Source organism: Bos javanicus, chromosome 5 (assembly GCF_032452875.1).
Source record: "Bos javanicus breed banteng chromosome 5, ARS-OSU_banteng_1.0, whole genome shotgun sequence".
NCBI classification, from domain to species: Eukaryota; Metazoa; Chordata; class Mammalia; order Artiodactyla; family Bovidae; genus Bos; species Bos javanicus.
In genome coordinates this window covers 58,814,088-58,875,035 of record NC_083872.1, presented here as the reverse complement: position 1 = coordinate 58,875,035, position 60,948 = coordinate 58,814,088, and the positions used below count along the sequence as shown (strand labels likewise).

The 60,948-nt window shown below is 36.2% G+C and overlaps 2 protein-coding genes and 2 pseudogenes across 2 annotated transcripts; 3 read left to right on the top strand and 1 right to left on the bottom strand.

Annotated features, from left to right (window-relative positions):
• Positions 1 to 343: 343 nt before the first annotated feature.
• On the top strand, positions 344 to 2,462 carry LOC133248694 (olfactory receptor 6C2-like; annotated as a pseudogene).
• A 10,604-nt stretch (positions 2,463 to 13,066) lies between these two features.
• LOC133248872 (olfactory receptor 6C70-like) lies at positions 13,067 to 14,006 on the bottom strand. Its single transcript, XM_061419156.1, is given in 2 exon segments — positions 13,067 to 13,708; positions 13,710 to 14,006. Coding segments are annotated over 2 exon segments (939 nt in total).
• A 19,176-nt stretch (positions 14,007 to 33,182) lies between these two features.
• On the top strand, positions 33,183 to 34,199 carry LOC133248871 (olfactory receptor 6C68-like; annotated as a pseudogene).
• A 24,599-nt stretch (positions 34,200 to 58,798) lies between these two features.
• On the top strand, positions 58,799 to 59,749 carry LOC133248870 (olfactory receptor 6C2-like). Its single transcript, XM_061419155.1, has one exon. It carries the CDS (start codon positions 58,811 to 58,813, stop codon positions 59,747 to 59,749), a length of 939 nt encoding a protein of 312 aa, XP_061275139.1. The 5' UTR covers positions 58,799 to 58,810.
• The last annotated feature ends 1,199 nt before the right edge of the window (positions 59,750 to 60,948 follow it).

Below are 60,948 nucleotides of genomic sequence, written 5' to 3'. Positions count from 1 at the left end.
ACTCAGAAGATTAAGTAATGACTCTTGATTGTAGATCAGCAAGGACCATTTGTTTGTATCACCTAGTTGTATTTTCTGCAAATTAAAAAGAAAAGTGACATTTGACACTGACTATAATAGCATTTCCTCTGTCCTGCTGATTTAACATATATCTCCTCTAGCAGTCGAGAGAGCTCCTCAGCTCTTACTGTAATTTATTTTTTTTGTGTGTGTGTTACTTATATTTATTTTAATAGGTATATATTACCACAGCTTTTAAAATCTGTATTTCTTTTTTTTTTTTATTCCTTTATTTCTCATGTGTTCCCCATCCTGAACCCTCCTATTTATTTTTGTTTCAATAATGGAGATAGTAAGAAAATATTTGGAGGTTTGGCTGGAAGATGTAGAAGGGAAGGGAAGGTGATTATCATATGTATCAGCAGTAGAGGTTACATACATGTTCAGTAAAGGTAATGCAGGAAAAAAAATGTGGACTATGTAGCAGGAGATGGTGGGCAAGAAGCAGGGCTTAGTTTGTTTGTAATAATTAAGCACACTTAACCTGAAAAGTGTGTTTGAGCAAGCTCCAGGAGTTGGTGATGGACAGGGAAGCCTGGTGTGCTGCAGTCCATGGGTTAGCAGAGTCGGACACAACCAAGCGACTGAAGTGAACAGAACTGAACCTAAGAAGAAACTAGCACACAAAATTTTCTTTTGGAGCAAAGACCTTAAATTTTGCTCTAGAGTCTATAGAGTAAACCCCAGTTATCATAGCACTGTTTTAAAAAGATTCAAGGTGTCAAGAAAGGATATGAATTCAAGGACGCAATTTTCTGATTTCATTTCTAGATAAGGAAAAATCTTGAAAGCCAAAAGATATCACTGAAACCCATAAAACTTCTCAGCATCTACTTAGTCACAGTGGAAAATCTTAAACACAAAATAAATATAAAACATGTTGGTGTGTGTATATATAGATATATAGATATATATAGGAGAAGGCAATGGCACCCCACTCCGGTACTCTTGCCTGGAAAATCCCATGGATGGAAAAGCTTGGTGGGCTGCAGTCCATGGGGTCACTAAGAGTCAGACACTACTGAGCGACTTCACTTTCACTTTTCATTTTCATGCATTGGAGAAAGAAATGGCAACCCACTCCGGTGTTCTTGCCTGGAGAATCAGAGGGACGGGGAGCCTGGTGGGCTGCTGTCTATGAGGTCGCACAGAGTCAGACACGACTGAGGCGATTAGCAGCATGTATGTATATGTATATATATATATATGTATATATATATGTATATATATATATATATATATATACACACACATACACATTATTAACAAATATAACACATTATATATAATAAAATAAAAGATTAAATAAAAAATTTAAATCAGTTAAAATAGTATATAACAAAAAGAAAATTTCTCTAAATTTCACATACAGATTGAAGAGAAGTCAGATGTCTGTGATGAGAAACAGAGAAAAACACTCATTCTGCTGGGACTGACAGATGAGTCAGAGCTGCATGTTCTAATTTTTATCTTTTGATTCCTCACCAACACATTGATTTTAACCATAAACCTGACCATAATCACACTCACATTTGTGGATTCCCACCTGAAAACACCAATGTACTTTTTCTTAAAAAATGTCTCCCTGGAGATCTCCTTCACATTTTCTTCTATCCCCAGATACCTGTATAACATAGCTACAGGTGACAGGGTCATTACCTATAATGCTTGTGTCATTCAAGTATCTTTTACTGACCTCTGTGGATTAACAGAATTTTTTCTGCTGGCCACCATGTCCTATGACCATTGCGTGCCCATCTGCAAACGCTTGCACTATGTGACCATCATGAGCAACAGAGTCTGCAGGATTCTCATCATCTTTTGTTGGATGGCTGGTTTGTGTGTATTAATCCCACCACCTAGCCTTGGTTTAAATCTAAAATTTTGTGACTCTAACAAGATTGATCATTTTGACTGTGATGCATTTCCTTTATTGAAAATCTCATGCTCAGACACATGGTTGATGGAACAGATGGTTATAATCTGTGCTGTGCTGACCCTAAATATGACTCTTATTTGTGTAGTTCTGTCATATGCCTGCATCATCAAGACAATTTTGAGATTCCTTTCTGCTCAGCAAAGGAAAAAGCCCTTTTTGACCTGTTCTTCTCACATGAGAGTGGTTACCATCACCTATGGCACATGCATTTTCATCTACCTGAATCCTACAGCAAAGGAAGAAGTGAACATTAAAAAAGTGGTTTCACTCCTCATTTTTTCTGTTTCATCTACGTTGAACTCATTTATTTATACCTTCGGAAACAACCAAGTTAAGAAAGCCTAAGGACTCAATGAAAAGAATTGCCTTGCTCTCATCTAAGTATGAAAAAAATGTTTTTAAAATATCATCTCAAAAGGATAGGAAAGAGACATTTTTGAAGCTTATAATTTACTTGATCTAGGTCTAAGGATCAGAGAAGGCAATGGCACCCCACTCCAGTACTCTTGCCTGGAAAATCCCATGGATGGAGGAGCCTGTTAGGCTGCAGTCCATGGGGTCGCTAAGAGTTGGACACGACTGAGCGACTTCACTTTCACTTTTCACTTTCATGCATTGGAATAGGAAATGACAACCCACTCCAGTGTTCTTGCCCGGAGAATTCCAGGGAAGGGGGAGCCTGGTGGGCTGCCATCTCTGGGGTCACACAGAGTCGGACACAACTGAAGCGACTTAGCAGCAGCAGCAGCAGCAGCAGCAAACTAGTCCCAAAGAGGGGAATTTCTACTCATCTGAAAAAAATGAAATAAATGAAGAATTTACAAAAGTAAATGGAAAATGTAACTACTATGGGTAGAAAATGAAGTCAGTTAAGCAAGCTAAAGAGATTAAAAACCACTTATTTGAAAAGTCCAACAGCATAGCTAAATCCCACTCCAATGAACGTAATGAGTGAAAAACAAATACTCGATATGTTATTGGGAGATCTGGGACAAACAATAACACAAGGAAACAAAATAATTAGAAAAAATATGAGGGAGAATAAATAAATGATTGCATTTGATTGATATCAAAGTCTTATTCAAATTTTGCTTTTCTGAAATGGAGGTATTATATGTCATACAATGAATGATATCAATCACCGTTTAATCAGCAACATTTTGTTTTCAATAGTAATACACAATAAATTTGTATGTCTTAAAGTGATGTCTTAAAATTGATGAAATTTGATATTTTTTAAAAAATCTTGAGGAAATCCTTACATATTCAGAAAATGCAAGAAACTCTAATAGGGAAATAGTGCAATTAATGAGGGAATTTGGTTTCTAGATGAAAAAATGGAAAATATTTAAAAATCAGTAGACAATCATAGCAATAAGCAATGGGAAATTTGTAATATGAGCATGTACACATGTATTTATGTATTTTGGAATAAGCAGTCTATAAGTAATTATAGATTATGTATTGTAGAATTAAATATTACTTTATTTGTGTACACCCATTAATCGAAGTAGAACATTGAAACAAGACAAATTTTAATACAGGATATCTGAGGCAGAAACTAAATGATGCAATCAGAAAGAAGAATGGGTAGAACAAGACAAAAAAATAAAAATGAAACATTGATCATAAAATCACATGAAATATGAGTTTCAGTAAATATATATACATATATATGTATACATAAATTTGAGTATAAACAAACTTTTTTTTTCAAATACATTTAATCCTACATTTGAATGATAGATGATTAAATATCTGTTGGCAAGTGAAAGAAATGAAGTTGCAGTTTATTTTCTTAATATTAGTTCAATAAAAATATAAATGTGAAAAGATAAGCTCTTTGAATGTGTAAATATTGTACATTATACAATGGAGTGTTATTCATCCATAAACAGTGGGAAATCATATCACTTGTGACAGCATGACTGGACCTTGAGGGTATTATGTTAAGTGAAATAAGTCAGAAATAGAAAGACAAATACTGTATAATCTCGTTTTTTTGTGTGGAATTAAGAAACAAAAACAAAACAAAGAAGCCAGCCTCATAGAGAAAGAGATCATATTTGTGGTTACCAGAAGAGGGAGGGCAGAGGCAAATGAAGAACATAATGCTAACACTGCTGTAAGGTATATTTGAAAGTTAAGAGAGTAATCCTAAGAGTTTTCATCAAAAAGGAGAAAACATGTTTTGTATCTATATGAGATGGATGTTCACTATACTTTTGTAGTAATCATTTCACAATGTATGTAAGTTATTATGCTGAATGTCATAAACTTGCCATCCAGTGTGGCATATCAACTGTATCTCAATAAAACTATAAAACATTAAACATAAAAATCCCATTAAAAAGAAGAGCACTGTAAACTCAAACAAGTGGAGGCTATCTGAAAAGACCAAGGTGGAAGTTAGTAAAATAGAAAAATATTTGAGAAATCATCAAGATTAATGAAGGCATGCCAATAATGTGACATTGGTATAAGAATAAACAAATATATAAATATTTGAGAGAATAAAGAGTGAAGGAATAATCTATACAAGTATGGTAAAATGAGGTATGACAAAGCAGTACAGATAGAGTAACATTTTCAAAAATCCTGGGCTGTCAGAAATATTTTAGACTTTATCCTGGTTATTTTGCTTGTTTATTCCTGGTAAACTTGTGAAAATCAATCTTGAAATTCAGGCAATATATGTTAACTTTTAATATGTATATATTTCAGTACAAATATTTAAATAAAAAATAGCGTAGAATGAAAAGCATACAGCTAATATCACAATTAATAGCAAAAAAAATTTAAAAGGGCAATGTTTTCTACCTAAGATCAGGAATAAGAAAAAGAGAGCCATAGCAAAATTTCATAAAAATAAAAATTAAACACATGGAGATTTTTTTTAATAAGTGGAACTATTATTAAATAACATGCTTGTTTATGTAGACAAGAATACCAAAAAAAAAAAAAACTGCTAGAACTAAGAAAACATAGCAAGGGCACAGAATAAAATGTCAGTGCACAAAAATTAACTGTATTTCTACATACTAGCAACAAACAATCTGAAAACAAAATTCTGAAAATTCAAAATAACCTAAAATGCCTTTAGAATGAGTTTAACAAAAGGCATCTAAGCAATGACATCACTTTGCTGACAAAGGTCCATAGAGTCAAAGCTATGGTTTTTCCAGTAGTCATGTACGGATGTGAGAGTTGGATCATAAAGAAGGCTGAGCACCAAAGAATTGATGCTTTCAAATTGTGGTGCTAGAGAAGAGTCCCTTGGACAGCAAGGAGATCAAACCAGTTAATCCTAAAGGAATCAATTCTGAATATTTATTGGAGGGACTGATGCTGGAGCTGAGCTCCAATACTTTAGCCACCTGATGCAAAGTGCTAATTCATTGGAAAAGACCCTGATTCCGGGAAAGAGTGAAGTCAAAAGGAGAAGAGGGAGGCAGAGAATGACATGATTAGATAACACCACCAACTCAGTGGACATGAATTTGAGCAAACTCAGAGAGATAGTGAAGAACAAGGAAACCTGGTGTGCTGCAGTTCATGGGTTCGCAGAGTCAGATACAACTTAGTGACTGAACAAAAACAAAATCTACACAGAAAATACAAAACATCACTAAGATAAGTCAAACCTAAGGAAATGGAGCTGCAGACCACTTCCTTGGGTTGAAATAGTTTATGAGTGTTTTTTTTTTTTTTAATCCATAGATTCAAAGCATCCTCATTCAAATTCCAAGCAGGATTTTTGTCAAAATTGATGAATTGATATTAAAATTCACACAGAAACTGCAAGGACCCAGTAAAATCAAAATAATTTTAAACATGATTAACATATTTGGGGAGTATACACTACCTGATTAATGTAAGCTACAGTAATTTCATCAGGTTTTGCCGGGTGGCTCAGTGGTAAAGAATCTGCATGCCAATGCAGGAGACATGAGTTCAGTCTCTGGGTTACGAAGATCCCCTGGAGAAGGGAATGGCAACCCACTCCAATATTCTTGCCTGGGAAATTCCATGGACAGAGGAAGCTGGCAGGCTACAGCCCATGGAGTCTCAAAGATTTGGACATGACTTAGTCACTAAACACCAATTTCATAGAAGGTGAAACTTCTGGAATGGCTGTGTGAGAAGATCAGCAAAAATTCTCCCTGAAAAACAAGAATAAATATGGACCAAAATTGGCAGATTTTTTTCCTACTGATGCTTTTTAAAATATTCATTTCCGAAACACACGTTTAATGAACTCTATCTGCAGGGTTCATTATAACATGAAAATTTGCAGTCACAAAGTAAGGGCTCTGAGACAGGAGAAGGAAAAAGAGAGAGAGAGCTCAACATGTTTAAAAAATCAAGAAACCTGAGTGAAGGTTACATGTTCTTATAACTTTTCTTGTATATCTAAAATGATTTCAAAAATTTAAGATTTTCAAAATATTAAAGAAATATATGCCAACTAAATCCAAAAATTGTGAGACTGGATTGAAAGATAAGACTCAACCATATGCTACTTACCGGAGACAATCTGTAGGAAGAGATAGAAGGAAAAATATGGATAGAGAGATTTACCCATGCAAATACCAACAAAAGAAAGCTGATTGAGGTGTATAAATATGAGATAAGGTAGACTTCAAAGACATATTATAATCAATAAAGAGATACTTTTCATGATATACAATGTTCAACTCAATAAGATTACATAAGTTATTTTTTTGCAGTTAACGTTGAAATACATGAAATTAAAATTGATAGAATAAAAGATAAAAATAGAAAGATCCAGAATTATAAAGATTTATAGCTGATGAAGCAGACACCTGTACTGAATTCAGTGCAGACATAGGAAGTTTGAACAACACTGAAACCTACTATTATGATTGACATTTAGAGAACTCCCTATCAGTAATTGTATCATATACATATTTTTTAATTTCACAAAGAACACTCATAACATAGAATATTTGTTGGAGCTTTGTCTCAACAAATATCCAAATATTGAAGTAACTTAGATTACATTATATAACCAAAATGGAATTGAACTAAAAATTAACATTTCAATAAAAGATTACTAGAAAGCCATGAAACATTTGAAATTATGTAACCACTTACACATAGCTTGTGGATTAGTAGGAGAAAAGAAGGTGGGAGGATAGAAACTGTATTGAACTACATGAAAATGCCGTATTTGTAAGAAAATTCAAGTTTTAAATGCATATATTTTCAAAAAGAAATATTAACTACTTAAACTTCCATCAGTATGTACATTGGGGACTACCAATATAAGATATTCAAAGCCAAAGATGGTTTTAAAAACTAATGAAGTATTCAGAAAATGAATACTATACACCAGGAATTTTTCTGCTGAAACTGGTAGAAATTATTGAAGTGATACTTAGTTCCTGGTGTTTATAAGTCTGAAAAGTCACAGTTTATGATTCACTTCTACAAACGTTTCCTACTTTAAATGTTCTTAATAAATCTGCATGCTGCTGCTGCTGCTAAGTCGCATCAGTCATGTCTGTGTGACCCCATAGACGGCAGCCCACAAGGCTCCCCCATCCGTGGGATTCTCCTGGCAAGAATACTGGAGTGGGTTGCCATTTCCTTCTCCAATGCATTAAAGTGAAAAGTGAAAGTGAAGTTGCTCAGTTGTGTCTGACCCTCAGCGACCCCATGGACTAGTAATGTATAAAAATAATATATCTATGTGTATACATACAGATGTCAACAACAGCTAACTGTTTATCATGTATGATCATACATGTATTGTCTTTGTATTTATTTTTACAATTAAAATTAAAGTCGTTCCCTGTAATTAAAAGAGTCTATGATGAAGTTCATGTTTATTTCTGTTTCTAAGAACTCTGTCCCCATTGTTCCTTCAGGAGTATTTCTTTCCCCCAAAGTTAATTACATGCTAAATTCCTTAATGACTTTTGAACCAGTCACCAAGGACCTAAGTGTTTATTCACTTAGTTATGATACGTTTAAAAAATGATAGTATTTCAAAGGACTCATATCATCAAGCTCTCTAAAAAACAGAGTGAGATCTTGTGCATGCCAGCCTTTTTACTTAGAGTACAAGTAAACATTGTTTGATTTCAGTGGGACCAAAATCTTGAGGAAATCTCAAAATGTTTTATTTTTTTTTATTATTATTTTTTTAATTAAAAAAAATCAAAATGTTTTAGAGATAGAAAACTTGGGAATCTTTGCCTGTGATTGTGTTAGTGTTGTTTCCTAAAGAAACAGTGACTGGCAGTGTACCTACCTATTTCTACTCCTTGGAATTTGACACATTCCTGCTCAGCTACTGTCACCTTGAGGCATTTGGGAGTGAAATGACTATCTGAAGCTATCATTACCAGAAGTGTGTTCATCTTGGTCACTTATCCTCAACTTATCAGAATGATAGACTGATGCTTGCCTCTGAGAGCTAAGATGATTTCATATTTTCTGAAAAGATCTTTTTACGAAGTTAAGACAAGTAATGAAATAAATATATGAAAATCGTGTTGGCCTGCTTATGCACTGGTAAAACTAAGTTATCTCAGTGTAACATTATTTTTGAACATCCAAAGCAAACTTTCTTGGTATCCCAAGCACATGTGAAAAAATACAGAGACTAACATATATGGTAGTTGTGTCTTGAGCTCTAACATTTTAGAGGAAAATCTTGGTGAGTGAGAAGAAGCAAAATAGTGAGTTAAAAGTGAATTGAAGAATAATTGGAAAAAAAAGGGCTATCAGACTACCAGTGAAATCACCTACATCAACAGTCTCTTCTGCTTCTATGGCTGAGACAGAATTAAACAAGTGTATTGCAAAGTAAAACAAACTGAAAAAAAGAATTTGAGAATGTGGAAAGAGTTATAAAAATAAGCTCTCTCATACAGTAAAAGCAATTTTGAGAAAACATTCCCTTAATCAACCATGGAATACATATCAGTTAGAGGTGAGGATAGATATCTGTTCACAATTCATTGTTAAGTTCAAGATGAAAATCTCTGCAAACCACTTGACAAGAAGTAGTTTTGCTAATACCCACTGATAACATGATTTTGATACTATTTTTTCAATATTAATCTCAATTTTATAAACAGACAGGCTGAAATCAGGAGCCTGTGATGAGAAACCATACAAGACTAACAGCATTTATCCTGATGGGATTGACCAATGACCCACAATTCCAAGTTCTAGTATTTATCTTTCTGCTTAAGTTACATATGTTGAGTGTAACTGGCAATCTAACAATCATCTCCCTCACCTTAGTGAATTCACAGCTTAAATCTGCCATGTGGAACCTTCTCCAGGATAGATCACATCCTGGGCCATAAATCTAGCCTTGGTAAATTCAAAAAAATAGAAATCATTCCAAGCATCTTTTCTGACCACAATGCAGTAAGATTAGATCTCAATTACAGGAGAAAAACTATTAAAAATGCCAACATATGGAGGCTGAACAACACGCTGCTGAATAACCAACAAATCATAGAAGAATACAAAAAAGAAATCAAAATTTGCATAAAACTAATGAAAATGAAAACACAACAACCCAAAACCTGTGGGACACTGTAAAAGCAGTCCTAAGGGGAAAGTTCATAGCAATACAGGCATACCTCAAGAAACAAGAAAAAAGTCAAATAAATAACCTAACTCTACACCTAAAGCAAGTAGAAAAGGAAGAAATGAAGAACCCCAGGGTTAATAGAAGGAAAGAAATGTTAAAAATTAGGGTAGAACTAAATGCAAAAGAAACAAAAGAGACCATAGCAAAAATAAACAAAGCCAAAAGCTGGTTCTTTGAAAGGATAAATAAAATTGACAAACTATTAGCCAGACTCCTCAAGAAACAAAGGGAGAAATATCAAATCAATAAAATTAGAAATGAAAATGGAGAGATCACAACAGACAATACAGAAATACAAAGGATCATAAGAGACTACTATCAACAATTATATGCCAATAAACTGGACAACGTGGAAGAAATGGACAAATTCTTAGAAAAGTACAACTTTCCAAAACTGGACCAGGAAGAAATAGAAAATCTTAACAGACCCATCACAAGCACGGAAATTGAAACTGTAATCAGAAATCTTCCAGCAAACAAAAGCCGAGATCCAGACGGCTTCACAGCTGAATTCTACCAAAAATTTAGAGAAGAGCTAACACCTATCCTACTCAAACTCTTCAAAAAAATTGCAGAGGAAGGGAAACTTCCAAACTCATTCTATGAGGCCACCATCACCCTAATACCAAAACCTGAAAAAGATGCCACAAAAAAAGAAAACTACAGGCCAATATCACTGATGAACATAGATGCAAAAATCCTTAACAAAATTTTAGCAATCAGAATCTAACAACACATTAAAAAGATCATACACCATGACCAAGTGGGCTTTATCCCAGGGATGCAAGGATTCTTCAATATCCGCAAATCAATCAGTGTAATACACCACATTAACAAATTGAAAAATAAAAACCATACGATTATCTCAATAGATGCAGAGAAAGCCTTTGACAAAATTCAACATCCATTTATGATAAAAACTCTCCAGAAAGCAAGAATAGAAGGAACGTACCTCGACATAATAAAAGCTATATATGACAAACCCACAGCAAACATTATCCTCAATGGTGAAAAATTGAAAGCATTTCCTCTGAAGTCAAGAACAGGACAAGGGTGCCCATTTTCACCATTACTATTCAACATAGTTTTGGAAGTTTTAGCCACAGCAATCAGAGCAGAAAAAGAAATAAAAGGAATCCAAATTGGAAAAGAAGAAGTAAAACTCTCACTGTTTGCAGATGACATGATCCTCTACATAGAAAACCCTAAAGACTCCACCAGAAAATTACTAGAACTAGTCAATGATTATAGTAAAGTTGCAGGATATAAAATCAACACACAGAAATCCCTTGCATTCCTATACACTAGTAATGAGAAAACAGAAAGAGAAATTAAGGAAACAATTCCATTCACCATTGCAACGGAAAGAGTAAAATACTTAGGAATATATCTACCTAAAGAAACTAAAGACCAATTTTAGAAAACTATAAAATACTGGTGAAAGAAATCAAAGAGGACACTAATGGATGGAGAAATATACCATGTTCATGGATTGGAAGAATCAATATAGTGAAAATGAGTATACTACCCAAAGCAATTTATAGATTCAATGCAATCCCTATCAAGCTACCAATGGTATTCTTCACAGAGCTAGAACAAATAATTTCACAATTTGTATGGAAATACAAAAAACCTCGAATAGCCAAAGCTATCTTGAGAAAGAAGAATGGAACTGGAGGAATCAACCTACTTGACTTCAGGCTCTACTACAAAGCCACAGTCATCAAGACAGTATGGTACTGGCACAAAGACGGAAATATAGATCAGTGGAACAAAATAGAAAGCCCAGAGATAAATCCAGGCACCTACAGACACCTTATCTTTGACAAAGGAGGCAAGAATATACAATGGATTAAAGACAATCTCTTTAACAAGTGGTGCTGGGAAAACTGGTCAACCACTTGTAAAAGAATGAAACTAGAACACTTTCTAACACCATACACAAAAATAAAGTCAAGATGGATTAAAGATCTAAATGTAAGACCAGAAACTATAAAACTCCTAGAGGAGAACATAGGCAAAACACTCTCCGACATACATCACAGCAGGATCCTCTATGACCCACCTCCCAGAATATTGGAAATAAAAGCAAAAATAAACAAATGGGACCTAATTAAACTTAAAAGCTTCTGCACAACAAAGGAAACTATTAGCAAGGTGAAAAGACAGCCTTCAGGATGGGAGAAAATAATAACAAATGAAGCAACTGACAAAAAACTAATCTCAAAAATATACAAGCAACTCCTACAGCTCAACTTCAGAAAAATACATGACCCAATCAAAAAATGGGCCAAAGAACTAAATAGACATTTCTCCAAAGAAGACATACAGATGGCTAACAAAAACATGAAAAGATGCTCAACATCACTCATTATCAGAGAAATGCAAATCAAAACCACTATGAGGTACCATTTCATGCCAAGTCAGAATGGCTGTGATCCAAAAGTCTACAAGCAATAAATGCTGGTGAGGGTGTGGAGAAAAGGGAACCCTCTTACACTGTTGGTGGCAATGCAAACTAGTACAGCCACTATGGAGAACAGTGTGGAGATTCCTTAAAAAACTGGAAATAGAACTGCCTTATGATCCAGCAATCCCACAGCTGGGGATACACACTGAGGAAACCAGAATTGAAAGATACACGTGTACCCCAGTGTTCATCGCAGCACTGTTTATAATAGCCAGGACATGGAAGCAACCTAGATGTCCATCAGCAGATGAATGGATAAAGAAAGCTGTGGTACATATACACAACGGAGTATTACTCAGCCATTAAAAGGAATTCATTTGAATCAGTTCTAATGAGATGGATATAACCTACAAGGGAAAAGAGGCTGAAAAAAAAAGAACATATGTAACTTAATTATTTTGCTGTTCACCTGAAACTAATACAACATTATAAATTAACCATGCTTCAATTTAATAGGAAATTATTCTTGTTTACTAAGCTGACAAAAATTTTAAAATTGATTCAAAAAACACTTTACAAAATAATACTCTACAATACACTTTTAAAGAATAAGGTCTCCTGGAGCTTCTTAAACATATTTAATAATTCAGTTTAAGAATTTTTAAAACTATGGCTTTTAAATGAATCATGGAACATTCATTTAAATTACTTAAGAAATACAATACTCCAAAAATTTATATTCCATAATACAACCAAATCCCTCTATTCATTTTATTCTAACATTTTATTAGAGAAAATAAATTTTGCAATTTTGTATTTCTAACACAGAAATACTTCATTTTGAAGAACAGAAAGTTAAATTCAGATGTATAGAATGGAAAGGGTTTCTAAGCTCAAGTAAGCACAAGTTATATAATCAATTAAATATTAGAGATCAATTCTTGTACTAGAAGCATCAAAAGAGCTTGTGTTCAATGTTTCTTTTATGCTTTCATGTTGATTATTTCAATAAACAGTATTACTTGTCTGAAGCAGAAAATATCTTTCTAAATACATCTCTGAAGGCTTGTTTAACTTGCTGGTTCCTCAGAGTATAAATGAATGGGTTCAACAAAGGAGCAATTGAAGTATTTAATACAGCCACTCCTTTGCTTAAAGTGATCCTTTCATTTGCTGAGGGCTTTATGTAGATGAATATGCAACTACCATAAGTGATGGATACAATAATCATGTGAGAAGAGCAGGTAGAAAAGGCTTTTTTCTTTTGTTGAGCTGAAGGAAATTTTATAATTGTCTTGACGATATAAGAGTAAGAAAGAATTACCAATAGCAATGTGACCACGAGGATTATCACAGCTAATAAAAATGCAATCATTTCTAGTAAATGTGTGTCTGAGCAAGAAAGTTGTAGGATAGGAGAAATATCACAAATGAAATGATCAATGACATTTGAATCACAGAAATCCAGGTGAAGACCCAAAATTAGTGGAGGGAAAATAACCACGAATCCAGTTGCCCAAGAACTGAGTACCAGATGATGACAAATTGTGCTGCTCATGACGGATGTATAATGCAAAGGCTTGCAAATGGCAACATAACGGTCCTAGGACATAGCCGCCAGAAGGAAAAATTCTGTAAGTCCCAAGAATATGTAAAAAAAATAACTGAGACATGCAACCAATATGAGAAATCATCTTTTCTCTGTTTACAGTGGTGACTAGGAATCTGGGGATGCAAGCACTTGTGAATGAAATTTCCAGGAAAGAGAAATTACGGAGAAAGAAATACATTGGGGTCTTGAGATGGGAATCCAACAGAGTGAGGGTAATGATGGTTAAGTTTCCAATCATGCTCAACGTGTAATTTAGAAGCAGAAACAAAAAAATTAGGATCTGTAACTGAGAATCATCTGTCAGTCCCAGAAGGATAAACTCTGTGTGCCTTGTATGGTTCCTCATTTCTCCTCTGTAATTTCAAACAATTTATTGTAATAAAAAGGTATAAAAATAAGAAACTACAGGAATAGTTTTATCTTTAAGATATTATATATTAAAGGATACATGTGCACAAACATACCCATTTGCCTGAGTTTGAAGATATGCTCTAGAACTGTGCTGCAAATACTAATATTACCAAAGTCAACTCAGTTTTGGAAATTGACCTATAATACCCATAATAGTTATTTTTCACCCTTATTTACAAACTCCCAGTCAATTACAACTGCTTCCAATTTGTCCATTGTTAAATAATTAAATAAATCCTCGGTTCAGATTTCAAAATTAATTCATTCATTTTAATTAACTTTATCAAAATAAAATTATGCAAGTGAAGTGAATTAAAACCTACAGTTAAATTCTGAAACTTTAGATTTAATATTAAAGAGACATTTGATTCAAGCCCAATTAGTCACCTAGAGAAGCAACTTCTCTAGGAACTACTGATGAAGGCATAGAAAGGACAACAAGAGAAAAAGAGAATAAAAGTATGTAGTACCCCAGCAAAATAAATACAAGTCGAATCTAGGAAAACTTGAAATTGAATATAAAGCAGATATAATCACATTTACAAAAAATTAACAATGCATTTAGAACTTGAACGATTTTGCCACATGTAATAGCGAACAAATAATAAAAGAGAAAACACAGAAAAGACAATCACAATCTCCATCCAGTTACACATATTCAGAGTCTAACATCACTTGCCATTAAATTATCTTTTAATCAGATATTAAATTAGAGTGCATATATGTTTTTCATAAAAAGGAAATATTTCAATAAAATGTATTTTTATTCTCTAATTTTTTATAAAAGCAAAAGAATTTTAGTGAAATCAGAGTACTAATTGGTTATATATTTTAGAGGCATATTTTCAACTAAAATATACCCAATGATGCACTTCATTTTCCTCTTACTCTGAAGAAATGTTTGTCAACTATTTGTGAAATAGGTAGACTATTTCCAAATAAACATAGTATATAAGCACTGAAAGAAATGGAAAATAGACTGCATCATAGAGTATACAATGTTTTCTTCATTTTAAAATAAAATAATGTACTTTGCATTCCTTCTCAGCAATTATTTTGCCAATCAATATCTTTGCCTGTTCTAAAACTTTTCTTTTTCTTATTGAATACATAATGTTTTTCCTTCTACATGATTTAGCCTGTTACTTCACATAGGAATTCACAAACCCCACATTATTTAGATAAATAATTTTATTAATAATCATTAGCACATCTTTGTTTTTCATTTCATGTATATTAGCATATTCTTCTCCTCTTAGATTAATACTCCAATGAATTAGCTCCAGGCTGTTAATGGAAAAGGCAGCTCTTAGAGAACCACAGATGAATCTCAACCTTCCTTCCTTGACCTGGTCTTCATTTGGCCCTGTTTATTTTGTTAACATGCTCTTTCCCTAATTTCTTTTTCCTGAAAAATATATTGAACTTTCTTGTAGGTTAATTGCTGGTATCAGAGTAATTTCAAAATCAAGCAGCAGATATTTGTTCTGCAACCAGTGCAGATTTGAAAATCCATAATTATCAGTGATAAATTGTCATATATCAAAGTGTTGGTCAGAATTAGTACTCCTCAGGGAGTTAACTTTTCTGTTTTTTCAAAAATATATTAAAACGTGAAATAAACTCTCCAAGAAAAACATCCCCCAACCTCGTAATGTTTGATTGACATCTAGAGTTTCCAAGGTTCTCTTTGTCTAGAGCAGTAGAATAATTATCATTCCCTTCACATTCCCACAGTGTCTGGTGTAAACCATGAAGTACTGGAAATGTAAGTGCAAATACATATTGCAAGCTTCATATTCTTGAATTTAGAGATTCATAAATAGATGAGAAATAATCAATGCTTTATTCAAAGAGAATTAATATCAGCTTTAAATCACTGTTATTTATTTATATGTTATTTACATGGTAGCAATAATTATTCTTAAATATTTAAGAGAAAAGTAAGACACTACTTACTGCCATTAGTAGAATATGTTGGTATCTTTTTTTTCTCTAGACTATATAAATAAACATCAACCATAATAGAGTCAAACATATTTATTGGAAAATAATATTAAATAAACTCTCATGTTAATTCCAATTAGAGAGTAAAGTGTGACTATATTAGTAATGGAACTTTCTTCACTATCACATGATACTGAATGTATGTCTTGAATAATAAAATTTCTAGTAAACTTCTCTCTGTTACTATAAAATTTATATCTGTTCAACCAATCCCACCTTACCAACATCCATAATGATTATCACAGCTGAGATGACTAGCTAGTTTAGTACTTGGGAAATATCTGCCAGGTTCAAATTATTTAAAGAGTGAGTGCTTCTTTACAAGAAACCTAAGGGGATTGTGTCTCTAAGGGAAAGTAGACAAGATGAAACAACACTCAAAAACCCACACCAAACACCATTTATCCCTTGTCTTTATCATTTAATTAAAAATAAGCTTATTGATTCAAGCATGCTGATATGAAGTATTATGAGACTCATCACATTAAAAAAATACTCATTTCAAAAGAATCATGTATACTCTGCAAACCAACAGATGTGCCAAGATACAAGGATAAATCCTCTTGAGGTTTTTGTTTTTTCCAAAATGTGAATTGTCACTAGAAGATCAGCATGTTGCTACCTACCACAAATACTTATTGTTTTTTTTAAAAAACAACTCTATTCAATATTAAAAAAACTGAACTTCTGTTTATTACTATGATTTGAGAATGGATATTTTATTTGGTGATTTGAGGGTGTGCACTTACATTCAAGCTTTTTGAAATATTACTAATTATTATAATGTCCACCTTTTGTTGAAAATTTAGTATGCATGAATCACTGCTAATTTTTGTGTTTACAGTATTTAAATTAGTCATCAATAGACAAAGTACACATATTTATGACCTTTGCTTTTGTAAAAACTAATACTTAGGGAAGTCATTTCACTAATTCACACTCGTGACAAAGTTTAAAAACTACAGAGACATGATCACAATCAGATTCATGATTCCAAAGTGTAGCTTGTTACCCATTATGCAATACTTCAAATTAAGTAAATGAGTGGTTAGTTGACAGGCAGACTACAGCTAGATGATGATGATGATAGGTAGGTAGGTAGATAGATAAATAATCTAATGGTTTAATCCATACCCAGAATTTGAATGCTTAACTTTTTTTGAGTGAATAAATATATGATAAAAAGATTGACATTTTCATACCACTGTCAACGGGAAAAAAAAGTGCACATGAGTGTTGTGAATTAAGTTTTACTTGAGGCAGAATGAGGACAATAGCTCTGGAAACAGTATTTCAGATAGCTCTGAAAAACAGCTCCAGAGAGGTAGGGATGAAGGTCATCATTATATATGATTTTAGTGAAGAGTGATACCTGCAGTCAAGTACACATTTTGAGCAAGGCTTGCTGCTAGTCACAAGGAACAGATGCCATCAATAATGATTTTAGTGCTGTCTAGACAACCCACTCAAGTACTATTGCCTGGAAAATCCCATGGATGGAGGAGCCTGATAGGCTGCAGTCCAAGGGGTCGCACAGAGTTGGACACGGCTGAAGCGACTTAGCAGCAGCAGCAGCAGACACAAGGAGACACATACACACAAAAAATGAGCTCATAAAATCTTTTGAAAATATCTATCTGAAGGCCTGTTCTATTAGTTTAGTCCCCCCCCCGCGACCCCCGCAGAGCGCAGAGTGCCTCATTCCTGATCTCCACCCTGAAGTCCTTTCAGGGGTGTTGAAGGTCAGCAGTTGTAGTGGCTCATGATTTAATCCTTATAGAGGTAAATTGCAAATGCCAGTTTGCAGTTGGCATCATATATGCAAATATTTTGTCAAGAAAATGGTTGCTCCCTTTTAAACAAAACTTGTACTTTTCAACCATATCATTAATTTATGTAAAATTTAAAGTATCATGTTACCAAAAAAAATAACACTGAAATTGAATTAAAAAATCAAATGAAATAACAATATTATGCTGTGAATAAAAGAACCACAAGAGTTAAAAACAAAGAAAGAAATAAAAATAATTTAGTGTGTGATGATTTAAAATATCATGCTCTGATCATGGACCCTCTGTGGGACAGTCTAAAGGGTAAAAGGATTACAAACATAGCTTTAAATTCATACAGTTTGTGTTTTATCACTGATAGTACTGACTGAGTAATTCTGATTTCACCTTGTCTGAATTTTAGCATTGGGTAAACTAGTAAATATACGAATGTTGAGAACTAGGAATTTCACTGAAGGGATAAGGGGTGGGGAGAGAATCAAATATGATGAAGAAATAATTCAGTAATGCTGAATTAAAATTAGAAGCAGTAGTGTAAACTAATGAATCTTAACATGTTTTTTTCCTAGCTTTGTCTTTTGAAAGATTGACAACACTACTATGCTCCAACACTGAGTGGGAAATTCCAAGATGACACAGAAGACTTCTTGAAGATCAAATTTGCAAACTAGTGAATGCCGAAAAATAATTACCTTAGAAACAAAGAATCATAACACCTAAGAATTCATAGTAACACCATTACTAATATACATAATGGTATGGCTACTAATGTGTATATGAATTTATAATGAAGAGGGGAAACTCTATAGAATTATAATACCAAATTTTTCACATATAAAGAATTAAAAAATTTTTAAATCAACATTTCCAAACCTCATGGAACATGAAACCCTTTACATTTGTTTTCCATGATACCATGTTCATCTAGTGTTTGTCCCTCCTACCTCACTATGGCCTGTTTCTATATATTTTCTTTTGATACCACCTTATTTTGTTGACTTCTGCATGTTGGATACAGATGTTAATGTAAAGAAAATAAATAATAAAATAATAGGAAGAAAATGTAAGCAAATATATGACAACATCAGAATCAGTAAAGCCATAATGGCAAAAGATTCAGAAACAATAAAACAAAAGGAAGCATATTTTACTACAATTCAACTAAATTTTCAGTGTACCACCAGCACCATAAGTACTGGTTTGGCCAAAGCATTCAATTTTTTTTTTTTTTTCTGTGAGCTGACTCTACTAATGCTTAGTTATCTTTAACATCATTCAAAACAATTTTTTTTTAGATTGTGTTGTGAAAGCTATTATATCAATGTTCATTAAAAAAAACATCAAAATAATGAATTTTTGTGAGGCACTTTAATACGGAAGATGGAAGAAAAAACCATTTTCAGCATATTATGCTTTATTATATCAAGAAAGGTAAAAATGCAACTGAAGCACACACACAAAAAGGTTTGTGCAGTGTATGCAGAAGGTGCTGTGACTGACCGAAGGTGTCAAAAGTGGTTTGCAGAGTTTTGTGCTGGAGATTTCTCACTGGATGACATTCCACAGTCAAGTATACCAGTAAAGTTGACAGCAGTCAAATAAATACAATAATGGAGAGCAGTGAATGTTACACCAACAGGAGACAGCTGACATACTCACAATATCCAAATCAAGCACTGAAAATCATTTGCAACAGCTTGGTTATGTTGAAATGAAGTGAAAGTCACTCAGTCGTGTCTGACTTTTTGTGACCCCAGGTAAAGTAGCCTGCCAGGCTCCTCGGTCCATGGGGATTCTCCAGGCAAGACTACTGGAGTGGGTTGCCATTCCCTTCTCCTGGGGATCTTCCCAACCCAGGGATCAAACCCAGGTCTCCTGCTCACACTATAGGTGGATTCTTCACCATTTGAGCCACTAGGGAAGTCCATATTGGTTATGTTAATCATTTTAATGTTTGGGTTGCACATAAGTTAAGCAAGAAAATCTTCTGACCATATTTCCACATGTAATTCTCTACTTAAAAATAATGAAAATTAAAACAAATTGTGGCAGATGATGAAAAGTGAATAGTGTACAATAATATGGAATGAAACAGATCATAGGACAAGCAAAATTAACTACCACCAACCACATCAAAGGCCTGTTTTCAAAGAAGTTGATGTTGTGTATATGGTGAGACTGGAAAGGAGTCCTTCTATTATGAGCTTCTTTTGAAAAACCAAACTATTAATTCCAACAAGTTCTGCTCCCAGTTAGATCAACTAAAAGCAGCATTCGATGAAAAGTATCTGGAAGTAGTGAACAGAGAACCCATAATATTCCATCAGGATAATGGAAGACTACATGTTTCCTTGAATACCAGGCAAAAACTGTTGCAGCATGGCTGGGAAGTTCTTATTCATCTGACATATTCCCTGGATATTGCACCCTCAGATCTCAATTTATTTCAGTCTTTATGCAACCCTCTTAATGGAAAAAATTCCAATTCCCTGGAAGACTGTAAAAGGCACCTTGAACAGCTCTTTGCTCAAAAGTATCAAAAGTTTTGGCAAGGTAGAATTATGAAATTACTTGAAAAATGGTGGAAGTAGTGAAACAAAACAGTGAATATGTTGTTCAATGAAGTTCTCAGTGAAAATAAAAAATGTGTCCTTTATTTTTGCTTAAAAACTGAAAAAACTTCTTAGCCAACACAATAGTATTAAATGTTAAATAACAAATAGTGAAACAGGATTTACAACATAAGACTTGCAAAGATTGATATCCTTGAATGTATACAAATATCCTAGAAAAACATAAGCAATCACTTTAATTCAAAAACAGTGAAAGGACCATAACAGCCTGTTCATAAACAAAGCATAAATTATCAATAAATATTTGAAAACTATAATTATTAGCAATTAAGAATGTGAATTAACATGAAACAGTATGATCTAGATCATCATTTTGCAAAGATTTAGTACCATGAAGATACTTCCTTACCTTGGTGTTTTTAATGCACCTCCCATCTCATAGGACTGTCCCAGTTCGTAAGTGTATTTGTTAGCTTTTGTTTTGCTTTTCTATATTATATTTTACATTCATTAGTGATTTTTAAGCATAGACACCAAGGACACTTTTTTATTTATTTTTTTCCCAAGGACACTTTTTTCTAACTTTATTTATCTTACCTGTTACAGGTTGACCACATAAAGAAAGCATCCTCCATCATATCTTTAGTGAAACTTTTCAGGGAACCATTCTCTGTTAAAAAATTGTTGGACCAAAACATCAACTTCTCAACAATCAGAGAATTTCTGATTTTCTTTAGCCTTTTTACTAGTCTTTCCTTTTATCTAACTCTTCAGATTATATGGAAATAGATCATTTATAAATTTAGACTCATATTGTCATTCACAGTAAATGCTACACATATGGATATAAAAATTGATACTGCCTGTTTTTGTATTTCCATTGCTGTCTTTGAGTGCAAGTAAGAAAGAAACACTAGACTCTATCTATGTCACTACTAACAATTCTTGTTTAATTGTGAGACTATGTGGGGAGAAAACAAAAACTGAAGCCTGAATGAAAGACTAAAATGTAAGTATGTGTATATTTCTCAAATCAATATTTTTCTATTCTGAAACTTGGAAAACTAATTAAAATGGTTCCTATAAATTTCCTAAGGATACATAAAAACATTTATATATAAACATATACTTATATGTAAGATATATATAACGTGTGTGTGTGTTTTTTTTTTTTTTAATTTGGATAGTTCACAGGATGTGAGAAATTCATTTCAATACTTGAAAGTCATCATGGATGTCTCTGGGCCTGTGGTAAATGAGGAAGTCTCTAGGCCTATCTTATAAATTGGTTAAGATTGGGACAATAGATGTTATATTATACATAAACACACACACACATAAACACAACCTCGAATATATAAGTAAATCTTGTATACAAACAGTGTGCTTGTATATAACATCCAGGTAGGCAATTTTTTTAATGCATTCTTATAAACTCTTTTAATTAGTGTGGTATGCTTTGAACATTTATAGGCGGTGCATCATCATTTATGTTTGGACTTTGGCGTATCACTTTGTTACTTGATATTTGTTTGTTCCCATTGCTGTTCATTCTTTTGTTTCTCCTTTCCTGTATTCAATTGAATAACTTTACTGTTCAATTTTAATTTATGTAATTTATACAATGTGCTTTTTACTGTATCAACTCTTACAAGTTTGTGCATGGTCTGTGAATGATAATCTACACAGTGAACATTTCACAAATGACTTGGAAACAATATTTACCACTGGGGGTAGAATGTAAAAAAAACTTTTTTGCCTTTACACTTCTACTTCTCATGAGAGTTATCACATATCTTGACTATTTACATTGGCAATCACATCAGATAATACTATGATTTTGGCTCTCAACAACTGTATGAAAGGATTTGTATCATACAGGCTTTTTCCTGTTTTTCAGTGTTTGATAGAAACATACAATTAAACCACCTGAGGCTGCAGTTCTCTTTGTTGGATGATTTGTGTACCTGTTTAATATTAGGGATAGAGATATATAGGTTAGATATTTCATCTTGAGTTAGCTTTGGTAGACTGTATCTTTCATAGCATTGATTCATTAATTTAAGCTGTCAAATCTACTTTGTAGAGACATGATATTTTTCTGTTTTAATATATGTGTAATCTGCAATGATGTCATACCTCACATTGCTGATAAATTTCACCTTTTCTTTTTTCTTCCAGACCAGCCACAATAACAGTTTATCAATATTAAACATCCTCTCCAAGAATCAGCTTTTGATTATATTCATCTTCTCTCTTGTTTCTCTTTTCCATTTCACTGATTTTTTTTTTTTTGCTTATTATTTCTTTTCATCTGTTTGGATAACTTTTCTTTGACTTTTTTACATGTAGATTGTATAAAACATCAAAGCTGGTAATGAGAAATCACACAGTCATAACAACATTCATCTTGTTGGGATTTACAGAGGACCCACAGCTGCTAGTTCTGATTTTTGTCTTTTTATTTCTTACGTATATAATGAGTGTTACTGGAAATCTGACCATTATCATTCTCACATTCATGGATTCTCATCTTAAAACACCTATGTATTTTTTCTTCAAAAACTTTGCCTTCTTAGAAGTCTCATTCTCAACAGTGTGTATTCCCAGATTCCTGTACAGCATATTAAGTGGGGACAATATCATTATTTGTAACACCTGAAGAAGTGAAGTGAAATTTGCTCAGTCGTGTCCAACTCTTTGAGACTACATGGACTGTAGCCCACCAGGCTCCTCTGTCCATGGAGTTCTCCAGGCAAGAATAATGGAGTGGGTTGCCATTTTATTCTTCAAGGGATCTTCCCAACCCAGGGATCGAACCTGGGTCTCTCGCATTGCAGGCAGATGCTTTGTCATTTGAGCCATCATGGGCTTAATGCCTGTGCTGGTCAAATATTTTTTGTTGGACTCTTTGGAGTCACAACATTTTTCTTCTGGCAGTAACGTCCTATGACCACTACGTGGCAATCTGTAAACCCCTTCATGAACAGTGGAGTCTGCATCATCTTTGTGCTCTGCTGCTGGATCTCTGGGTTGATGACTGTCATCACACCATGCAGTATGGGCCTCCAGGTAAAATTCTGTGACTCCAGTGCCATTCATCATTTTGGGTGTGATGCAGGTCCCCTCCTAAAGATCTCAAGCTCAGATACATGGTTCATAGAACAGATGATTATAATCTGTGGGGTGGTGACATTCATCATCACACTGATAGGTGCATTCATCATTACATTGATAGGTGTTTTCCTTTCATATATATATATATATATATATATATATATATATGTGTGTGTGTGTGTGTGTGTGTGTTCAGTTTAGTTTCTCAGTCGTGTCTGACTCTTAGCAACCCCATGAATCGCAGCACACCAGGCCTCCCTGTCCATCACCATCTCCCAGAGTTTACCCAAACTCATGTCCATTGAGTCAGTGATGCCATCCAACCATCTCATCCTCTAGTGTCCCCTTCTCCTCCTGCTCTCAGTCTTTCCCAGCATCAGTTCAGTTCAGTTCAGTACAGTGGCTCAGTCATGTCCAACTCTTTGCAACCCCAAGAATCAGAGCATGCCAGGCCTCCCTGTCCATCACCATCTTCTGAAGTTCACTCAAACTCATGTCCATCGAGTCGGTGATGCCATCCAGCCATCTCATCCTCTGTCATCGCCTTTTCCTCATGCCCCCAGTCCCTCCCAAGTTCAGAGTCTTTTCCAATGAGTCAACTCTTCGCATGAGGTGGCTGAAGTACTGGAATTTCAGTTTAGCATCATTCCTTCCAAAGAAATCCCAGGGCTGATCTCCTTCAGAATGGACTGGTTCAATCTCCTTGCAGTCCAAGGGTTTCTCAAGAGTCTTCTCCAACACCACAGTTCAAAAGCATCAATTCTTCAGTGCTCAACCTTCTTCACAGTCCAACTCTCACATCCATACATGACCTCTGGAAAAACCATAGCCTTGACTAGACGAACCTTTGTTGGCAAAGTAATGTCTCTGCTTTTGAATATGCTACCTAGGTTGGTCATAACTTTCCTTCCAAGGAGTAAGCGTCTTTTAATTTCATGGCTGCAATCACCATCTGCAGTGATTTTGGAGCCAAAAAAATAAAGTCAGCCACTTTTTCCAATGTTTCCCCATCTATTTGCCATGAAGTGAAGGGACTGGATGCCATGATCTTAGTTTTCTGAATGTTGAGCTTTAAGCCAATTTTTTTTCACTCTCCACTTTCACCTTCATCAAGAGCCTCTTTAGTTCTTCTTCACTTTCTGCCATAAGGGTGGAGTCATCTGCACATCTGAGGTTATTGATATTTCTCCTTTCAATCTTGATTCCAGCTTGTGCCTTATATATATATCTCCCTACAAACTTCCCTGAAAAAGTACATTTAGTTACAACTCTCAAAATTGTATACCTACAATTCAGAGTCAGCTCACAGGTGTATACTCCCTATGCCTACTGATCTCTAGGTATGGCCAACTATATGAAATGCCCATCATTTGGCTAAACTCTTTCATGTGCCATAAATGTAAGACTTTGTCCCTGAAGTTGACAGTGTCTCTCAGGTGCTATTTTGCTGAGTCATCACAAGTGCAGTTTGCCCTGGATTCGCCTAAAGGTAGCCTTTCATTTCTGAAAACAAAATTTTCATATAAAAACATATAAAAATTATATGTTTATAATTAAATAGAATTGCCATAGGTTGTATGTAAATGGTAGATTATAAGTTCTTACAGATTTAGTTATGTACTTTTGGTTGAGGGGGAAAATCTCTGATGTTACTTTTATAACATAATTTATGCTGGTAAATACTATGTCATTTTTTTTCCTTTTTATGTTCATATTTTTATAGTATCCATGAGTTGTTTAAGGAAAGTGGATAAAGGCTTGTTATGCCTATTTAATTGCCTTAGACACTGTAAAAAAGAAAATCAAACATTTTATCATTTGACTTTTATTATCCTGCACCATCAGTGTGTCTAATGGTATTGTTGCATTTTCTTGTCCTCAAAGACAATGTTCCCACTGCTACCTTGTGGAAAGTTGATTGCCAAAACTTATATTAACATTCCTTAGTGACTTTTAATCATGGGTCTCCACAGACACTTTTGTTTGTTGATTCTATTGACTCATTATAGGTGGGATACATGATTAAATAGCCATAACATTTGGTGCCAAATACGTTTTCCTGATTGGTTGATGAACCAACAAGTTCATCATATCAACTACTCCTAATCAATTGTTCTCCCATGTTATACCTTTAACCCTTTAGAAAAGACATTCCTTTATTTGAGCTAGTAAGAGAGGAACATATATTCTCAGTGTAAAATGGCACAGGGCCTCTCACAGAGGGAGCTCTGTATGATATAGAAGGGCTCTGGGCATTTTCAGGGATTTCCTAGCTGAATGCGATTCCCTGAGAAAACATGTCTCCTCTAGCATATTCCTGTTCAGCATGTGTATCATTATGAGTATCTTCAAATGAACTGTCAACAGGTGCCATGAAATAACTTAATGGTGACAGGGTAAGTATGAAAATGTTTGCTCCTTCAGTCATTTACACACTATGTGTGCATGTTTTCTGGCAGAAGGTGGGAGGTGGATGGGGAACGTCATGATAGATTTCTCTCTTTAAGCAAAGTGTCAGACATTTTTAATTGATATTTAAAATTTTTACTGGAGTACAGATTTACGTTGTCATGTTAGTTTCAAGTGTACAGCAAAGTGAATCAGTTACTGTGCTCATTGTGTTCAGTGGCTCAGTCATGCCCAACACTTCCAAAACCCCATGGATTATAGCCTGCCAGGCTCCTCTACATGGGGTTTTTCAGGCAAGAATACTGGAGTGGGTTGCCATTTCCTCCTGCAGGGTATCTTCCTGACCTAGGGATCAAATCCATGTCTCCTGCGTCTTCTACATTAATAGACAGATTCTTAATCACTGAGCAGTCTGGGAAGCCCTGAATCAGTTACACACATACATATATCCCCCCCTTTTTTTTCTCTTAGATTCTTTTCCCATATATGCCATTACAGAATATTGAATAGAGTTCCCTGTGTTATATAGTAACACAAGGAATGGTTGTCTATTTTATATACACTACTGTGTATACATCAATCCCAATCTCCCAATTTATCTCTCCCCCTCCTTGTGTTAGACTTAAATAACCAACCAATAAGGTGAATACTAATGTTAGCATTTGATGGGAATATCCCACAGTCATTTTTCTAGAATGATGGCCCCTAAAAATCATTAGCAGATTTGGTTGGGGAATAACACATACACACATACACACATCAATAGCAGAGATTTTATTCATTTTTTAACCTTTTTCAAAATTAAAATTAAATACTTTATGTTAAATGTTAACTTTTAACTAAATGTTAAAGTTAAATACTTAAAGCAGGATTTTGTGAATTTGAATATGTCAGCATTATTAAATATTTATCTATGAACAGCTGGACTCAGAGAAAAACAATATATTGATTACTAAAGCTAAGATCATTTCAAGACCCAAGCAAATCTGAATCAGATATGAAGGGAACTACTGGGTGGTGAACTGCATTCATGAAAAGAAGGAAACAAGACAGGGACTCTGAGTGTGAGCTACAGTCACCATCAGATGACAATGAACTGTTCAAGAGAGTATCACCCTTTCATCCAACTTTATCTACCCTGAACCTCAATTAATATCCCTCCCTTTGATGGAGTCTCTCAGCCAGTGCACCTGTAGTAGCAGAAGACAGGGTTTAGCTGCTTAAACTAAAGAGAAAGATCTGGCTCAAAGCATTGGAAACTAAGTGAAGACAAACACTACATGATGTCACATACACGTGGAATCCAAAAACAGAAACAAAAACACACCAAAAAACCCCAAGCTCAGAGACACAGAGGACAGACTGGTGGTTGTCAGAGGTAGGGTGGGGGCAGGGGAACAATGAATGAAGGGGCTCAAAAGATGCAACCTTCAATTATAAAGTAATAAGTTCTTGAAATGTAATTTACAGCTGGGAGACTAAGATAATTACTGCATTACATATTGAAACTTACTATGACAGTAGATATTAAAAGGTCTCATCACAAGGAAAGTATTTTAGGTAACTAAGTAAAGTGGTGAATGTTGGTTAGACTCATTATGATGATTATTTTACAATGTATACAAACACCAAGTTGTTATGCTGTACACCTTTAACTGAAATGGGGTCTTCCTGCTTGCCACTCAAAAGTCAGTAAATAGGCCATGTTGGTAGAAAGAAAAGTTTGTTTTATTTTGGATGCCAGGAACAGGGTGGGGAAATGATGATACATGTCCAAAGACTGAGTCTGTCTCACTGACCATCAACTAGTTAGAGCTTTTATACATGAGGAAGAGGGGCTACTGGCAGAAAGAGCACAGTTAGCTCTGATAGTCATATTGATATTGGTCACTGGTGATTTGATCAGCATTATCTTGATTGTTGGCTTAAAGCTCAACATTCAGAAAATGAAGATCATGGCATCCGGTCCCACCACTTCATGTGAAATAGGTGGGGAAACAGTGGAAACAGTGTCAGACTTTATTTTTCTGGGCTCCAAAATCACTACAGATGGTGACTGCAGCCATGAAATTAAAATACGCTTACTCCTTGGAAGGAAAGTTATGATCAACCTAGATAGCATATTCAAAAGCAGAGACATTACTTTGCCAACAAAGGTTCAGCTAGTCAAGGCTATGGTTTTTCCAGAGGTCATGTATGGATGTGAGAGTTGGACTGTGAAGAAGGCTGAGTGCCGAAGAATTGATGCTTTTGAACTGTGGTGTTGGAGAAGACTCTTGAGAGTCCCTTGGACTGCAAGGAGATCCAACCCGTGCATTCTGAAGGAGATCAGCCCTGGGATTTCTTTGGAAGGAATGATGCTAAAGCTGAAACTCCAGTACTTTGGCCACCTCATGTGAAGAGTTGACTCATTGGAAAAGACTCTGATGTTGGGAGGGATTGGGGGCAGGAGGAGAAGGGGACGACAGAGGATGAGATGGCTGGATGGCATCACTGACTTGATGGACGTGAGTCTGGGTGAACTCCAGGAGTTGGTGAGGGAAAGGGAGGCCTGGCATGCTGCGATTCATGGGGTTGCAAAGAGTCGGACACGACTGAGTGACTGATCTGATCTGATCTGATCTGGTCTTGATTGTTTTAAGTACAACTAGTCTTCAGTTCCAAGGTTGGTTTGTTTCAATGTCCTTGAGGCTAATTCTTAGAATGTAATGGCTTATGTCATGGCTACATGGCTCGTCATCATGTAGTTACTTCTTCACTTGGTGAGGATTCAGTATTTGTAAGACAGCTCATGGGACATGGCTCAGAATATTAACCACAGCCCCAGAGAAGGAATTAAATGTCCTTGACAATGCTTAATGACTGAACTATTGTTATTTGGTCTCCTTTGACTTTTCCTTTGTTTCTTCATTTTCTCACTTCTCTGATTAAACTTATTCATTGGCTAAAGTTTTTACACAGACAAAAGGCAGGCTGAGGACATGAGGGTGAAGGACCATACGGTCCTGCTCTGTTTCACAGTTGAAACTAATATAAAGCTAAATATTGACTATACCTTATTTTTTTTTTAATTCCTTTGGTTCTGTGCGGGATGCTAGGAAAAATGACAAACTGTTTTGAAAATTATCAAATATAAAAAAGAATCAAAAAAGCTCTGGTAGTACATGTCTCAAGGCTTTTTGAAAGGAATATACTAAAAACACAAGAACGTGCATTACTCGCAGAAAATCCATCTTTCATTTAGTAAAATAAGAAAACTTGGAGCACTAAAGACATTACTTGCAAGTTAGAAACCGATAATTACCTATCAATAAAATGGAGGACATATGAAAAAGAACTCTCACATAGATTGATCTTAACCCAGAATAATACAGTCCTTAGTCTTCAGCCTTAGTATTTCTGGAGAGAAATATTAAACAAACATGGAAATATCAACATACTAACAGGAAAAAAGAATAAAATGGAAAATTAACCAGTTGCACTTTGTAATCTCCATCAGTTCTGATATTACACATGAACTGAGTGGTTGCATATAAACTGAGTGGCATACATTTAGTTTTTGTTCTAAATATCCCATTTATACCAGTTGTAGCAACATAATTATTACAACTGTCCCTCTTTGCTTCTCAAGTTTCCTTTGTTTGACAATAAATATTATAGTAACACTACCTTTTTTAAAAGATTAGCAATACAAATACTGTTCATGAAACCAAGATATTCAGGTAAATGTGCATCAATAATCAGAATGCAGTGATTCAAGCCTGGGACTCTGGAGTCACTCTTTGTGGCTACTTAATATCAGAAAACCTTAAAAATAAACTTTATCTCTCTGTGCCTCAGTTCTCCCACTTTTAAAGTGGAGACAATATACTCCTGGATAAGGAAATGGCAACCTACCCCAGCATTTTTGCTTTGAGAATCCCATGGACAGAGGTGCCTGCTGGGTTACACTCCATGGGGTTTCAAACAGTTGGACACAACTGAGTGACTAATATCTTAATATATCTCCTACTTCATAAGATATTTTATATAGATAACATATGTAATAGACAACTGCATGGAGCATAGAAAGAAAGATAAGTATATAGTAGTATCAATTCAGTTTAGTTCAGTCATTCAGTCGTGTCCAACTCTTTGTGACCCCATGGACTGCAGCACACTTACTCCTTGGAAGAAAAGTTATGACCAACCTAGACAGCATATTAAAGAGCAGAGACATTACTTTGCCAACAAAGGTCCATCTAGTCAAGGTTATGGTTTTTCCAGTAGTCATGTATGGATGTGCAAGTTGGCCTGTAAGGAAAACTGAATGGTGAGGAATTGATGGTTTTGAATTGTAGTGTTAGAGAAGACTCTTGAGAGTCCCTTGGACTGCATGGAGTTCCAACCAGTCCATCCAAAACGAGATCAGTCCTGAATGTTCATTGGAAGGACTGATGCTGAAGCTGAAACTCCAATACTTTGGCCACCTGATGCAAAGAACTGACTCATTTGAAAAGATCCTGATGTTAGGAAAGATTGAAGGCAGAAGGAAAAGGGGACCACAGAGAATGAGATGGTTGGATGGCATCACAACTCAGTGAACATGAGTTTAAGTAAACTCTGGGAGTTGGTGATGGACAGGGAGGCCTGGCATGCTGCAGTGCATGGTATCACAAAGACTCAGACACAACTGAGCAACTGAACTGAATCCAACCATTTCATCTTCTGTGGTCCCCTTTTCCTCCTGCCTTCAATCTTTTTCAGCATCAGGGTCTTTTCCAATGAGTCAGTTCCTTGTATCAGGTGGCCAAAGTATTGGAGTTTCAGCTTCAGCATCAGTCCTTCCAATGAATATTCAGGACTGATTTCCTTTAAGATTGACCAGTTGGATCTAATTGCAGTCCAAGGAACTCTCAAGAGTGTTCAACATCACAGTTCAAAAGCATTAATTCTTCGGTGTTCAGCTTTCTTCACAGTCCAACTCTAACATTCATACATGATACTGGAAAAAACATAACTTTGACTATATGGACCTTTGTCTGCAAAGTAATGTCTCTGCTTTTTAATATGCTATCTCGATTGGTCATAACTTTTCTTGCAAGGAGAAAGAGTCTTTTAATTTCATGTATTCAGTCACTATCTGTAATAACTTTGGAGCCCAAGAAAATTAAGTCTGTCACTGTTTCCATTGTTTCTCCATCTATTTGCCATGGAGTGAGGGGACCAGAAGCCATGGTCTTTGTTTTTTGAATGTTGAGTTTTAAGCCAGCTTTTTCACTGTCTTGTTTCATTTTCATCAAGAGACTCTCTAGTTCCTCTTCTCTTTCTGCCATAAGTGTGATGTCATTAGCATATCCTAGGTTATTGATAATTCTCCCAGCAATCTTGGTTGCCTCTTGTGCTTCATCCAGCCTGGCATTTTGCATGATGTACCCTTTATATAATTTAAACAAGCAGGATGACAATATACAGCCTTGACATACTCCTTCCCAATTTGGAACCAGTCTGTCATTCCATGTCTGGTTCTAACTATTGCTTCTTGACCTGCATACAGATTTCTCAGGAGGCAGGTAAGGTATTCTGGTATTCCTATCTCTTGAAGAATTTTCAACATTTTCTTGTGATCTACACAGTCAAAGGCTTTGACATAATCAAGAAAGCCAAAGCAGATATTTTTCTGGAGCTCTCTTTGTTTTTTTATGAACTAACAGATTTTGGCAATTTGATATCTGGTTCCTCTGCCTTTTCTTAATCCAGCTTGAAAATCTGGAATTTCATGGTTCACATATTGTTGAAGCCTGGCTTGGAGAATTTGTAGCATTACTTTGCTAGCATGTGAGATGAATGCAATTGTGCAGTAGTTTGAGCATTCTTTGGCATTGCCTTTCTTTGGGATTGGAATGAAAACTGACCTTTTCAAGTGCTGTGGCCACTGCTGAGTTTTCCAAATTTGCAGTCATATTGAGTGCAGTGCTTTAACAGTATTATCCTTCAGGATTTGAAATAGTTCAACTGGAATTCCATCACCTCCACTAGCTTTGTTCATAGTGATGCTTCCTAAGGCATGTAGTATTGTAATTATATTTAATTATATGGATATATGACTTAGATTGAAGTAAGTCCTAGGGAGATACATGATAGAGTGCTTTATAATGGCTGCTGAGGTTCAAATCCAGACTGTAAGTGTCTGAGAAATAAATGCAACATATAAAAGTGAAGGCAAAATGTGTATTTGAAAGAAATGAAAATGGAAGAAAGAGAGTTTCATGTTGAGGATAATCATCAACTTTTGTATTGATTTTTTAACCATAATAGAATATATAAATGTTCTTCAATCTGTGCTAAATGAAAGCATCAAGTTCACCTTTTACATCCTTCAGCAGTTCATTCATTGCACTCAGCGTTACCTCACAATGTGATGAAGGGTGCAACAAAATAGTCAGACTGTACCACACAGTGTTATCCAATGAGAAGATCCAAGATACAGGTAGTTAAGCTTAGACTAGAAACTTAAGATTACAAATGTAAACGCTTTAGAATAAAGACATGTTTTGCCATTATAATGAATTCTCAATATTTAGAAAGCAAAAATTGTGTTTTAGAGAAAATTAAAAGTTAAAAATCCCAGGTCGAACAGTGCTAAAGAACCTGCCTGCCAATGCAGGAAACACAGAGATGTAGGTTCAGTCCCTGGGCCGGGAATATCTCCTGGAGGAGGAAATGGAAATCCATTCCAGTTTTGTTGCCTGGAAAATTCCATGGACAAAGAAGCCTGGTGGGCTACAGTCCATAGAGTCACAAAGAGTCAGACACAACTGAGTGAGCACACGAAATTTTATTTTAGGATTTTAACATTTCCCAAATTATAAAGCAAAGGAATGAAACTGAAGTTAATATTTTTTTTTAATTTACCCTATGAGTTAAAGGAAACATTTGGCCATATAAAAATAGCTATAATACACAAAATGAAAAATTAATGTAATTAGTATGCCACCCAGGCTAAAAGTTAAATGCTTAATGAATTATAAATTAATTTAGGAGTTTACTAAAAGAAACGTTAGGCTGTAAATCAGCAATTTAAACATATTTAAAAGTTTCACTTCATCATTAGGTACAAACAGATGGGGAAACTCAGCTCACGTAAAACAAGAAATGTATTCCTTAGATCAACAAGTAAAGCCCATGGATCCTGGATGAGTCAAATAACCAAGAGAATTCTCATTGTTGGCTATTTTCATCACTGAATTCTGCAGTACAAATTTCTCTGACATTTACAGGTAGGTTTGGCAAAATCCAGGAGTCAATAATGAGAAATCACACCGCAGTAACACTATTCATCCTTCTGGAACTGACAGACGATCCTCAGTTGCAGATTTTGCTCTTTATTTTTCTATTTATCACCTACACTTTGAGTATAACTGGAAATCTGACCATCATTATCCTGACTTTGGTGGATCCCCACTTTAAAATGCCCATGTATTTTTTTTCTCCAAAATTTCTCTTTCTTAGAAATCTTGTTTACAACCACCTGTATTCCAAGATTCCTCTACAATATATCAACTGGGGACAGAGTGATTACCTATAAGGCATGTTTCATACAACTATTTTTAACCGATCTCTGGGGTAGCTGAATTTTTTCTCTTGGCATCCATGTCATATGATCATTACGTGGCCATCTGCAAACCCTTGCATTATATGACGATCATGAGCAACAAACTGTGCAAAACAATGGTCATCTGCTGCTGGATGGCAGCACTTATGACTATCCTCCCACCATTCAGCTTAGATTTTCATCTGGAATTCTGTGATTCAAACATCATTGACCATTTTGCCTGTGATGTATCACCTCTCCTGAAGATCTCATGCTCAGACACATGGTTAATTGAGCAGATGGTTATAGTCTGTTCTGTACTGATCTTCATCATCACTCTTCTTTGTGTAGTTCTCTCCTACATTTACATCATAAGGACAATTCTAAAATTCCCTTCTCTTCAACAAAGAAAAAAAGCTTTTTCTACATGTTCTTCCTATATGATTGTACTTTCCATGTCTTATGGCAGTTGCATCTTCATCTATATCAAACCACCTGCAAAAGAAGAGGTAAGCATTAACAAAGGTGTATCACTGCTTATTTCTTCCATATCACCAATGTTGAATCCTTTTATATATACTCTGAGGAATAAGCAAGTTAAACAAGCCTTTGATGACTCACTCAAAAAAAAAAAAAATGCTTTTCTCTTAAGAAAGTAAAATGTACCTGTCAATAAGCCAACTCAAAAGATGCACATCTATCTCATTTTCATAAATTTAAGAAAGAACTCCATAATTTTTTAGCTTGTAAACCAATCAGGTTGACTTCAGAGCCATTTAATCATTAATTTTCCCTTCCATACATTTACTGAAGAACTAATTATTGAACATTGCTCTATGAAGAACAAAATATATCACTTTTAATTCTTTAACCAGACCTACCATAATTAAGTCATTCCTTTAACTTCTTTTAAATTATACTTCCAGATATTTTATATTATTGGCATAGAGAAGACTTTCCTTGTTTAGAATTGTAGTTGATATACACTATTTATTACCTTCAAATGCACAGTGACTGTATATTTTTTATACATGGTAAAATCATCATCACAATATGTATAGTTATGGTCAGTCTGTTGTGCTTCCAGATGTCAACATATTAATAAGAGATGATTATTGGCAATGTTAAACCAATATTGTTAACATCTTAAGTGAAATAGAATAGTTACTTGAAAGATAAATATTACAAGCCTAACTCAAAAATAAATAAAGAATCTTTCTTTTAGTACCTTTCTTTCTGTTTCAGAAATTAAATTAATATCTAAAAATCTTTTCACAAAGAAAACTCCAAAATCATGTTGACTCAAAATCATGTATATGGATACTATCAAAAAGATAAATAACACATTCTATGCAAATTGTTACAGAACATACAAAAAATAACACTTTTCGATGCTTTATGAAATCCATGTAAACTTGATACAAATACCAGGCCAAGAAATTACAAGAATAAAATTGTAGATCAACACTCCTTATGATTACACATGCAAACGTCCTTAATAATTTGCTATAAAAGCTCAATGATAATTGTTCTTTTTTGTTCAGTCACTCAGTTGTGTCCAACTCTGTGACCCATGGACTGTAGGCTTCCCTGTCCCTCACCACCTCCTGGAGTTGACTCAAACCCATGTCTATTGAGTCAATGGTATCATCCAACCACCTCATCCTCCATAGCTCCCTTCTCCTCCTGCCTTCAATCCTTCCCAGCATCAGAGCCTTTTAAAATGAGTCAACTCTTTGCATCAGGTGGCCAAAGTGTTGGAGCTTCAGCTTCAGCATCAGTACTTCCAATGAATTTTCAGGGTTTATTTCCTCCTTGCAGTCCAAGGGACTCTCAAGAGTCTCTTCCAGCACCGCAGTTCTTTAGCTTTCTTTATGATCCAACTCTTATGTCACATAACTACTAGAAAAACCATAGCTTTGACTATCCAGACATTTGTCGGCAATGTGATGTCTCTGTTTTTTAGCACATTGTCTAGATTTGTCATAGTTTTTTTTTTTTTCCAAGAAGCAAGCATCTTTTAATTTCATGGCTACAATCACCATCCACAGTTATTTTGGAGCCCAAGAAAATAAATCTGTCACCATTTCCATTATATCCCCATCTATTTGCATGAAGTGATGGGACTGGATGCCATGCCCTTAGCTTTTTGAATAATGAGTTTAAGCCAGCACTATAATTACCAGATAAATTATAATTAACAGGTAAAAGATTAATTACCAGATTAAAATGACAAGAAAACTTAGCAGATGCTTCATATAGGAACTACATGAAGAGTCAGCAGGAACTTGGAAAGAAGCTCAAAATCATTATCATTAGAATATTCAAATTGAAATGAGTCAAACATTCACTCTAATGGCCACAATTAGGATATAGGCTGACAATGTAAGTCACAAGGACAGAGAGCAACTGGAACTATCATTCAGTGCTGGTGGGAATATATGAAATGATACAACTGCTTGGGAAAATATTCTGGGAGGTTCTTAAAAAGTTAAACACAGTTACCCTATGTCTCAGCTAGTACTCTCCTATTTACCTAAGAAATATGGAAATCAACATCCCCCAAAATGATATACATGATTTTTGGTAGCCACTCGACTCATAGAGCTCAAAATTGCAAATATGTCAAATGCTTGTTTAAAAAAACAGAGAAACATATTTTAGTTTATTCATACAATTAAAACCCCACTCAACTGTGCAAAGGTATAAACTGCTAAAACAAATAATATAGAAAATTGTGAAAACATTATGCTGAGTGAAAGATATCAGACGCAAAACAGTATATGCTGTGTTCCCTAAATTTAACACATTAGAAAGGGAAAAACAAACCTGCAGTGACAAAAAGCAGGTCAATGATTAAATGAGATCAGATCAGCCGCTCAGTCGTGTTTGACTCTTTGCGACCCCATGAATCACAGCACACCAGGCTTCCCTGTCCATCACCAACTCCCGGAGTTCACTCAGACTCACGTCCATCGAGTCAGTGATGCCATCCAGCCATCTCATCCTCTGTCGTCCCCTTCTCCTCCTGCCCCCAATCCCTCCCAGCATCAGAGTCTTTTCCAATGAGTCAACTCTTCACATGAGGTGGCCAAAGTACTGGAGTTTCAGATTTAGCATCATTCCTTCCAAAGAAATCCCAAGGCTGATCTCCTTCAGAATGGACTGGTTCGATCTCCTTGCAACCCAAGGGACTCTCAAGAGTCTTCTCCAACACCACAATTCAAAAGCATCAATTCTTTGGTGCTCAGCCTTCTTCACAGTCCAACTCTCACATCCATACATGACCTCTGGAAAAACCATAGCCTTGACTAGACGAACCTTTGTTGGCAAAGTAATGTCTCTACTTTTGAATATGTTATCTAGGTTGGTCATAACTTTCCTTCCAAGGAGTAAGCGTCTTTTAATTTCATGGCTGCAGTCACCATCTGTAGTGATTTAGAAGCCCAGAAAAATAAAGTCTGACACTGTTTCCACCGTTTCTCCATCTATTTCCCATGAAATGGTGAGACCGGATGCCATGATCTTCATTTTCTGAATGTTGAGCTTTAAGCCAACTTTTTCACTCTCCTCTTTCACTTTCATCAAGAGGCTCTTTAGTTCCTCTTCACTTTCTGCCATAAGGGTGGTGTCATCTGCATATCTGAGGTTATTGACATTTCTCCCAGCAATCTTGATTCCAGCTTGTGCTTCTTCCAGTCCAGCGTTTCTCATGATGTACTCTGCATCTAAGTTAAATAAACAGGGTGACAATATACAGCCTTGACAAACACCTTTTCCTATTTGGAACCAGTCTGTTGTTCCATGTCCAGTTCTAACTGTTGCTTCCTGACCTGCATACAAATTTATCAAGAGGTAGATCAGGTGGTCTGGTATTTCCATCTCTTTCAGAATTTTCCACAGTTTATTGTGATCCACACAGTCAAAGGCTTTGGCATAGTCAATAAAGCAGTAACAGATGTTTTTCTAGAACTCTCTTCCTTTTTCCAGGATCCAGCGGATGTTGGCAATTTGATCTCTGGTTCCTCTGCCTTTTCTAAAACCAGCTTGAATATCAGGAAGTTCACGGTTCACATATTGCTGAAGCCTGGCTTGGAGAATTTGGAGCATTACTTTACTAGCGTGTGAGATGAGTGCAATTGTGTGGTAGTTTGAGCATTCTTTGGCATTGCCTCTCTTTGGGATTGAAATGAAAACTGCCCTTTTCCTGTCCTGTGGCCACTGCTGAGTTTTCCAAATTTGCTGGCATATTGAGTGCAGCACTTTCACAGCATCATCTTTCAGGATTTGAAATAGCTCAACTGGAATTCCATCACCTCCACTAGCTTTGTTTGTAGTGATGCTTTCTAAGGCCCTCTTGACTTCACATTCCAGGATGTCTGGCTCTAGGTCAGTGATCACACCATCGTGATTATCTGCGTCGTGAAGATCTTTTTGTACAGTTCTTCTGTGTATTCTTGCCATCTCTTCTTAATATCTTCTGCTTCTGTTAGGTTCATACCATTTCTGTCCTTTATTGAGCTCATCTTTTTGTACAGTTCTTCTGTGTATTCTTGCCACCTCTTCTTAGTATCTTCTGCTTATGTTAGGTCCATACCATTTCTGTCCTTTATTGAGCTCATTAAAGGAGCATAAAATGTTCCTATGGTATCTCTGATTTTCTTGACGAGATCTCTAGTCTTTCCCATTCTGTTGTTTTCCTCTATTTCTTTGCACTGATAACTGAAGAAGGCTTTCTTATTACTTCTTGCTATTCTTTGGAACTCTGCATTCAGATGTTTATATCTTTCCTTTTCTCCTTTGCTTTTTGCTTCTCTTCTTTTCACAACTATTTGTAAGGCTTTCCCAGACAGCCATTTTGCTTTTTTGCATTTCTTTTCCATGGGGATGGTCTTGATCCCTGTCTCCTGTACAATGTCACGAACCTCATTCCATAGTTCATCAGGCACTCTATCTATCAGATCTAGGCCCTTAAATCTATTTCTCACTTCCACTGTATAATCATAAGGGATTTGATTTAGGTCATACCTGAATGGTCTAGTGGTTTTCCCTACTTTCTTCAATTTAAGTCTGAATTTGGTAATAAGGTGTTCATGGTCTGAGCCATAGTCAGCTCCTGGTCTTGTTTTTGCTGACTGTATAGAGCTTCTGCATCTTTGGCTGCAAAGAATATACTCAATCTGATTTTGGTGTTGACCATCTGGTGATGTCCATGTATAGAGTCTTCTCTTGTGTTGTTGGGAGAGGGTGTTGGATATGACCAGTGCATTTTCTTCATTACGTATTCCAACGTCAAATTTGCCTGTTACTCCAGGTGTTTCTTGACTTCCTACTTTTGCATTCCAGTCCCCTATAATGAAAAGGACATTTTTTGTGGGTGTTAGTTCTAAAAGGTCTTGTAGGTCTTCATAGAACCGTTCAACTTCAGCTTCTTCAGCGTTACTGGTTGGGGCATAGACTTGGATTACTGTGATACTGAATGGTTTGCCTTGGAAACGAAGAGAGATCATTCTGTCGTTTTTGAGATTGCATCCAAGTACTGCATTTTGGACTCTTTTGTTGACCATCATGGCCACTCCATTTCTTCTGAGGGATTCCTGCCCGCAGTAGTAGATACAATAGTCATCTGAGTTAAATTCACACATTCCAGTCCATTTCAGTTTGCTGATTCCTAGAATGTCGACATTCACTCTTGCCATCTCTTGTTTGACCACTTCCAATTTGCCTTGATTCATGGACCTGACATTCCAGGTTCCTATGCAATATTGCTCTTTATAGCATCGGACCTTGCTTCTTTCACCAGTCACATCCACAGCTGGGTATTGTTTTTGCTTTGGCTCCATCCCTTCATTCTTTCTGGAGTTATTTCTCCACTGATCTCCAGTAGCATATTGGGCACCTACTGACCCTGGGAGTTTCTCTTTTAGTATCCTATCATTTTGCCTTTTCATACTGTTCAAGGGGTTCTCAAGGCAAGAATACTGAAGTGGTTTGCCATTCCCTTCTCCAGTGGACCACATTCTGTCAAAGTGAGCTATATACTGTCTGGAAGTAAATGAGGAAATGCTTTGGGGATTTGGGAGACATTATATATCTTGTGGTGTGGTAATTACTTGGATGGCTCTATTTTTCAAAATTTATCAAATTTTACAGTTAAAATGGATGCATTTCATTGTATATAATTTATATCCGAATAAAATTGATTTGAAAAGCAAGGAAAATGAGCAAAATATCTTCAACATGTACCTCACACAAATAAATATTTTGGGACTTCCGTGGTGATCCAGTGGTTAAGACTCTGTGATTTCATTGCTGAGGGCCCAGGGTTCAATCCCTGGTCAGGGAACTAAGATCCTGCATGCCTCATGCATGGTCTGGCCAAATAAATATATATTTGGGAAGTAAGTATATGAAAATAACATATGACTGCAAATACACACGGAGAAGGCAATGGCACCCCACTCCAGTACTCTTGCCTGGAAAATCCCATGGATGGAGGAGCCTGTGGGCTGCTGTCCGTGGGGTCACTAAGAGTCGGACATGACTGAGCGACTTCACTTTCACTTTTCACTTTCATGTATTGGAAAAGGAAATGGCAACCCACTTCACTATTCTTGCCTGGAGAATCCCAGGGACCAGGGAGCCTGGTGGGCTGCGATCTATGTGGTCGCACAGAGTCGGACATGACTGAAGCGACTTCGCAGCAGCAGCAGCAGCAGCATTTGCATATATGAGGTTGTTGATACCAAATACATAGAAATAAAGAGAGAGAAAAGTAAGAAATGCATTTCAGAAGAAGGAACAGGACAAAACTCCACAAAGAAAAAAAAAAAAAGGTCTTACAAATAGCTGTGATAAGAAGAGAAGGGGAAAGCAAACGAGAAAAGGAAAGATATAAACATCTGAATGCAGAATTCCAAAGAATAGCAAGAAGAGATAAGAAAGCCTTCCTCAGCGATCAATGCAAAGAAATAGAGGAATACAACAGAATGGGAAAGACTAGGGATCTCTTCAAGAAAATTAGAGATACCAAGGGAACATTTCATGCAAAGATGGGCTCGGTAAAGACAGAAATGGTATGGACCTAACAGAAGCAGAAGATATTGAGAAGAGGTGGCAAGAGTACACAGAAGAATTGTACAAAAAGTTCTTCGTGACCCAGATAATCACAATGGTGTGATCACTCACTTAGAGCCAGACATTGTGGAATGTGAAGTCAAGTGGACCTTAGAAAGCATAACTATGAACAAAGCTAGTGGAGGTGATGGAATTCCAGTTGAGCTTTTTCAAATCCTGAAAGATGATGCTGTGAAAGTGCTGCACTCAATATGCCAGCAAATTTGGAAAACTCAGCAGTGGCCACAGGACTGGAAAAGGGCAGTTTTCATTCCAATTCCAAAGAAAGGCAATGCTAAAGAATGCTCAAACTACCACACAATTGCATTCATCTCCCACGCTAGTAAAGTAATGTTCAAAAATCTCAAAGCCAGGCTTCAGCAATACGTGAACCTTGAACTTCCAGATGTTCAAGTTGGTTTTAGAAAAGGCAGCGGAATCAGAGATGAAATTGCCAACATCCGCTGGATCATGGAAAAAGCAAGAGAGTTTCAGAAAAACATGTATTTCTGCTTTATTGACTATGCCAAAGCCTTTGACTGTGTGGATGTCAATAAACTGTGGAAAATTCTGAAAGAGATGGGATACCGACCACCTGACCTGCCTCTTGAGAAACCTATATGCAGGTCAGGAAGCAACACTTAGAACTGGAAATGGAACAACCAACTTGTTCCAAATAAGAACAGGAGTACGTCAAGGCTGTATATTGTCACCCTGCTTATTTTACTTATATGCAGAGTACACCATGAGAAACGTTGGGCTGGAAGAAGCACAAGATGGAATCAAGATTGCCGGGAGAAATATCAATAACTGTAGATATGCAGATGACACCACCCTTATGGCAGAAAGTGAAGAGGAGCTAAAGAGCCTGTTGATGAAAGTGAAAGAGGAGAGTGAAAAAGTTGGTTTAAATCTCAACATTCAGAAAACTAAGATCATGGTATCTGGTCCCATCACTTCATGGGAAATAGATGGGGAAACAGTGGAAGCAGTGTCAGATTTTATTTTGGGGGGCTCCAAAATCACTGCAGATAGTGATTGCAGCCATGAAATAAAAGACTCTTACTCCTTGAAAGGAAAGTTATGATCAACCTAGATAGCGTTTTCAAAAGCAGAGACATTATTTTGCCAACAAAGGTCCGTCTAGTCAAGGCTATGGTTTTTCCAGTGGTCATGTATGGATGTGAGAGGTGGACTGTAAAGAAAGCTGGGCACGGGAGAATTGATGCTTTTGAACTGTGGTGTTGGAGAAGACTCTTGAGAGTCCCTTGGACTGCAAGGAGATCCAACCAGTCCATTTTAAAAGAGATCAGTCCTAGGTGTTCTTTGGAAGGAATGATGCTAAAGCTGGAACTCCAGTACTTTGGCCACCTCATGAGAAGAGTTTACTCATTGCAAAAGACTCTGATGCTGGGAGGGATTGGGGGCAGGAGGAGAAGGGGACGACAGAGGATGAGATGGCTGGATGGCATCACTGACTCAATGGACGTGAGTTTGAGTGAACTCCGGGATTTGGTGATGGACAGGGAGGCCTGGTGGCATGCAATTCATGGGGTCGCAAAGAGTCGTACATGACTGAGTGACTGAACTGAACTGATAGAACCGGGGCAGTAATCTAGAATCAAAAGGAGAAATAACTAGCTCGTAATTAGGTACTCTATTGCATAGTATCATAAAGGAATTGGCCCTCTTAACTAAGGTGAGAAAATTCTGAAACTCTCAGTGTTTCACTGTAGCATTCTAACTCAGGCCATAGTTCCAGATCCCCAAACTTTCTTCACTTTCTAGTCACCAATTCTTTCCGTCTGTGATCCCAGATGTTAAGTGAGTGTTCTGGTAAACCGCTTTCGTTCGTTTATGTTTAGTATATTTCAAAAAATATTTTGCACTTATTATTAGCTCACTATAAGTTGATCACTGATTTCAACACTGTTCGAAATTTGGCACTTTAAGCGTATTTTAATTACATGTTGGTATAAATCTGTATTGATTCATAAGAGTGATATCATATGGAAGGTTGCTTCTCTTTGTTTCTACTGTTCTAGTGAGTACCCATGAATTCTTTCAGAACATATTGAGAACCTATGATATGTCTGGTTCTACGTAGCTACTGAGAAGTAAAAGACTGAACAGATAATTGACCCATCTATAATGATGTATGCAATAAATATTTCCAGTGAGTCCAATCATTTCGAATTTAATTTTTCTAAAGCTAAAATCTGTTAGAAATACTAATTTTCTTTTTAGATATATCCAAATTAATGTATTGCCATCTCTGAGTTTTAAATAGATAAGTCTGATAGTTTGCAGACACCAAGGAGCTAGAATGGTGAATGAAGAAAGAAACTGAAATTACCAAAGAACTTACTCCAGTGGAAGGTAATCATGAGTTTAATAAGCTGTGTAATCATAATCATTCCCAAGATGAAGTTGAAAGTATAAACGGTCTCAAACACATGCACAAAGGCCCCTCTCTTGAGGACATACATATTCACAGGCAGTTTTTGCAATGGATAGTGCTCTCTGAGTTGCCAACTGACTCTCATTAAGGTTCTATTCCATTTAGACCTATGAAGAAAGGTCTTATGTCTTAAAGCTGAAGTAAAAAAATCATTTATTTAAAATATCTGAGAAATAAAAGTTGATTCTTAGAAGATTTTGAAAATGGTAATTGCTGATGTCTCTCAGCAAGGATAGATTTTTACACAGTGAATAAAATGAATGTTTTATTGTCTCAGACTCTTATGTATGTGCAGGAGCCCGCTGTTTGGATAAGAGAGTCGTTCCTGACTTAAGCTCAAACATGAATAATGAATTTAATGTGCACTGAATTTTGGCAACATACCTGACAGAGACAGCAGTGGGAATCAGGTCCTTGAAGAAAATAGGATGCTGCCATTTTATTAGACACATTCCAAGAGTAAAACAATAATGTCCTGATGAAAACATATTTCTGGATACTCTTCAACCCATAGACAACAAGGTATTAAGAAAACACAACAAAGTGGCTTTATGTCTATGTTTTCAATGGAAAAATATTTACACAAGTACATTATATATATATATATATATATGAAAGTTGTATACTTACAGTCAATTTCTAAGACAAAAACTGTAAATATTTACATGGCAAAATATATATTTTATTATAATTTTTCTGTATTGTACCTCATATGAATACATAATTATTTAATAAAGCTTCTCATATTTAGCTATTATAAAAGTACATATTATGTATTTTGTATAATGTGCTTTATTTCCTTAGTTTATTTTATCAGAAAAGGAATTTCTGAGGCACAAAACATTTCTGAGACACTTACATTTTAGAATTTTGATATGTATTTTCACATTTGGCTTCCAATTTGTAATATCACTTACATAATAAAAAAGTCTCTGGGTCTCTCTTTCACACTGTTGGGATTATGGGTTCTGAAGGAATTCCACCTTTATTTTTTTGCTTGAGTTCTGAATCAACTAGAATGTAGGTAAGTAAATGGAGATGAAAATACCAGTTTTATATAGAGGTATTGGAAACATAGCTTTGAATATCCTGTAAGAAAATCTTGAGTTATATCTCTAGGTAGGCAGTGCTAGAAATCCACATCTACCCCACCACCTGGGATAGATCCTTTTGCTAAATGACTTCAGAGAGTCTGACATCTGTCTGTAGACAGACAGTACATGACAGGAAATGGAATAGGATGGATCTAATATATCATATCCTTGTTCAGAATCCACCCATCATGCCAAGAATAGGTAGGAGGCAAGTCAGGAGTTGGCAGAACTAAAAGACTGAGAAAAATGTCCAAATCTTAGAAATAAAGCCTTACAGTGATTGCCTGTCTTTGCAATCTGATTGTAAATAGGTTCATCCAAAAATGATTTAATATACAGTAAATTTTGTAGGTATTTGACTTTACTATATATTCCAGACACTGTGAAGTGGCACATTAATTAATGATACCATAAATGTTAACCAGTCCAATATGTATTAGGTATATTCAGTTTCTTTCTTTCTTTTTTTTTTTTTTTTGCATTTGCACCAACCTAATATTTATTTAACTTGATATAAATATGGCTACTTTTCCATGAATACATTTTATCCCCCTCTTCTAACTGAATTTTGACTTGAGCATATGGGCACAAAACTAAACAATAGTATTTCAACCTCCTCTTTTACAGATGAGTGTGACTTTAAGATTAAATAGTAGCCAAATGGATGTGAGCAAAGTGTAATGTTTCATTCTATGTTATGTTCTTCAAGGCACTGAACATGCCCTATATAATTTTTCCCAACATTGAGCAGTAGTCTTTTGATCATATATTTATTCCTTGATTTCTCCTCTGGAACAACAGACATACCATCTTACTTGTGCTACTGTTTAAATAAAAGAAAATATTTTGCATATGTTTATTAAATAATTGTACACCTCATATATGTAACTTTAGGAAAATTATTTCAAAATAGAATAAACACCCATTTGGAAAGAATATAAAGAGTAGGGACTATGTATTTCTTCCTAATATTTACCACATTCCTATCTTAATATCTTCTCTTAATCAGATCCGCTTACTCTTAAGCCTTTGGTTAACATCACCTATCATCATATTTCTCAAGTGAGAAAATGAGTTCTTAAAACAGAACAAATTCTATCTTTCCAGCATTATTTTCCCATTGTCACTTCTTCTGAATATTTTTCTGGGACTGTGGTAAACATCTTAGAATTTAGTCAAAATCAGGGTACTAAATAAATTACCAAGGCTACTCTAAACCTGGAATTTAAAATTTATTAATACTTGCTAATATTTTCCAACACCATGTTTAGATATCTAATGCAAGTCATCTAAGATCAAGTAAGATCATTACTATGCTGACAAAGGTCTGTATAGTCAAAGCTATTGTTTTTCCAGTAGTCATGTACGGATGTGAGAGCTGGACAATAAAAAAGTCTGAGCACCAAAGAATTGATGCCTTTGAACTGTGGTGCTAGAGAAGATTCTTAAGAGTCCCTTGGACTGCAAGGAGATCAAGCCAGTCAATCCTAAAGGAAATCAAACCTGAATATTCAATGGATGAAGTGATACTGAAGCTTAGGTTCCAATACTTTGGCCACCTTATGCAAAGAGCTGACTCATTGGAAATGACCTTGATGATGGGCAAGATCGAAGGCAGGAGGAGAAGGGGACAATAGAGGATGAGATGGTTTGACAGCATCACCAACATAATGGACATGAGTTTGAGCCAGCTCAGGGGAATAGTGAATGACAGGAAAGCCTGGCATGCTGCAGTCCATGGTGTTGCAAAGAGTTGGACATGAATGACTGAACAACAGCAAAGATCAAATGACAGTATGGATACTCTAGTAATAAAGACCGTAACTTAAAGATAAGTCTAATTTGGATGTTTAAAACCTCTCACAGGGTATAGGTTCTTACACTATATAGGTTCAGAGTTCTTAGATTGTAGTCTTAACGTGCTATTTTGTGAAATAAATTTCTCTAAAGTGTTAATCACTCAGTCATGTCTGAGTCCTTGAACCCCATAGACTGTAGCCCACCAGGCTCCTCTGCCCATAGGACTATCCAGGCAAGAATACTGGAATAGGTTGCCATGCCCTCTTCCAGGGGATCTTCCAGATCCAGGGATTGAATCCTGGTCTGCTGCATTGCAGGTAGATTCTTTCCCATCTTCATTTCTAGGAAAGTTCAAATTTCTCTAATCCTGAATGCATTAAAAGTATAAAGATGATTACAAATTCTTCCTCCCCAGTTTATAATTTTTTCAGCATCAGTTATTGGAAGATGTTGTTGATATACAAAAATGTACATGCTTAACATATGCAATTTGATGAGTTTGTACTTATGCTACATCAGTTAAACCATCATCACAGTCAAGGTAGAGGACAACTCATCAAAAATTTATTTTCAAGTAAAGGATAGTTAATGTTTGTGTAGAATTTGGATTTTTTTTTTTTTTCAAAACCTAAACCTCAACATTCAGAAAACCAATATCATGCCATCTGGTCCCAACACTTCATGGCAAATAGATGCGGAAACAGTGGAAACAGTGGCTGACTTTATTTTCTGGGGCTCCAAAATCACTGCAGATGGAGACTGCAGCCATGAAATTAAAAGACGCTTACTCCTTGGCAGGAAAGTTATGACCAACCTAGACAGCATATCAAAAAGCAGAGGCATTACTTTGCCAACAAAGGTCAGTCTAGGCAAGGCTATGGTTTTTCCAGTAGTTTTGTATGGATGTGAGAGTTGGACTGTAAAGAAAGCTGAGTGCCAAAGAACTGGTGCTTTTGAACTGTGGTGTTGAAGAAGACTCTTGAGAGTTCCTTGGACTGCAAGGAAATCCAACCAATCCATCCTAAAGGAGATCAGACCGGGGTGTTCATTGGAAAGACTAATGTTGAAGCTGAAACTCCAATTCTTTGGCCACCTGATGGAAAGAGCTGACTCATTTAAAAGGACCTTGATACTGGGAAAGATTGAGGGCAGGAGAAGGGGACGCTAGAGGATGAGATGGTTGGATGGCATCACTGACTCAATGGACATGAGTCTGTGTAAACTCCAGCAGTAGGTGATAGACAGGGAGGCCTGGAGTGCTGCAGTCCATGGGGTGACAAAGAGTCAGACAGGACTGAGTAACTAAACTGAACTGAAAGCCTGATGCAAAATCTTCTATATTGAATTCCTTCAAGAGTTTAAAAAATATGAGTCTAACTTGCCTACTTTTAAAGATTCTGAAGTAATAATAAACCAAGGAATTTATTGTACCACTCTATTTATTCTTCATTCAAGCTAAAGGAAATTTACTAAAAACCCTCAATCTTTTTAACAGTTATGCCAGAAAATATTAATTTTTCAGAGATATTTGTTGTTCTTAAAATCTCTATATATTTAAACCCTGTAAGCTGTTTTCACTATTGCAGACACTGTGTATTCAACCTCCCAATTCACTCCTTATATTAATATCTATTTTTTGTTACTTATGGCATCTTCAAGAATATACCTCATTATGTTTCTTAGCTATAAAGAACATTTTATCATTTTTTATTTTAGGTTTGATTTTTGGTGATGAATTCACTTTGATTTTTTCCTGGAAAGTTCAGGATGGGGAACACTTGTACACCCATGGTGGATGTATATTGATGTATGGCAAAAATAATACAATATTGTAAAGTAAAAAATAAAAGAAAAGAAAAAAAGAAAATAAAGAGAAAAAAATAATTAAAAAAGGATAATGTTTCACTTTTTAAAAGTTTGATATATAACACATTACAATGAGGGCATGTCACCAGGTCTTCCTGTTTCCCATAACTGATAAGAATCTCTTGTATACAGTTTTTTTTTTTTATGTTTACATATGTTACTCTTGATAATATACCTAAGATTTTAATTGCTGTGTATTTTACAAAGTGCATGTACCAATTACATTCCTATGGAGAGTGTATAAGAATTTCAGATTTTCACCATCTCATTTGGACTCTTTGTGGGTGCCTACATGTGTGTTTGCTGCTAAGTCACTTCAGTCGTGTCCGACTCTGTGCGACCACATAGATGGCAGCCCACCAGGCTCCCTGGTCCCTGGGATTCTCCAGGCAAGAATAGTGGAGTGGGTTGCCATTTCCTTCTCCAATACATGAAAGTGAAAAGTGAAAGTGAAGTCGCTCAGTCATGTCCAACTCTTAGCGATCCCATGGACTGCAGCCCACCAGGCTCCTCTGTCCATGGGATTTTCCAGGCAAGAGTACTGGAGTGGGGTGCCATTGCCTTCTCTGATCCTTAGACCTAGATCAAGTCATATTGGTTCCTATGTGGACTCAATATTAAAACTACCCTGACTCCTGTTTTGCCATATTTCTGATTCTAATTTAGGGGATTCTCGTTGGCATTTACATTTTGTGGAGAAAGTACCAAATGAAATCACGTTGTAGCCTGACTGCCAGCTCAGCATATACCTGGTATATTATGGCAACACAATATGTTAATACACAGGAGAGCTAAGTGATTTATCCCTATGTTCAGCAGACTGAATCTTTCCTTTTATGGTTTTTATTCATGCTTCCTCGACATCCCTGCCAGAAACTTTTAAAAACAAGATTAAAGACTTGAATTCTGTATGTTGACCAATATCTGCTCTGGGATTGTTCCTCAGCCAACACCAACTAAGCACATTAATATCTATTGAAAAGATTTCAGTCTTCAATGCTTGCTCAAGGTCATCAATGGAATTGAAAGAAAACATCATTTTAAAAAACATTTATTTATTTGACCATGCCATGCAGCTTGTGGGATCTCAGTTCCTAGGGATCAAATCAGGTCCACGGCAGTGAAGATACCGAATCCTAAACACTGGACTGACAGGGAACTCTCCCACAATCATTTGTTATAGCAATTCCAATTAACTGGTGATGTGAAGGCTTTTTTTGATTGCTTTCAAATGTTCGTTTTCCTGCAGAAGAAGGAGATAGTCTCTACTCACCATGTGCCCATTTCCCATAGTAAATCTCTCAGAGCTTACATGCTCCATTAGGGAGTCAAAAAGAGGACTAACCCTTGTCAAGATTTAAGATGAGCTGGTGGTATTCCCAAGAAAATGAGCATCATACGTATAACAATAAATTCAATAAATAATAATAATTGGTTAAATAACTAAAATAATTAAATAGAATAATAGACTCCAAATATAGGAAAGGATTATATACACAACCCACCTACCTCTCCAGTCTGGAGACATGTAATTGGAGCATTACATAGCTCTGGAAATTTTAGACCATGTCCCTGCAGTCCATGGGACTCTCAAGAGTCTTCTCCAACACCACGGTTAAAAAGCATCAATTCTTCAGCACTCAGCTTTCTTTATAGTCCAACTCACATCCATACATGACTACTGGAAAAACCATAGCCTTGACTAGACGAACTGCAAGGAGATCCAACCAGTCAATCCTAAAGGAGATCAGTCCTGGGTGTTCATTGGAAGTACTGATGTTGAAGCTGGAACTCCAATACTTTGGCCACCTGAGGTGAAGAGCTGACTCATTTGAAAAGACCCCAATGCTGGGAAAGATTGAGGGCAGGAGGAGAAGGGGATGACAGAGGATGAGTGGTTGGATGGCATCACTGACTCAATGGACATGGGTCTGGGTGGACTCCGGGGATCGATTATGGATAGGGAGGCCTGGTGTGCTGCGGTTCATGGGTTGCAAAGAGTCAGACACGACTGAGTGACTGAGTTGTCCCAATATCATAATTGTTCTTATAAAAAGGATAAATTTAGATGCAAATGGACACAAATAAGGAGAAAATTATGTGACATAGAGGAAGAAGATGGCCAGGTTATAATGCAGGCAGAAACTAGAAATCTCAATTGTAGTGATGGAACACCAAGGATACTGACTGCAACAGAAGCTCAGAAAGAGACATGGAAGCGATTGTTCCTCGGCTTCCTCTACTACTACTACTAAGTCGCTTCAGTCGTGTCCAACTCTGTGCGACCCCATAGACGGCAGCCCACCAGGCTCCTCCATCCCTGGGATTCTCCAGGCAAGAACACTACCAACATCTTACTATGGAATTCTAGCATCCAGAACTGTTAGACAATGTATTTTTGTTGTCTTTTCCACCATAATTTAGATTATTACTGAAGTTCTAGCAAACTATTAATAATAGAGTACCTAACAACAAAACTTCAAAATACATGTAGAAAAAATTGACATGAGAAATGAAAACAGGCAAATCTACCGTTATAGCTTAAAATTTAAATAATCCTGGTGGCTCAGATGGTAAACATCTGCCTGCAATGCAGGGGACCTGGATTCAATTCCTGGGTCAGGAAGATCCCTTGGAGAAGGAAATGGCAACCCACTCCAGTATTCTTGCCTGGAAAAATCCATGGACAGAGGACCCTGGTAGGCTACAGTCCATGGGGTTGCAAAGAGTTGGACATGACTGAGCAACTTCACTTTCACTTTCAGTTTCACTTAGTAGCAGAAAGAAATACTAGACAGAAAACCAGCAAGAATACAAAAGATACCTATAATCCATCAACCAACTGGAACTGTCATTTATAGAAAACTCTGTACAATAACAAAATACAGGGGAAAGTATTGGGCAGGTCTGAGATAGATGCAGGAATTCACCAAAGAGTCAGAGAAGAGCATATCCTTAATAACATATATAAGCATACACACATTTCAGGATGAACCTGGAACCAGATAACCATGATTCAAACACCAACAAAAAGAAAAATAGTTTTACCAAAGGTTTAAATTACTAAACTGATAGTTCATTCAGCACTGAAAAAAATGAGACTGAGCTTGTAGTTTGAGTTTCACAGAGCTGACTGCCAGCTTAAAGAAATTTATTCACATTTTCAAGGTGAATATAACATAATCCAGAGTTTTAACAATGTAATAGTCAAAGTGTGAGACAATTCAAAATAACTGCACATACAAAGAATAGGCAAAATGTGATCCACTCCGAAGATAATCATCAACTGAAATGATAATCTGTAGGTGCCAAGGCCAAGATGACTCAGTAATTAGCAGTATTATACAAAAGTGTTGAGCTTCCTAGGTGGCACAGTGGTAAAGACTGCCTGCCAATAAAGGAGACACAGGAAACTCCGGTTCAATCCCTAAGTTATAAAGATCTCCTAGAGAAGGAATGGCAACCCACTCCAGTATTCTTGCTTGGAAAATTCCATGGACAGAGGAACCTGGCAGGCTATAGTCCATGGGGCCACAAAGAGTCAGATACGACTGAGCACACACACACACACACACACAGCACCACCATACAAAGATATTAAATCAGTCACACAACTGTGCTATATGAGATAAAGGAAGATGAAAAGTTAAGAACTCTCAGAAAAGACAGAGAAAATAGTATTAAAGGGAAAATGTTAGAAATGAAAAATATTATGTTTCTGCAGAAAGTCACACTTCAGCTTAATCACTGGATTGAGATTACAGAAGAAAGAGGTATGACTTTGAAATTAGATTTGAAGTATGAAACCCTTGTAAAACAGAGAAATAGAATTATTTTTCAAGATATTCTGGGACCAATGGTACAAAGTTAAATTCTATTGTGTGTGTGTAATTTTAAGCCCAGTAAAAGAGAAAGAATGGGGCAGAAATTATAGGAATAATTTATGGCTGGAAATTTCCAAAATATTGGGAAATATTATATATATACACTTAAATAGTTAAATGAATTCACAAAAGTGATATTCAAAGAAAATTACACATAGACATATAAAAATTAAGCCATACAGAAAGCATTTTAAGATGTGAATATATAACAAACTAAAAATATATAATCATGTAATATGGGGGCTTCCCTGGTGTCTCAGAGGTTAAGTGTCTGCCTGCAATGCAGGAGACCCGGGTTCGATCCCCGGGTTGGGAGGCTCCCCTGGAGAAGGAAATGGCAATGCACTCCAGTATTCTTGCCTAGAGAACATATTAAAATTAAGCCATACAGAAAGTGTTTTAAGATGTGACTATATAACAAGCTAAAAATATATAATCATGTAATATAGTGACTATCAATGCAAAAATATAGATTAAAATTTTAATGAAATAGAATAAGTTCATAAATAAATATAGAAATAAAAAGTCTCATGAGAAACAATCTAATGTCCATCAACAAATGAATGGATGAAGATGTGGTACATACATACAATGGAAGAATGAAATAATGCCACCTGCAGCAACACAGATGCAACTAGTGATTATCATAATAAATAAATCAGAAAGAGAAAGATAAATACATGTAATATCACTTATATGTGGAACCTAAAATATGAAACTTATCTACAAAGCAGAAAAAGACTCACAGACATAGAAAACAGCTTTGTGGTTGCTGGGGGATTGGAGGAGTGAGAGTGTGTAGATTTGGGGTTACCTGGAGCAATCTCATATAAATAGAATGGGTAAATAACAAGATCACACTGTATAGCACAGGGAACTATATTCAGTCTCCTGTGATAAACCATAATGGAAAGTAATATAAAAAATAACATATGTGTATGTGCAACTGAACTACTTTGCTGTAAAGCAGAAATTAACACAGCACTGTAAATCAAATATGGCTCACTTTTTCTAAAAAGCCCCATAAAAAACAGAGATATAAAAACAGAAGAATTATGAAGATCTGGGAGATATTTCTGAAAACTATCAATAGTAAGCTGTCACTTTGTCTGTTGTTTTGATAAAAGGTGTTTTTCTATTATTACCAAATTGAATAGTTTTACTGATACTAAAAATTAATTACAAACTTTACAGGGTTAATAAATTGGAAAACTTGTCTTTATCAGGTTACAAATGCCTAACATAGTGTTGAAATCAAATAACAGATAGTTGCCTCTTGTCTTGTAATCTAATACTGATTTTCACATACTTGGCCTTCTTCTGATGCTAATGTTATTTACAAGTGCCTCTCTAAAGACATTTTGTCCAGGTCTGTGTTTCCTGTTCTATCCCCAAAGTCTATTGCATAAGAGATTTATTAGTAACATTTAAGACAAAACCACCAAGGACATGTTTGTTTGCTCACTTAACTGATAATTAGATCAGTTTCTTTTTTTTTTTTTTAAGAAAAATTACGTCGGTTTAGAAATATGCCCTTCTGCCAGAAATATCAGAAAATCACTCTTCCTCAACAACAGAAAGAGATTCCTACTTAGCTATTTAAGCTACTATTAGCTCTGTAGTTCCAGAGTAGAGATTCCCTGGGCTCAGGGCGAGGCACACTTTCTGTTGAGAAAATCTTCCTCTTGTGAGGGTGGAGGACGACTTAGTGAAAACTCTTCAACTACAGAGCCTTCTGTGAGTATGTCTGTGCTCCTAAAAATGGTCAGAGACCACCCACATCTCTCCACCATAACGCCTTCCTGGACAACTTTTGTCACCCTTTATCACTTTGGGGTTCAGCAAATATCTGAAGTTATGAACATGAGAAAAGTATTTTTATAATTTTCTGTGCCTTTCATAAACTCTAAAATGGTGCTTTCCTCTGAGGAAAGTATCTATACCAAAACGACTTATATAATCTGTCGGTTTAACATTTCACAAACAGTTTCAACAGCCACTTATGAAATATGACTTCTCAGTCTTTGAGTAGCTGTTTTCATGTATCAATATGAAGAAGTTCTTCTAAATGCAGTGGAATTTCAGAAGGATGCTCTTAAGTGTTCTCTGCCTTAATATGACCTTCATTAAAAAAAAAAAAAAACTATGTATAAAATAAGTGAATGTAGCTCCATTGAGTAACTTATTTGCTTATGTTTTATAAGACTATGACCCCATCTTCTAAAAGTCTCCCACATTTTAATAAAAACTCATTTTTCAATATATGTATCAATGTCAATGAATTTCATGAGAGTGTTATTAAGAAGGTGGAACACAAATGACTGAAGAAAATAGTGGCATTTTTGGAAGAAAAGTTTAGTCTCCTCAGGACATACAGGCTGCCTGAGATTCTTGGGAGAGTCAGATACCTGGAGTCCTTCTAACAGGACTTGAGGGAAGGGATATGGGCTGCAGAGACAATTCACTCCTGTCCCACCACTGGAAATACTATACTATCCCTTTATGAACTTTAACCTGGTGTTGAGATAGGGAGACTAACTTTTAGGCAAAACATTCCCTGTGCTTCCCTTATTCTGTTTTTCTATGAATACTTTAGGCTAAACAGTGGGACTAGGCACCAAGTGGGAGCTGATATCTGCATTTCCTATGATTCAGTTCAGTTCAGTCACTCAGTCGTGTCCGACTCTTTGCAACCCCATGAACCACAGTATGCCAGGCCTCCCTGTCTATCACCAACTCCCGGAGTCCACCCAAACCCATGTCCATTGAGTCGGTGATGCCATCCAGCCATCTCATCCTCTGTCATCCCTTTCTCCTCCTGCCCTCAGTCTTTCCCAGAATCAGGGTCTTTTTAAATGAGTCAGCTCTTCACATCAGGTGGCCAAAGTATTGGAGTTCCAGCTTCAACATCAGTCCTTCCAGTGAACACCCAGGACTGATCTCCTTTAGGATGGACTTGTTGGATCTCCTTGTAGTCCAAGGGACTCTCAAGAGTCTTCTCCAACACCACAGTTCAAAAGCATCAGCTTTCTTTATAGGCCAACTCTCACATCCATACATGACCACTGGAAAAACCATAGCCTTGATTAGACAGACCTTTGTTGACAAAGTAATGTCTCTACTTTTTAATATGTTGTCTAGGTTGGCAATAACTTTCCTTCCAAGGAGTAAGAGCATTTTAATTTCACGGCTGCAATCACCATTTGCAGTGATTTTGGAGCCCGTAGAAATAAAGTCAGCCACTGTTTCCCCATCTATTGATTAGGAAGGGAATTCTTTTTTTTTTTTTTTTTTTAAGCAACCAAGTGAAACTCCAAGTAATCATTTACACGAAGCCTCTAAGGCAAATGTCTTGTGATTCAGCGTGGAGGAAAACAAATTATTCAGTCAGTGACAAGGATAGGAAATATTTGAGTTAGCTGCTGGGTATATAATGAAAGAAAAGACCAAATACATAATAATTTTAATCAAAACAAAAAAATTTCAAATGACTTTCTTTTTAATCTAAGATGAAATATGACAGGTAGACTTTTTTTGCACTTCCAAGAAGCAAGGGATAGTTTTTTATATTTTAAAGACCTCATTTTTTAAAATGAAGGAAAATGGACAACAGAGGTTAAATATAGCATATATATTAAGTGTGTACATTCTTATGTCATTTATACCCCAAGAAAGTTAAAACATGAAAGAATCTAAGTGACTTTTTGAAGGCAACAAATTGAAGACCATCAACTGGGATTGCATACTTATTGAAAAGTTACCCATAAAAGAAAATGGAAGTGAAAGTGAAAGTCTCTCAGTCATGTCCAACTCTCTGCAACCCCATGGACTATACAGTCCATGGAATTCTTCAGGCCAGAATGCTAGAGTGGGTAGCATTTCCCTTCTCCCGGGGACCTTCCCAATCCAGGGATGGAACCCAGGTCTTCCAGACTGAAGGTAGATTCTTTACCACCTGAGCCACAAGGGAAGCCCAAAAGAAAGTGGAAATGTCACTAAATGAGAAAACAGATCGCTTGTTCTGAGTCAAAAAAGCACATATAAAATTTATGAATTTTACACTAAACATATTTATTGAGCTCTTGATAACCACTGAATAGTTCGAAGTGTTGTGGAATCTCAAAGAACAAGGAATAGCTCAATGCTAGTAAAATCACACTCACATATTTAGTGGTAACAAAGAGATAAACATAGTGGACTAGAGGGGCAAAAAATAGAAGCCAATAACTTGCACAACGAAGTTTCAAGAAAGTTTTTTGCTAGAAGTGACACTAAGCCAAGACTTGAAATACCTACAGGTATCAGTATCAGTCTTGCAAAGGGAAGCACATGGGTGGGAAGCTGGTAATGAACAGAGTTGTATCAGGAAACAGACTCCTCGAAAACTTGTAAAGAATGTTGTTTTGGTATGTGGAAAGTGAATGCTCCCTTTGGTGGAAGCACTCTGAAGAGCTGTTTCACAGGTAACATTCCTTTCTAAACATGAACATCCTCATCACACGAGTGTACTATCAAGGGGTCAAAGATCCCAAGCATTTTGGGTCCTATTGCTATGCTTAGTTGTTCCGACTCTTTGTGACCCCAGGACAGCAGCCCACCAGGCTCCTCTGTCCATGGGGATTCCCCAGGCAAGAATACTGGAGTGGGTTGCCATGCCCTCCTCCAGAGGATCTTCCCAACCCAGGAATCAAACCCAGGTCTCCCACATTGCAAGTGGATTCTTTTCCAGCCTGAGACACCAGGGAAGCCTGAAGTTAATATTATAATTTTGGATTTTAGATATAGACAGAATCTTCACAATTCAGGTATTGCTGATTAATATTAAACCATTAGTTTTAACTGTAAATGTTAACTTCAAAGGATATTTTCCATACTTATAGATAATATAAAATGGACATCACCCCCAAAAATATGGGTGAAGAAGCATAAAATTGGAGAAAAGGACATATATACCAGACAAACCGTCCATGTGAAGATTTGCCCCGTTCTTCTGCCAGGCAGATAGAAAGTGCTCAGCAATTACTATTCGCTTTTTTGGTTCTTTCTTTTTATATATCTATTTGGTAAATTTTTAATTGTGAAATAATTCTGTACTTAACAGAATAGTTGACAAAAATAGTGCGCCAGTTCCCGGATATTCTTCACTTAGCTCTTCCTAATGGTAGCAACCTGTGTAATCATACAAGAATTATTAAAACTAAGGAATTAACACTGTGTGCAAGTAATAGAGGTTTTTTTTGATGTGGGATCTTTAACTCTATTTTTTAATTGGAGGATTATTGCTTTACAATAGTGTGTTGGTTTCAGTCATAAAATAGCATGAATCAGTCATAATTATGTATATATCCCCACCTTTTGAACATCCCTCCCCTCTCCCATCCCACCCATCACAGAGCACCAGGCTGGACTCCCTGTGTTCTATAGCAGCTTCCCACCAGTTGTCTGAATTACACATAATAGTAGGCTTCCCTGATGGCTGAATTATACATGACTGTGGACTTCCCTTGTAGTTCAGATGGTAAAGAATCTGCCTGTAATGCAAGAGATCCACGTTCAATCCCTGGGTTGGGAAGATCCCCTGGAGAAGGAAATGGCAACCCACTCCAGTATTCTTGCCTGGAGAATTCCATGGACAGAGGAGTCTGGTGGGCTACAGTCCATGGGATCACAAACAGTCGGACACGACTGGGTAACTAACACACACAACATTGTATTGTATACATGTAGCACATCTTCTTTATCAGTTTATCTACTGATGAACATCTAGGTTGCTTCCATGTCTTGACTATTGTAAATAGTGTTGCAATACATAAGGACAGGTCTGAGTTATGGCCAGACTAAGCAGGCACTGAGAGTGTCTCCACCTCTGCCTTTTGAGTCTCATATGCTCTCTGGGTGCCCCCCTGCAAGAAGTCAATGGGAAAATAGTGGCTCCTGACTCACTTTCCAGGTGCCCAGGAACTGAGCTTGCACACTGCACTGGAGGACTTCTCTGTGAGTTCCCAGAAACACAAAGAGGAGAGTGCTAGCAGCTCCAGCTTGGAGGGTCTCAGAGGCCAGAAGGATTCATTGAAAAAAGAATTAAATAAGATTAAAATAAATACATTTAAATATAGATTTTATTTGGAGCTTCACAGTTTTCCACCTATGTCATTTTTCTGTTGCTGGATCCAATTCAAATACTACCTGAAAAGGGATTGTCATGTGTCCTTGGTTTCCAACCTGTGTCTCATCCTGTCTCCCCTTCTCCTTCATGACCTTGGAAGTACAAACAACTGAGGTTAAATTCTTTCAGGATTTTCTTTTCCTTGTCATAATTTCTTTGCCCAGTATTGCATCGGTAACTTGTTTATGTTGTATTTTTCCAACACTGTGTTCTATCAGAGTGCAAATGGAGGGAAGGTCAGATATAGATGTAGAAATTTCAAGGTAATAGCAATATTGGAAAGCTATGTTATTTAGATGACAATTCTGATACCAAAAGTAAAATATGTAAAATGAGATAACTCTTTGGTGACTCCAGTAAAATCATTCAGATGCTGCACACATGGCCTCCAGTTTGACACTTTATACAAATGCTATTAATTTCCATTTAACAGGAACCCACACTTCAAGCAACTTGTGAACTCATTCAAACCTGTGAGTAGTGAAGAATTACTACTCAGGAGAAAAAGAATACTATCAAATCCACAAAATTTTATGGCCCAGATGATCCTTTCTAATTCTATAGCTAAATACATTTCAGAATATAAGGGACAAAATTTAAATTGAAAAAATAGAGAGATGAGAACATGCAAAGAGTATAAACATATGGACTCTAGTACAAACTTATTTCAGAAAAACCTGAATTTGAGGATACCTATAATGATCACCAAAGAAGCTGACAATTCCAAAGTTTTGATCTGTCATTGTCGTCAAAGAAGAAAATGACTATTCATTGCATTGATTGGATTTTTTTACCCGGTAGCCATGGCCTTATAATTTCATACAGGTTTTCTCAGTTCAGTGTCACTTGACTTTGTGAGGAGCTTGCGAAGTACAAGTCAGTGATGAAAAACCATACATCATTACCTACATTCATTCTCCTGGGACTAACAGATGATCCTCCAATGCAGGTTCTGATCTTTATATTTCTATTTGCTTCCTACACATTGAGTGTCACTGGGAACCTGACCATCATTATACTCACTTTAGTAGATTCCCACCTTAAAACTGCCATGTACTTTTTCCTCAAAAATTTCTCCTTTTTAGAAACCTTATTCACCACCGTCTGCATTCCCAGATTCTTATACAGCTTATCAACTGGGGACAAGACTATTTCTTATAATGCTTGTTTTAGTCAAATATTTTTTATCTTCGTTTTTGCAGCAACAGAATTTTTTCTCCTAGCCATCATGTCCTATGACCGCTATGTGGCCATCTGCAAACCTTTACAATATGCAACCATCATGAACAGTAGAGTCTGTGGAGGACTTGTTATTTGCTGTTGGATAGCAGGTTGTCTGGTCATATTTCCACCAGCTTCCCTGGGCTTAGAACTGGAATTCTGTGACTCTAATATCATCGATCATTTTCTCTGTGATGCTTTTCCTGTGTTAAAAATCTCTTGTTCAGACACATGGTTCCTAGAACAGATGGTTTTTACCGTTGCTGTGTTGACTGTCATTGGGACATTTCTGTGTGTGTTTCTGTCTTATACATACATCATCAAGACTATCATAAAGTTGCCTTCAGCTCAGCAAAAAATGAAGGCCTTTTCTACCTGCTCTTCTCACCTGATTGTGGTTTCTATCACCTATGGAAGCTGTATTTTCATTTATGTCAAACCTTCAGCAAAGGATGAAGTGGCAGTTAATAAGGGTGTATTAGTGCTTACTACCTCAGTTGCTCCCATGTTAAACCCATTTATTTATAGCCTGAGGAACAAACAAGTAAAACAAGCTTTTGCTGACTTAATCAAAAGAATTTCATTGATTTTAAGGAAGTAAAGGAATGTTAAAATGAAGTATAAATTAATAATATAAATTTGAAAAGGTCATTGAGACTTGAAGTCACAATCTTCATCTTAACTGTTGTGTTCTGGTCTATTTTCTATTGGTATTAGCATGCTTATATCACTGTTATTATTAAATCCTGGATTTTAAATCATATTTTAAATATTTGATATAAACAAGTTGTGTCAACTCCTGTTGAAAATAAACTTTATCCAAGATAATATCTCAAATCAAAAGAACATGATATTATATTTCCATGAGAAAAGTCTTTCCTGAATTCTAACCTGCCTTTGATCAATAAAAGAAATATTATCTTATGTGGAAAAAATCGAATCTTTTAACTCATAGGAAAATAGTGGAGTAATAGTATCAATTCTCTTCTAAGTACAAATATCCAAAAAGTGTGTGTGTTTATATATATCAGTTCAGTTAGGTCAGTTGCTCAGTCGTGTCTGACTTTTGCGACCCATGAATTGCACCATGCCAGGCCTCCCTGTCCATCACCAACTCCCAGAGTTCACTCAGACTCACGTCCATCGAGTCAGTGATGCCATCCAGCCATCTGATCCTCTGTCGTCCTCTTCTCCTCCTGCCCCCAATCCCTTCCAGCATCAGAGTCTTTTCCAATGAGTCAACTCTTCCCATGAGGTGGCCAAAGTACTGGAGTTTCAGCTTTAGCATCATTCCTTCCAAAGAAATGCCAGGACTGATCTCCTTCAGAATGGACTGGTGGGATCTCCTTGCAGTCCAAGGGACTCTCAAGAGTCTTCTCCAACACCACAGTTCAAAAGCATCAATTCTTTGGCACTCAGCTGTCTTCACAGTCCAACTCTCACATCCATACATGACCACAGGAAAAACCATAGCCTTGACTAGACGGACCTTTGTTGGCAAAGTAACGTCTCTGCTTTTGAATATACTATCTAGGTTGGTCATAACTTTCCTTCCAAGGAGTAAGCGTCTTTTAATTTCATGGCTGCAGTCACCATCTGCAGTGATTTTGGAGCCCCAAAAAATAAAGCCTGACACTGTTTCCACTGTTTCCCCATCTATTTCCCATGAAGTAATGGGACCACATGCCATGCCCTTAGTTTTCTGAATGTTGAGCTTTAAGCCAACTTTTTCACTTTCCTCTTTCACTTTCATCGAGAGGCTTTTTAGTTCCTCTTCACTTTCTGCCATAAGGGTGGTGT

What these genes read in the sequence shown, in the direction of transcription:
- LOC133248870 (XM_061419155.1), top strand. Translation starts at nt 58,811, where the DNA reads ATGAAAAACCATACATCATTACCTACATTCATTCTCCTGGGACTAACA.